Genomic DNA, 68,980 nt, shown 5'->3' with positions numbered 1-68,980 from the left:
AGTTAAATATTGTAAAAGTCTAATTGGAGAAAAAAAAATTGGCATTGCCCTATTGTCTTTAAGCAGCATGTTCTTGCCTATCCTGCTCCCTCAAACACACAGACACAGAAGGATATAAAGAAAGCTTTAGTGTTTTCCTGAACTTTTTGGCAGGATTGGGGTTGAAATTTACTTTTCTGGGCCAGGTGCAATGGCTCATGCTTGTAATTCCAGCACTTTGGGAGGCCGAGAGGACTGCTTGAGGCCAGGAGACTAGCCTGGGCAATATAAGGAGACCTCATCTCTACAAAAAATTTAAAAATTAGCCAGGTGTGGTGGTTTGCACCTGTAGTCCCAGCTACTTGGGAGACAGGTGGGAGAATTGCTTCAGCCCAGGAATTCAAGGTTACAGTGAACCATTAATCACACCACTGCAATCCAGCCTGGGCTGCAGAGTATGAGACTTTGTCTCTTAAAAAAAAAAATTTTACTTTTGGCTGAGTGCAGTGGCTCACGCCTGTAATCCCAGCACTTTGGGAGGCCGAGGAGTGCGGATCACGAGGTCAGGAGATCGAGACCACCCTGGCTAACACGGTGAAACCCCGTCTCTACTAAAAATACAAGAAATTTGCTGGGCGTGGTGGCACACATTTGTAGTCCCAGCTACTCGGGAGGCTGAGGCAGGAGAATCGCTTGAACCCGGGAGGAGGAGGTTGCAGTGAGCCGAGATTGCACCACTGCACTCCAGCCTGGGTCACAGAGCAAGACTCCATCTCAAAAAAAACAATTTTTTTTTTTTTTTTAACTTTTTTGGAACATAGCTGGCAAAGGAATAGTAAGATTCAATGTGATGGTGCTTTTTTTTTCCCCTCCTGACCGAGTCTTGCTGTTACCTAGGCTGAAGTGCAGTGTCATATCATGTCTCACTGTGTATTCATTTTTTTGAGACGGAATCTTGCTCTGTTGCCCAGGCTGGAGTGCAGTGGCGCAATTTCAACTCCACCTCTCGAGTTCAAGCGATTCTCCTGCCTCAGCCTCCACAGGTGCCTGCCACCACACTTGGTTAATTTTCGTATTTTCAGTAGAGATGGGGTTTTACCATATTGGCCAGGCTGGTCTCGCACTGCTGACCTCGTGATCCGTCTGTCTCTGCCTCCCACAGTGCTGGGATTACAGGGGTGAGCCACCACGCCCAACCATCATGGCTCACTGTAGTCTTGAACTCCTGGCCTCTAGCAATCCTCCTACCTCAACCTCCTGAGTAGCTGGGACCAGCGGTGCATGCCACCACACCTGGCTAAATTTTTAAATTTTTGTAGAGATGGGAGTCTCCCTATGTCGCCCAGGCTGGTCTTGAACTCCTGGCCTCAAGTAGTCCTCCCAAAGTACTGTGATTACAAGCGTGAGCCACTGTGCCCAGTGGATAGTGATTTTTTTGAGACCGAGTTTCACTCTAGTCCAGGCTGGAGTGCAATGGTGCAATCTTGGCTCACCGCAACCTCCGCCTCCCAGGTTCAAGCGATTCTCCTGCCTCAGCCTCCCAAGTAGCTGGAATTACAGGCATGCACCACCATGCCCGGGCTAATATTTTTGTATTTTTAGTACAGATGGTGTTTCTCCATGTTGGTCAGGCTGGTCTTGAACTCCTGACTTCAGGTGATCCGCCTGCCTTGGCCTCCCAAAGTGCTGGGATTACAGGTGTGAGCCACTGCACCCGGCCCAGATAGTGCTTTTTTTTTTTTTTTTTTAAACATATTTGTTCATTTTGTAGGATCTCAGTTGATTTTTTATTTATTTATTTATTTTTGAGACGGAGTCTCACTCTGTCACCAGGCTGGAGTGCAGTGGCACGATTTTGGCTCACTGCAACTTCCGCCTCATGGGTTCAAGTGATTCTCCTGCCTCAGCCTCCCGAGTAGCTGGGATTACAGGTGTCTACCACCACACCTGGCTAATTTTTTGTATTTTTAGTGGAGACAGGGTTTCACCATGTTGGCCAGGCTGGTCTTGAACTTCTGATCTCAGGTGATCTGCCTGCCTCAGCCTCCCAAAGCGCTGGGATTACAGCGTGAAACACTGTGCCCGACTTTTTTTTTTTTTTTTTTTTTTTTTTAAGGTGGAGTCTTGCTCTGTTGACCAGACTGGAGTTGCAGTGGCATGATCTAGGCTCACTGCAACCATCGCCTCCCAGGTTCAAGCAGTTCTTCTGCCTCAGCCGCTGGAGTAGCTGGGACTCCAGGCATAAGCCACCATGACTGGCTAATTTTTGGTATTTTTAGTAGAGATGAGGTTTCATCATGTTGGCCGGCCTGATCTCAGGCTCTTGAGTTCAAGTGATTTGCCACACCCAGCAGCGTTTTTTTTCTTTTTTTTTTTTTTTGAGGCGAAGTCTCGCTGTGTTGCCCAGGCTGGAGTGCAGTGGCACGATCTCGGCTCACTGCAAACTCTGCCTCCCGGGTTCAGGCGATCCTCCTCCCTCAGCCCCCCAATAGCTAGGATTACAGGCACAGGCCACCACGCCCGGCTAATTTTTGCATTTTTAGTAGAGACGGGGTTTCACCATGTTGGCCAAGCTGCTTTCGAACTGCTGACCTCAGGTGATCCACCCACCTTGGCCTCTCAAAATGCTAGGATTATAGGTGTGAGCCACCGCTCCCAGCCCCTAGCTGTTTTTTTGTTCTGTTTTGTTGTTTTTTTGTTTTTGTTTTTTTTAAATAGAGACGAGGTCTCACTGTGTTGCCCAGGCCATTTTCAAATTCCTGAGCTTAAGTGATCTTGGCACGACCTCCCAAAGTGCTAGGATTACAGGCATGAGCCACCATGCCTGGTGATCTATAATATTTAAAATAATACTAGTCTGATAGTTTGGTTAATCTTCAAGCTAATGTGGAAATGTGAGTGGCATGTGGGCATGTGCTAGAATAATCTTTCTCCTGTAGACACCTTCGACAACCTGGCATTCATCCCAAGACCCCTAATAAATTTAAGAAGTATAGTCGACGTTCATGGGACCAGCAAATCAAACTCTGGAAGGTGGCTCTGCATTTTTGGGATCCTCCAGCCGAAGAAGGATGTGATTTGCAAGAAATGTATGTCTTTATTGCATTCTTGTTCTGTGATTCTCTGATTGGTCCAGTGACTGGAGCAGCTGTGCACCACTGGGACAGGAGGGTCTGGTGCCAAGTCCCCCAGCAGCTGTTGGGGAGCAGAGCAGCTGCTGCAGCTTGGTGCTGAGTTCTTCTGTACTGGGAGGGAGGCAGCTGGAAGGAAGAGTTTGCTTCCTGGGTTGAATTTATTTTTTCAAGCAAAGTCAATCTGGGAATACAGTTTTTGTTTGTTGTTTTGCTGTTTTTGTTGTTGTTGTTGTTTTTCCCCTAAAAATTACAATAATGTCTGGAATTTGTTTTTTAAATATAAATATCCTAAAAAGTATTTGAGTCATTTCGGCTCACCCATGAAAATAAAAGTTCTTAATTAAGGAAGGAAGGCTTTCTTTCTCTGTTGGCTTTTTTTTTTTTTTTTTTTGGGAGATGCTCTGTCACCCAGGCTGGAGTGCAGTGGCGTGATCCCGGCTCACTGCAACCTTCACCTTCTGGGTTCAAGTGGTTTTCCTGCCTCAGCCTCCTGAGTAGCTGGGATTACAGGCACGCGCCACCACGCCCAGCTATTTTTTGTATTTTTAGTGGAGACGGGGTTTCACCATGTTGATCAGGCTGGTCTCGAATTCCTGACCTCGTGATCTACCCGCCTCAGCCTCCCAAAGTGCTAGGATTACAGGGGTGAGCCACTGCTCCCAGCCCCGTTGGCCTTTAAACTTGTGCCTAGTTGAAATGTCTCAGGCCTGAACTTTTGCTGCATCATGGGAATACCTGCTGACCAGGAAGGTAGAGAGAATGATCGTGTACCTCCCTCCGTCTATGTGGGGTTTCTTCTCAGCTCCCCTCTGGTCCTCAGCCTCTCGCTTCCTCAGACACATTCTTTAAACAAACAATTAGAGTTTCTCCTCTGTGCTGGGAAATTTTTTAGAGACTGGCATGTTTGAAACGATTGTAAGTGGCTTTACCAGTTTGTCCTGACAGATGTCATTTGGGTTTTTTCCCCCAGTGTGACACCATTGTCCCATTCTCTGAGTAGAAACTTGGAAAAATTAGTGATAATGCATAGTATGTTCATCACAGTGCTCATTTCTCCCCCTCAAAAATTGGGCTTATGAGTGCTTCTGTTTCCAAGGATGCTTGTGTGGTGAGCCCAGCAGATCTTTTTGTTGCTTCTCATTGCCATCTGCTTTCTTTTTGCTGGATTGATTGGGCTGGGATTAAGTCTGTCAAATAGTCACTGAAAGCTGACCCCTCAGGGAGCCTAGGGCGCACTGTCAGTGTTGTGGCTGTACCATATGGATGGGGTTTGTCTGTAGCGCCCTGTCTCCTGGCTTTGTTAAGTTAGTTCCTGATGCACCTGTTGGATCTTGTTTAACAGACACCCTGTAGACCTTGAATCTGCAGAAAGCAGCTCCGAGCCGCAGACCAGCTCTCAGGATGACTTTGTAAGTACTTTGGATAAGTCTTTCAGCTTGGGGGTTGCAGGTGAATTGTTAATAACACATGCTGCCTTATAAACTGAAGTTTGGACCGGGCATGGTGGCTCACGCCTGTAATCCCAGCACTTTGGGAGGCCGAGGCAGGCGGATCACCTGAAGTCAGGAATTTAAGACTAGCCTGGCCAACATGGTGAAACCCTGTTTCTACAAAAATACAAATAATAGCCAGGTATGATGGTGGGTGCCTGTAGTCCGTGCTACTCAGGAGGCTGAGGTGGGAGAATAGCTTGAACCCAGGAGGTGGAGGTTGCAGTGAGCTGAGATGGCGCCATTGCACTCCAGCCTGGGCAACAGAGCAAGACTCTGTCTCAAAAAAAAAAAAAAGAAAACCGTCTGCTGCGCGTGGTGGCTCACGCCTGTGATCCCAGCGCTTTGGGAGGCTGAGGCAGGCAGATCACCTGAAGTCAGGCATTCAAGACCAGCCTGCCCAACATAGTGAAACCCAGTCTCTACTAAAAATACAGAAACTAGCTGGGTGTGGTCATGCAGGCATGTAATCCCAGCTACTCGGGAGGCTGAGGCAGGAGAATCACTTGAACCTGGGAGGCAGAGGTGGCAGTGAGCCGAAATTGTACCACTGCCCTCCACCCTGTGTGACAGAGTGAGACTCTGTCTCAAGAGAAAAGAAAACCGTTTTTAAATGTATCAGTTTAAATACTGTCTCCTGTCCTGAGACAGCCACTATTTGTGGTTTTGTCTAGGCTTTTAGAATTCTTTCTGTGCTTACAAACGATGTACATGGCCAGGCACAGTGACTAGTGACTCCTTCCTGTAATCCCAGCACAATGGGATGTGTGCACATCTAAACTTCAGTGTCTTGTAAATGGTACATGTGGTTTCTCTTTGCAGTGTTATTATTAAAATCTGTCTCAGTTGCACGTGAAGTATACACCTCGCTGTGCATTACGTCACATGATTTACCACATAAGGAGTGGGGTGTAGGAAGTGGCCCGTTTTCAGGGTGAGATGAATGTCAACCGAACCATGCTTCTGTTTTCCAGGATGTGTACTCTGGCACACCCACCAAGGTTAGACACATGGACAGTCAAGTGGAGGATGAGTTTGATTTGGAAGCTTGTTTAACTGAACCCTTGAGAGACTTCTCAGCCATGAGCTAACTGCCCCCTGGCGGCCAGGAAGAGAAACAGCTCCTCCCCGACTAGGTGGAAGGCTGGCCAGGCACCAAGCATGTGTGTGCACTTGTACCTGGTGGTTTCTCTGTTAGCAGTCCATTATCTCATGCTGAATTATTTTTGCCTTACTTTATTAAGAAACATTAATTTTATGTATAGTGAGTATATTTTGCATGTTTTAAATTGTAAATGGAGCTAAGTCCAAGAAAGTACTTGAAGCAATCTTCCAGCGAGCTTAATTGCGTAATCCCTGTTGTCCTCCAGGGTAAGCTGACAGGTCTATGTAACTGGTTTTCCACAGGCATCTTCAGTTATTGCTTGTCAGGTGGACTGTTTTGGATTTAACCATGTAATCCATGGGACCAATTGAGAGTCAGCTACTTTTATAGGCATCAAAGTATTCTCAGACACCTTTAATATCTTTATGGAAACTTAATTTTTGGCCTTTTATCAATATGTCATAACAGCATTCTGAAGTCAGACATTGTTAAATTGAGCTATTAAACTAATGAGTTTTATGTAAGTTATAGGGTCTTAATTTGGTACTTGTAAATAGCACTAGTTAGACTCTTTAGAATACTCCAAGAGTTAGGGCAGCAGAGTGGAGCGATTTAGAAAGAACGTTTTAAAACAATCAGTTAATTTACCATGTAAAATTGCTGTAAATGATAATGTGTACAGATTTTCTGTTCAAATATTCAATTGTAAACTTCTTGTTAAGACTGTTATGTTTCTATTGCTTTTGTATGGGATATTGCAAAAATAAAAAGGAAAGAACCCTCTTTAACTGATTGGGGGTGTTGCCAGGTGGGCCAGCTGCCATGAGAGCTGACATGTTTGGAGGGTCAGAATTGTGTCTGCCTTTCTTGTGTCTGAAGCAAGTGGCACTCAGTGAGTGTCGCTGGGTAAAGGGCCTTCTTTATTTTTTTAATTTTATTTTTTGAGAGAGTTTCGCTCTTGTTGCCCAGGCTGGAGTGCAATGGTGCGATCTTGGCCCACTACAACCTCTGTCTCCCGGGTTCAAGCGATTCTCCTGCCTCAGCCTCCCAAGTAGCTGAAATTACAGGTATGTGCCACCACACGCAGCTAATTTTGTGTTTTTAGTAGAGACAGGATTTCTCCATGTTGGTCAGGCTGGTCTCGATCTCCCGACCTCAGGTGATCTGCCTGCCTCGGCCTCCCAAAGTGCTGGGATTACAGGTTTGAGCCACTGCGTGTGGCCGGGGGCCTTCTTTAATAGGTGTCACATGTCACATTTGGTCTGATGCTTATTCATCAGCACTGGCGTGACAGCCTTCCCTGTCTCTTGGGAGAGACCCTGCAGCAGGATAATCATCAGTCTGAGGGTGCCCTGCCCCCACTGCTTTCACCCTTGGACCGTGGTTGCTGCCTGCAGACGTGACCACTAGTCCACGCCACAGCCACATGTCCTGGAGATCCCTCCAAGTGATGCTGGGCTGGTCTTAAGCCAGGGATGGGCTCAGGTAACTTTGTTCTAGGAGCTTGAAGAGGGCAGAAGCTCTTGTTTACTTAGCTTGTTTATGGAGACCTCAAGCAGGGTCAGGTGGAGGGTGGTAGACACTGGGGTCGTAGCACATGCCCTGGTGAGGAGACCCAGCTCTTTCAGGGTGGTAGGAGGTGCCTGATAAAAGGTGACATCTGGGGAGGGCAGTAAGCAGAGACCATGAAGTGGGAGCACTCGGCATTGACTTCAAGAGTCCTAAAATGTGGGAGGAGTTCTGGGGGCCTGACTGCAAGCCTCAGTCTTGAGAAGGCAGAGGTGAAGGTCCTTGTTAGATGGTGACACAGTTCAGTGGCGCTGTGGCCTCCATCATGACTACGACGGAGAGAAGCTCTCCCAGGTTTGTCACTAAGGAGCTACTTCCCCTAAACTGTGAGTAGGTCCTTAGCGATGAGCAGCACTCAGTGCTCTTAGGCTAAAATTCAGTGGCTTCCAAGCAAAGATGACATCCAGAAGACAGCTGGAAAGGTGATCTCAGTGGCTTCCAAGCAAAGATGACATCCAGAAGACAGCTGGAAAGGTGATCTAAGCTAAAGCTGAGGGTGTGGCATGAAATCCTTTGTTACAACCATAGAAAGTTGAACCTTTCTCTCTCTCTTCACTGGAGTGCAGTGGCGTGCCTTCAGCTCACTGCAACCTCCACCTCCTTTGGCTCAAGCAATTCTCCTGCCTCAGTCTCCTGAGTAGCTGGGATTACAGGCGTGAACCACCACACCTGGCCAATTGTTTTAGTAGCGTCGGGGTTTCGCCATGTTGGCCACGCTGGTCTTGACCTCAGGCGATCTGCCCTCCTCGGCCTCCCAAGGTGCTAGGATTACAGGCGTGAGCCACCGCGCCCAGCTGTTAGAACCTTTCTTTCCCTCAATAAGACTTCTTGCTCCTCTGCAGGAGTCCAAGATGGTGCTATTCTGAAAAGCCCCACAGGTGTGGCTTCTAATGAACTGAACCCTATTAAGAGTCACAGAATTAACATGGGCGGAAGCTGCTGCCAGGCTGGACTGAAAGGGCCAGGCAATACAAGAGGCCTTGAACCCTCAGGTTCCTACCAGCGGGAAGTAGGAAGATAAAACTCTCCAGCTGCAAACACAGGCTGCCTTTTGTGAAAAAGAAGGATAATTCAGAGATGGAGCCAGGAGCCTGGAGGACTGAGGCTGGCCTAGTCAGGGGACTGCCAGGTGATGTGTGCCCAGCTGGATTTCAGACTTGCTGTGGGCCAGGGACTCCTGGGAGCATTTGCAGCAGGTGTCCTAGGTCTGTCCCCGCTGTTCACTGGGGGGGTGGGGGGGTGGGTGGGTGCATGTGTGTGGTGGGGGCCGGGGACAGTCTTTACATGGAGAGGGGCTCAACACAGGAGCTGTCAGGAGCCTCCTCCACAAGGGAGTGGATTCAGGTGAGACTCTGGGCTTTTTAAACTAGAATGCTTAGTTTCAAATCTAACAACACATGTATGGGACCTGTATGCTGAAAACGGCACAACCCTGATGAAACAAAGATCTAGTAAGTGGAGAAATGTAACTTGTTCATGGATTGGAAGACTCAATAAAGATGTCAATTCTTGGGCCGGGCGCAGTGGCTCATGCCTGTAATCCCAGCACTTTGGGAGGCTGAGGTGGGCGGATCACCTGAGGTGGGGAGTTTGAGACCAGCCTGACCAACACGGAGAAACATCATCTTTACTAAAAATACAAAACTAGCCAGGTGTGGTGGCGCATGCCTGTAATCCCAGCTACTTGAGAGGCTGAGGCAGGAGAATCGCTTGAACCTGGGAGGCGGAGGTTGTGGTGAGCCGAGATTGTGCCATTGCACTCCAGCCTGAGCAACAAGAGTAAAACTCCATCTCAAAAAAAAAAAAAAAAAAAAAAGTCAATTTTTGCCAGGTGCAGTGGCTTACATTGTAATCCCAGCACTTTGGGAGGCCAAGACAGGTGGATCACCTGAGGTCAGGAATTCAAGACCAGCCTGGCCAAGATGATGAAACCCTGTCTCTACTAAAAATACAAAAAATTAGCTGAGCATGGTGGTGTGTGCCTGTAGTCCCAGCTACTCAGGAAGCGGAGGCAGGAGAATCGCTTGAACCTGGGAGGCGGAGGTTGCAGTGAGCCGAGATTGCACCAGTACACTCAAGTCTGCGTGACAAAGCGAGACTCCGTCTCAAAAAAAAAAAAAAAAAAAAAAAAAAAAAAATTGTCAATTCTTCTAAATGGATGTATGTAGTTACAATGGAATTCCTATCAAAATCTCAGCAATATTTTTTGTAGATGATGGTTCTAAAATTTATGTGAATGTAAAGGAACTAGAATAGTTGAAAGTTTTGAAAAAGAAGGTGAATAGAATGAGCTTATCTTTTTCAAGGGTTATATGACATCAGGACTGTGGTGTCGGTGGAGGGATAGACAGATCAATGGAGCAGGACACAGAACCCAGAAATAGACCCACAAAAGTCTGGCAAACTGACTTTTGCAAAGGTGCAAAAGAAATTCAGTGGAGAGGCCGGGCGTGGTGGCTCATGCCTGTAATCCCAGCACTTTTGGAGGCCGACACAGGCAGATCACGGGGTCAGGAGATCGAGACCATCCTGGCTAACACAGTGAAACCCCGTCTCTACTAAAAATACAACAAATTAGCTGGGCATGGTGGCGGGTGCCTGTAGTCCCAGCTACTCAGGAGGCTGAGGCAGGAGAATGGCGTGAACCCGGGAGGCGGAGCTTGCAGTGAGCTGAGATCGCGCCACCGCACTCCAGCCTGGGTGACGAGTGAGACTCTGTCTCAAAAAAAAAAAAAAAAAAAAAGGAAAAAAATTCAGTGGAGAAGGATGGTATTTTCAACAAATATGCTAGATTGGCTGGAGCAAAATCCAAGAGCAAAAATGCAAGCCTCAACCTAAGTCTCACACCTTCTAGAAAAATTAACTCAAAATGGATCACAGGCTTAAATGTAAAGTGCAAAATATAAAACTTGCAGAAAATTGTTGGCATCTAGGGCTAGGCAGAGTTTATAGACTGGACAGCAGAATCACAATCCATAACAGGAAAAATGGACAAATTGGGCTTCATCAAAATTAAAAACTTGTGGCTAGGCATGGTGGCTCATGCCTGTAATCCCAGCACTTTGGGAGGCTGAGGTAGGAGGATGGCTTGAGGCCATGAGTTTGAGGTCAGCCCTGGCAACATGGCAAGATCCCATCTCTACAAAAAATTTTTAAAAAATTAGCTGGACAAGGTGCGGTGGCTCACGCCTGTAATCCCAGCACTTTGGGAGGCCAAGGTGGGCAGATCACCTGAGGTTGGGAGTTTGAGACCAGTCTGACCAACATGAAGAAACCCCGTCTCTACTGAAAATACAAAATTAGCTAGGCATGGTGGCACATGCTTGTAATCCCAGCTACTGGGAAGGCTGAGGCAGGAGAATTGCTTGAACCCGGGAGTTGGAGGTTGCAGTGAGCCAAGATCGTGCCATTGCACTCCAGCCGGGACAAGAAGACCGAAACTCCATCTAAAAAAATAAAAATAAAAATAAAATTAGCCTGGTTGGGCACAGTGGCTCATGCCTGTAATCCTAGGACTTTGGGAGGCTGAGGCGGGCGGATCACCTGAGGTCAGGAGTTTGAGACCAGCCTGACCAACATGGAGAAACCCCGTCTGTATGCAAAATTAGCCGGGTGTGGTGGTGCATGCCTGTAATCCTAGCTACTCGGGAGGCTGAGGCAGGAGAATTGCTTGAACCTGGGAGGTGGAGGTTGTGGTGAGCCGAGATCGTGCCATTCTACTCCAGCCTGGGCAACAAGAGCAAAAGTCCGTCTCAAAAATAAATAAATAAATAAATAAAAATTAGCTGGGCATGGTGGCACAGACCTGTAGTCCCAGCTACTCCGGAGGCTGAGGTGGGAGGATCCCTTAAGCTCAGGAGTTTGAGGCTGCAGTGAACTACGATCACAGCAGTGCATCCCATCCTGGGTGACAGAGTGAGACCCTGTCTCAAAAAAAAAAAAAAAATAAATAAATAAAAACTGGTTCTGCCAAATACCGTTAAAAGAATGAAAAGGTCCGGACGCAGTGGCTCACGCCTGTAATCCCAGCACTTTGGGAGGCCAAGGCGGGCGGATCACGAGGTCAGGAGATCGAGACCATCCTGGCTAACACGGTGAAACCCCGTCTCTACTAAAAAAATACAAAAATTAGCCGGGTGTGGTGGCGAGCGCCTGTCGTCCCAGCTACTCCAGAGGCTGAGGCAGGAGAATGGCGTGAACCCGGGAGGCGGAGCTTGCAGTGAGCCGAGATCGCACCACTGTACTCCAGCCTGGGCGACAGAGCGAGACTCTGTATCAAAAAAAAAAAAAAAACACAAATCCACTATTATATTTGGAGATTTCAACACTGCTCCCTCAGTAATTGATAGAACAAGTAGATTAAAAAAACTATAAGGATATAGGTGTGAGCCACCTTGCCTTTAATTTTTTTAAATTGTGAAAGATACATGAGGTGTACAGAAGAGTATGGAAAATAACATAAAGCCTCTGCACACATAACCAGTTTTGTCAAATCTTTGCCAAAATGGCTTCCAGATCCTTTTTGTTAGTTCCTGATCCTTTTGTTAGTTTTTTTTTTTTTTTTTGAGATGGAATCTTGCTCTGTCACCCAGGCTAGAGTGCAGTGACACCATCTCGGCTCACTGCAACCTCTGCCTCCTGGGTTCAAGCGATTCTCTTGCCTCAGCCTCTGGAGTAGCTGGGATTACAGGCACCCGCCACTGCGTCCGGCTAATTATTGTATTTTTAGTAGAGATGGGGTTTCACCATCTTGGCCAGGCTGGTCTCGAACTCCTGACCTCATGATCCACCTGCCTCGGTCTCCCAAAGTGCTGGGATTACAGGTGTGAGCCACCGCGCCTGGCCTTGTTAGTTTTTATGGAGGTGAAATTAATATAAAATAAACCACTTAAAGCATACAACGTAGTGGCATTGATACATTCATAATGTTGTGTGGCCACTCCCTCTATCTAGTTTCAAAACATTTTCATCACCTCAAAAGGAGACCCTGTACCCAGTAGGCAGTTGCTCCCCATTCCCCCCAGACTCGCTAATCCACTTGTTATTTGCCTATTCCGGACATTGCATGTAAACGGAATCATCCAGCATGTGACCTTTTGTGATAGTGTTTCTTCAGTCCCAGAGTCAGGCAAGGGAGACTTGGTCAGCCCCATCCTAGGGTCCCTGCTACCCAAGCCAGCCCCATCCCAGTGGCTCTGGGGAACCTGCCCAGAACAGCCCTGCAGCACCAGAAAGGCATGGGCACCAGGCCAGCCCCGCCCTTCCCTTCAGGGCTTCATCAACGCCAGACCACCATGGACCTGAGACAAGGCGGCTTCTCCTGTATGGGAGCAGGTAGCATTCTCAGAGGGCCATCAGGAGAGCAGGTGGTGGCAAAGCCACAGACTGTCACTATGGTGGGACAAACCCCTTTGCTCTGAGGCTCAGCTTCCTTATCTGTAAAATGGGGAGGATTCCAACACCTTCCCGTGGGCTAGTCCACAGCAAGGGCTAGCTACACAGAACTGTGATGACTGACCCTCAGCCACGGCAGGCCAACTGCCCCACAGCAGCCTGAAACATGGCCCTCATCTGACTCCTCCCACATGAGGGAGAGGTTTGAGCTCTGAGACCCAGCAACCATCTCTGGCCAGCAAGTGTGTCCCTGTAATCTGCCCTGTAGGAGGGCTTTGAAATGCTTTTCGGTTTTGTGGACATCATCAAGGCAAATGGGACATTACTTTAAAGGGGCACAGACTCGTATTTCTGTCTTTTTTTTTTTTTTGAGACGGAGTTTCGCTCTTTCCCCCAGGCTGGAGTGATGTGATTTCGGCTCACTGCAACCTCCGCGCTCCCTGGGTTCAAGCGATTCTCCTGTCTCAGACTCCCAAGTGGCTGGGATTATAGGCGCCCACCAGCACGCCCAGCTAATTTTTGTATTTTTAGTAGAGACCGGGTTTCACCCTGTTGGCCAGGCTGGTCTTGAACTCCTGACCTCAGGTGATCCACCCGCCTCGGCCTCCCACAGTGCTAGGATTACAGGCATGAGCCACCGCATCCGGCCAACTCTTATTTCTTAATCCACTAAAAGCCCTTAATAATTATCCAAGTAATGGCTGAGAGGGGTGGGTAGATATAAGTTAATCAGTCACACAGCTCTGACGTTTGTGATTTGAGGTGGTTGTCTCGGGTCCACAGGGGCCAGGATGGAAACCCAGCTCAGGAGGGGCTGCCATGGGCAGAGCCTTGCCCCGGGCAAAGGTGCCCTCATCCTCTTCTGGCCACTTTCTGCTCTGGTCCACGTCACAAAGACACTTGTCCTTGGGTAACCTGGCCAGCACAGCCTGACTGTTGCAGGTGGGAGATTACCGGACCCCAGCGAAGAGAATGGCCTGGACGCCTGCTCCAGCCCTTCTCCCCTCCCCAGCCCCGCTGGGACTCCCACTCTTCCAGACAGGTGAGGCTGACTCCAGCCTGTCCTGGCGTCAGCTGGCCTGGCTTCGCAGCCTGCACAGGACTAGCCTTACCAGGCCCAGAACCTGTTGGGAGGCCCCAGCCTGACCCCTGGGAGCCCCCAGCCTGACCCCTGGGAGCCCCGATGCCTCCTCCAGCATCCAGCCCCAGGGGTGCTGCGTGGCCTCACCCATAGCCTATTCCCGGAACCAGCCGGCCTCCATGCATCTGTTTGCCCACAGTGTCCACTGTGGGACGTGGCCACCGAGCCCCACGGTGGCCAGGGGACACAGGTGGCTCTTTCTCCCGTCAGACCACCCCTTCTCCCCACCCCCACCAAACCCTCAGGGGGCGCACATGGGGAGGCACTGGACCGCAGCGTCCCTCAGGCCCCTCCCACCCCAGGGGCCCCTCTCCAGGGGTGGGGAGCATTTTTCTCCTGCACCTTTGAGAAATCATCTGGTCTGAAATAAATCCCGCCCTACCTCAGTGGAATCTCCAGAGTCGGCGGATAGCCACACAGCCCAGGGCCAGCACACCTGGCCGTCAGAGGCCCGCCCTGGGTCAGGCGGCTCATCTCAGCCAGGACACACCCGAGCCCCAGCACGGGAGGCTGGAGAGGGAGGCAGGGACCCCCTTCCTGGGAATTTGCTGGAGACCCCGAGAGCGGGGCACGGCCTCCTTCCGCTGCCCCTCTCCTCTGCAGGGTGCTCATCCCTAGGGACCCCCCAAGAGTCCGGTCTCCCTGGGCCCTGCTGTGCTCGGACGGAACCAGGCCCCAACCCCGCCTATCGCCAGAAGGAGCCTTGCAGCACGGTCCGCCCTCGGCGCCCATGAGCGAGGGCCTGATGCACACTGTGCGCGTGCAGAAGTGCGACCCGAGAGGGCGAGCGACCTGCCAACGGCTACACAGCGGGCAGACGGCAGGCGGGAAGGCGGCGGCGGCGAGCCTCGGGCCCCGAGACCGCGCGCCCCAGGCTGGGTCACCGCCTGAGCCACGGCTAGTGCCGACCGGGCCCTCCTCGCTGCGCGTCCTGCCCCGCCGCCTCAGGTCGCCGCCGCCACAGGTCTTGCCTTCTAGGCCTGGAGGACGCCGCCGAGTGCCAGGCACGCACGCGCGCAGGGGGCGGGGCGTCGATCCGGGGGCGGGGCCAGACCCTCGCACAGGGCGCGCTGTGGACTCGGTGGGCGGTGCGAGCCTGGGCCCCTGGAGGCCCCGCCCCCTCCGTCGGCGCGGCTGAGGGCCGGCGTGGAGAAGGCGGCGGCTGACGGGCTCGCGGCGGCGGCGGGGCGCGGGCGGCCAATGAGGGCGGCCGGAGGGGGCGGGGCGGCGGCCGCGGTTTTGTTCCGCCGCGGCTGAGGCGCGTCGCCCTGAGCGAGCGGGGCCTGGGCGGCCGGCAGTCTTCTCGCTCCGCCGCCCCGCGGCCGCGCTCAGGTACCGAGCCCGGGCGGAGCGCGCCGCCGTCCGCTCCCCTCTTGTCCACGCTGCCCATGCCTCGGCGCACCGGCTCCGAGCTTTGCCCGCGGCACGTGGAGGGCGCGGGCGGTCGTGGGCGCGGGGCCCTGCGCTCCGAGCTGGGCGCGTGGACTACGTCCCCCAGCCCCCGCCGTGTGCGCCGCCCGTCGAGGCGACTTTCCCGCACGAGGCGAGGCCCGCCCTGGTGGCCCCGCGCCGTGGTTCGGTGGCGCGAGAGGCGGGGAGTCGCCGTGGTAACCGGGGCCTTGGGGCGTCACGAAGGGGACCCAGACGCGGGAGGCCAGACTTCCCCGGCGACCCGAGGAGGGGACCTGCGGCGGATTCCGAAGCCGCTTTTTCTGCGTAGCCTGGAGGGTGTAAATCGCCGAGATTCTCCTGTGTGGAGAAGGCGCCGGTGCCCGCCCGCTGCTGCCCGACTCTAGAGGGGTGTCTTTTCCCGTTAATCTGAGCGCAGTCGCGGAGCCCCTGTTTCCCACGCAGCCTGTGTTAAGTGGCCTCGTGAGTTTTCGCGCGGCATCCTTGGTGCCTCTTCTTTGAAGCTAAGCTTCCATAACTCTAAAGCACTTTTCGTTTTAAACTCAAACCAGACTCACACTTGATGTTTCTATGATCATCTATCTCCCAGTACGGATGGATGAGTTTGGCTTCAAGAATGTGCTCGTGGCTGGTGCCAAGGGAGTGAGTTTTTTCTGTTGCTTGTTGAGTCCGTTACAGATCGAACTCCTTGTTCCACTCTTTCCCCCTTCTCACTACTGCACTTGACTAGTCTTAAAACGAAACAAAAAAGGAAAAGAATGTGCTTCCGTTTCATAATATTTAAGAAATTTAACCTGAACATATTGATGCTGCTTTAAACACCCTCCTGTCGCCTGAGCTTGTCCCTCATCAGAGTGGGTGCTAGAAGGGAAGTGCACCCTTGCACCCTGAAGGTAGGCTGGGAAACGGTTTTGATTTATTTGAAGCTCTTCAATATTACCCCAAAATGGAAACTGTCATTGTTTAGAAACAGCGACTTTTCTTTAAATTGCGTTAGTTAGCGCAGGACAACTAGGTGGTAGTTCTTTCAGACAATTGTAGTTTTCCCTCGTCCGGCGCCATTGTCCCGCCTCCTTGAGTCCTCCTTGTGCGCTGGGTACTGGCAGTCCTGATCCCCTTCTGTGGCTTGATAGTTGATTCCCCGTGCTGTCCCGTGAACTTAGAGCTTTTGATTCTGCAGCTTTGTCCCTCTGTTGTGTTCTGTGTTGCGACTTTGAGGGTCACACTCACTGAGTCCTTGGTAATTGTTCCGCCCCTTTGGATGCGTCCTTATGTTTCTTAGATTGGACGTGGGGACCACAGAACGTTTTTGTTACTACTTGAAGTATATAAGAGAAAATGCCAAAGTAATTTTTTCTTTTTTTTTTTTAGTGCATGCATTTCTAGTTATAGAGGTAGTTGCTCTATAGTGAGGCCTTTCTAGTTATAGAGGTAGTTGCTCACATGCAATGATGTGCACAGGAAACAGAAATAGGAAGAGGCTCTAATCCGAGAGAGTACACATTTTTAGCTGGTAGATAAAAGAACTAAGAAAACAGGTATTTTTCACCGGTGCATTGGGAACAGGGAAAATGTTTTTTTAAAAAAGGAAATTAAGGCTAGGCGCGGTGGCGCACACCTGTAATCCCAGCACTTTGAGAGGCCGAGGCGGGCAGATCACGAGGTCAGGAGATCGAGACCATCCTGGCTAACATGGTGAAACCCCGTCTCTACTAAAAATAGAAAAATTAGCTGGGTGTGGTGGTGCTCGCCTGTAATCCCAGCTACTCGGGAGGCTGAGGCAGGAGAATCATTTGAACCCAGGAGGCGGAGGTTGCAGTGAGCCAAGATGGCGCCACTGCACGCCACCCTGATGACAGAGCGAGACTCCGTCTCAAAAAAAAAAAAAAAAAGGAAATTAAAAATTTTTATATAAACCCTTTTGGCATTTTCTGCAATGATATTAAAGAAAAATTGAATTTCACAATCTTTTAAGCATTTGTTATTAAGTGGTTATAATTTGAAAATGTGTGTCAGGGACTCAGGAACTGTCACATGTGTTATGTAGTTTAATCTGATTCCTTGGAGCCTCATGAAGTGGGTGGTTTCTTCTCATTTTCAGTTTCCAAGGAACCCCGGCCTGGAGAGGCGGTTACTTGTCCAGGTGAAGTTACTTGGCCTGGCTAGTGAGTGGGCCCACCTGGTGTCTGAACCCGGGGCTTTGTGCAGCTGTCCAGAGCTCACCTTGTGTTCTTTACCTCACAGTGAAATTACTTGGTGCAGTTTATCTTTTTCCATGTGGTGATATGGTGCAGCCTGTTCTGACCAGTGGAGTGGTTACAATGATAATCTTCATTTTACGATTTGAATTTCTTGGCCAGGCTTGGTGGCTCACACCTGTAACCCCAGCATTTTGGAAGGCTGAGGCAGGAGGATCACTTGAGCCCAGGAGTTGGAGACCAGCCTGGGCAACATAGTGAGACCCCCATTTCTACAAAAAATAAAAATAAAAAATGAGCCGGGTATGGTGGTGTGCACCTGTAGTCCTGGCTACTTGGGAGGCTGAGGTGGGAGGATTGCTTCAGCCAGGGAGGTGGAGGCTGCAGTGAGCCTAGGCAACAGAGAGAGGCTTCATGTCGAAAAAAAAAAAGATTTGAGTTTCTTCTCCTTTGTTGGGTTGCAAAAGGAACACTTCCAATGTGGTTTCAGTGCACTTAAAAATAGCGAGTTCAGCCGGGCGTGGTGGCTCACACCTGTAATCACAGCACTTTGGGAGGCTGAGACACGGGGAGAAAGCCATCAACCTTGTGGGGCTGGACCCTACGAGGTGGGTAGGTCACCTGAGGTCAAGAGTTGAAGACCAGCTTGGCCAACATGGTGAAACCCCGTTTCTACTAAAAAATACAAAAAATAGCTGGATGTGGTGGTGGGTGCCTGCAATCCCCGCTACTTGGGAGGCTGAGGTGGGAGAATCACTTGAACTCGGGAGGCTGAGGTTGCATTGAGCTGAGATCGCGCTGTTGCACTTCAGCCTGGGCAGCAACAGCGAAACTTCATCTCAAAAAAAAAATCGAGTTGCTAGACACTATACCTTCTGCCCCCACACATGCAGGACCTCCTGTATGACTAGCATCCCCCACCGGAGTGGTACATTTGCTACAGTTGATGAGCCTACATGGACACATGCTTATTATCCAAAGTCCATAGTTGACATCAGGGTTCACTCTTGGTGTTGTAGTCTATGGATTTAGACAAATGTGTAATGACCTTTGTCAACCATTATAGTATCATGCAGAATCATTTCACTGCCTTAAAAATCTGTGCCCTGCCTCACCTCTCTCTACCCCTGGCCCCTGGCAGCCACGGTTTTTGTTTGTTTGCTTTTTTAAATAGTCTCCACAGTTAACCTTCTCCAGAATGCCATATGGTAGGAATCATACAATACGTAGCCGTTTCAGACTCGTTTCTTTCACTTAGTGACATGCATTTAAATATCTTCTGTATTTTTTGGTGGTTTGATAGCTCATTTCTTTTTAGTGCCAAATAATATTATACTGTCTGGATGTACCACACTTTATCTGCTCACCTACAGGAAATCTTGGTTGTTTCCAAGTTTTGGCACTTATGGATACAGCTGCTATGGGCATCTGTGTGCAGGTTTTGTGTGGACATAAGTTTTTAGTTCCTTTGGGTGAATACCAAGGAGCAGGATTGCTGGATCATGTACACAGTTGCTCCATATCCTCCTCAGCACTTGGGTGTTGTCAGTGTTCTGGATTTTGGACATTCTAATTGGTGTGTAGTGGTACCTTGTGTGTAGTGGTTTTTTTTTTTTTTTTTTTTTGAGACGGAGTTTCACTCTCGTTGCCCAGGCTGGAGTGCAATGGTGCGATCTCGGCTCACCGAAACCTCCGCCTCCTGGGTTCAAGTGATTCTCCTGCCTCAGCCTCCCGAGTAGCAGGGATTACAGGCATGTGCCACCACGCCCAGCTAATTTTGTATTTTTAGTAGAGACGGGGTTTCTCCATGTTGGCCAGGCTGGTCTTGAACTCCTGACCTCAGGTGATCCACCTGCCTCGGCCTCCCAAAGTGCTGGGATTACAGGTGTGAGCCACCGTGCCCGGACTTTTTTTTTTTTTTTTGAGACAGAGTCTTGCCCTGTTGCTCAGGCTGGAGTGCAATGGTGCGATCTTGGCTCACTGCAACTGCTGCCTCATCCTCCCGAGTAGCTGCGCTTACAGGCGCCTGCCATCATGCCCAGCTAAATTTTGTATTTTTAGTAGAGACGGGGTTTCGCCATGTTGGCCAGGCTGGTCTTGAACTCCTGATCTCAGGTGATCCACCCGCCTCGGTCTCCCGAAGTGCTGGGATTATAGGCGTGAGCACCACACCCGGCCCCAGTTGGTGAGGGGTCTGTTAAAGTCTTTGCCCCAATTTTTTCTTTAGTTGGGTTGGGTTCTTTTTTTTTTTTTTTTTTTAAATGGAGTTTCCCTCTTGTTGCCTAGCCTGGAGTGCAGTGGTGCTATCTTGGCTCACTGCAACCTCCGCCTCCTGGGTTCAAGGGATTCTCCTGCCTCAGCCTCCCGAGTAGCTGGGATTACAGGTGCACGCCACCACGCCAGGCTAATTTTTGTAGTTTTAGTAGAGATGGGGTTTCACCACATTAGCCAGGCTGGTCTCGAACTCCTGACCTCAGTTGATCCACCCGCCTTGGCCTCCCAAAGTGGGATTACAGGCATGAACCACTGCACCTGGCCTGGCCTTTTTTTTTTTTTTTTTTTTTTTTGGAGACATGGTCTCACTCTGTCACCTAGGCTGGAGTGCAGTGGCATGATCTCGGCTCACTGCAACCTCAGCTCCTGGGTTCAAGTGATTCTTCTACTTCGACCTCCTGAGTAGCTGGGATTACAGGTGTGTGCCCACACGCCCGGCTAATTTTTGTAGTTTTTTGGTAGAGATGGGGTTTCACCATGTTGGCCAGGCTGGGGTTTTCTTATTGTTGAATTTTAAAATATCTTTTTATATTTTGGATAATGGTTCTTTGTCAAGTCTTTTGCAAATATTTTCTTTCAGTCTGGAACTGTTTTTTATTCTCTTGACAGTGTCTTTTGCAGAGCAGATATTTTTAATTTTAATGAAGTTCAACATAACAATTCTTTCTTTTATGGATCGTGCCTTCAGTGTTGTATCTCAGAAATCATCGCCAAACCCAAAGTCATCTATATTTTTCTCTTGTGTTATCTATCTAGTAGGATTTTGATAGTTTTGCCTTTTACTTTAGGTCTGTGATCCATTTTGAGTTAGTTTTCATGAAGGGTGTCCATACACTCCATGTCTTTTTTTTTTTTTTTTTTGAGATGGAGTCTTGCTTTGTTGCCCAGGCTGTAGTGCAGTGGTGTGATCTCAGCTCACTGCAACCTTTGCCTCCTGGGTTCAAGTGATTCTCCTGCCTCAGCCTCCCGAGTAGCTGGGATTACAGGTGTATGCCACCACGCCTGGCTAATTTTTATAGTTTTAGTAGAGGTGGGGTTTAACTATGTTGGCCAGACTGGTCTTGAACTCTTGACCTCAGATGATCCACCCGCCTCGGGCTTCCAAAGTGCTAGGATTACAGGCGTGGGCCACCGCACCCAGCCTCATGTCTTTTTTTCTTGTGGATGTCTAGTTTTTCAGCAGCACTTGTTGAAAAGACTCTCTGTTCTCTATTGTATTACCATTGCTCCTTTGTCAAAGATCAGTGACTGTGTGGTTCTATATCTGGGCTCTCTATTCTGCCTGTTCCATTGATCCAATTGTCTATTCTTTTGCCCATCCCACACTGTCTTTTTATTTTGAGACAGGGTCTTGCTGTGTCACCCAGGTCGAAGTGCAGCAGTGCAATCATGGATCACTGCATCCTCCACCTCTGGGGCTGAAGCAGTGCTCCCACCTCTGCCTTCTAAGTAGCTAGGATTATAGGCACGCAGGTAATTTTAAAATTTTATGTAGAGATGGAGTCTCACTATGTTGCCCAGGCTGGTCTTGAACTCCTGGGCCCAAGCCTTCCAAAGTACAGGGATTACAGTTGTGAGCCACTGTGCCTGGGCACACACTGTCTTGATTATAGCAACTTTATAATAAGTCTTAGAGTTGGATAGTGTCAGTCCTCCAACTTTGTTCTTCTCCTGTGATATCATGTGGGCTATTCTGGGTTGTTTGCCTCTCTGTATAAACTTTATTTATTTATTTTTTGAGATGGAGTCTCACTCTGTCACCCAGGCTGGGGCGCAGTGGTGCAATCTCAGCTCATTGCGACCTCCACCTCCTGGATTCAAGCAAACCTCCTGCTTTAGCCTCCTGAGTAGCTGGGATTATAGGCGCTTGCTACCACGCTCGGCTAATTTTTGTATTTTTAGTAGAGATGGGGTTTCACCATGTTGGCCAGGCTGGTCTCAGGGTGAGTTCTCTTGCCATCTGAAGGGAGGACACGGCCACTGTATCCCTCTGCAGTGAGACAGCGTGTTGACAGCTCTTCCCTCTGTGTGTGAATGGAGAGCCAGAATGAGCAACATCAGAGGAAAGCTCCAGTGTGAAAGCAGAAGCCAGGAAAAGCAGAGAAGACCAAGGGAGCTGAGATACGGAGTGCAGGGACCAGAAAAAGTAATTTAAAACCCCCATGAAAAGCAGCCCTGTATATGTAGGCTCAGAGATAAGCGTGAAGACAGGTCCCGACATGGGCATTTGGAGAAGAGGAGGGAGCCCTTGGGGGTGAAGCATACACACATCATTGGAAGGGTTGGAGGAGCGGAGGATAGATCCTAGAACAGCGGCAACAGCAGCAAGCGTGGGACACGGAGTCCAGGAACAGACGGAGATGCAGACCAGGGTGGGGTGCAGAGTGCGCCATGAGCCAGGCTGGAAGGACGTGGTCTCTGGACCAAGGAAGACCTTGCTTGAGGTGCCTTGAGCATTTTCTAAAGTTGGGGCGAGAGAAGACCCTGAAAGCTGAGCAGGCATCCTGGGAGTGGGCTTCTTACAGAAGTGGAGGAGAGAAGAGGTGTGGTCTTCACGTGCCCCCCTTCTCAGGAAGCTGCAAGATGAGGGGGAGGGGTGCCCCGCGTGGGCTAGAGCACAGCCCCGCCAGCGCTGAGCACAAGGTGGGACTCCAGGAGCAAAAGGGCTGAAGGTGTCCTGATGTCTTTGACCAAAGGGCTTATTCCTAGGAGGTTTATAAATCTGCTGGGGAGATTGGGGCAAGAGTTTATACTAGGCAGAAACTTTGCACTCGTAAAAAGGAAGGAATTATGAACTTTGGAGAACAGACCCCACTGTGTGGCCTAACTGGAAACACTATAGTGACATGATAATGTCAGCGATGACTTGACAAAATTTTCACACAGCCGTATTGGGAGGTGTGGGGTGGGGCTGTGTTGGCAAAGAGATACACCCTGACGTGCCTTCAAGCCAGCAGATGATGCTCAGAGGGGCGCACTGGGGCACAGTCCAGGAGCAGCAGTGTCTGCGGGCTGTGTGCATGGGTGTAGTAAGTACCCAAGGACAGGGCTGAAGGGGTGGAAGTGGCCACTGTGGAGTGGCAGGGGTGAGGCCTCTGCACGTTTGGGAGTAGCTCAGTATTGGTTTGTAAGCCAGCACCCTGTGTGTGTCGCCGTGGTGAAATAAAATACAGCTTGTTTTAGGGGTTGAGTGAGGTCCGCCCCCAGAAGTCACATGTTGAAGTCCTGACCCCCCCAGTACTTCAGAATGTGCACTTACTTGGAAATAGGGTTGTTGCAGATGTAATGAGTTAAGATGGGGTCACACTGGAGCATGGTGGGTCCTGCCCCAAAATGACTGATATCCTTATAAAATGGGGAGACTTGCACACAGGCACACGCAGGGAGAATGCGGTGGGAAGATTGGAGTGACGCCAGAGCCGGGAGGGAGGCCTGATCAGTCCCTCCCCAGAGCCTTCAGAGGGGCATGGCCCTGCTGGCATTTTGGTCTTGGACTCCCAGCCTCCAAGGACAGCTGGCCAGTTCGTTTCTGTCCTAAGCCACCACTTTGTGATACTTGGTTATAGGAAGCTAATTCATGGCTCTACAAATGCTCTATCTGACTGCATGTGGATCGAATTAAATTAAAACACAGAAAAATCGAACCTGCTTTGGTGCCTTTTTGGAGGATGAGTCCTGGAGAATGAGAGTGGCCAGAGCCGCCAGCCGAGGGCATTTTGCCGCTGTCCCGTGAGGCGGCCATCTGAGCTGAGGCACTGCCTGTGGTGGGGGCTCGTCCCTGCTGCCCCCGTGGAGCTCCAGCTCTGGGTTTGACCCTCCTAGGGGTCTGCAGGGCACTGGTGTGGCCAGATCCTGGGGAGCGAGGGGAGAAGATGGGGGAGTTGGGGGACCAGGGTGAGGATTTTGGCCTCTGTCCTAAGGGCTGAGGAGGCTGTTTCTGGGGGCCAGAGCATTGTGATCTGCTTTCCGCTGAGGTCGGGCCAAGGGTTGCCCAGTGGATGGGAATGAGTGTAGGCTGCTGCGGTCCTCCAGACCTTGAGGATCAGGCTTGAGCTAGGTGCAGAGGTGGAAGGAGAGGCAGGGAAAGCTCCTGGGGTTGTCGGCTAAGTCACCAGTGCAGTTACAAGGAAGGGATTTACGGTGCAGTTACAAGGAGCCTTTGGGAGCGAGGATGGCGACTTAATGCCAGAAAAGTGGAAGTGAGTTCGTTGTAGCTGTCCTCTGAAGTGAGCCCACTTAGTGTGAGGAGAAGGCATCGCCTGGGCTCAGGGCAGTGCTTGTGGACTTGGGAGGGACCACTTTCTGTTTGGAGGGGCCGGCGCTGAGAGGTCCTGGAGTAGGGGCGAGGGATGCCTGATGCCGGCTGTGCTTCCCGGAGCTCAGGTGGTGTGTCCTCTTTGTTTTTGCTGGGTCCCACTCCTCACCTGTTGGTGGCAGGGACAGTGAGTTCTGGCAGTGGGAGCCAGGTTTCTCTCACTTCCCACGTCTCTTCTACATCTACCTGGAACCCAGAGGTCTCTTCCCACTTGTCCTGGCCTTTGTCTCCTTTTCCGGGACCCTCTTGTTTAGCTTTCAGTCCTGGCTTCAATGTCACTGCCTTAGAGGGGCCTCTCTGATCGCCCCTCGAAATTGCAGGTGGGGTCCTACGGCATCCTTCTCACTGCTACCATCCGTCACTGTTTCTGTATCTCTGGGCTTTCCCAGCTCCGGCAGGGGCTTCCTCTGGTCCTGAACTGCTCCTTCCCCAGACTTCCCTCATGCAGACTGGAGACTGGCCTCAGAACTGCCAAGGGGGAGGGACTCGCTGTCCATCACGCCTCGTGACTGGTGCTGCATCCTCATGGCTCAGTTTCTTGTAAGGGGAGACGGGCCTGACATTGTGTGTGTGGAATCGCATCCCCCAGGAGGTTATGTTCAAGTCTGCACCCCTAATACTTGCAAATGTGACTTTATTTAGAAATTGCAGATGCTATTGTAATTTTTTTTTTTTTTTGAGACAGAGTCTCACTCTGTTGCCCAGGCTGGAGTGCAGTGGCATGATCTCGGCTCACTGCAACCTCCGCCTCCTGGGTTCAAGCAATTCTCCTGCCTCAGCCTCCCAAGTAGCTGGGACCACAGGCACGCGCCACCACACCCAGCTAATTTTTTATATTTTTAGTAGAGACAGGATTTCACCGTGTTAGCCAGGATGGTCTTGATTTCCTGACCTTGTGACTTGCCCGCCTCGGCCTCCTAAAGTGCTGGGATTACAGGCGTGAGCCACCGCGCCCGGCCAGATGCTTTTGCAATTAATGTACATTAAGATGAAGTCATATCATTAGAGTCAGCTCTAACCCAATCATTGGTGTCCTTATAAGAAGAGATAGCGATACAGAGACTCTGTGGCGCTGGGGAGAAGGCCGCATGGTGACAGAGGCAGAGATCGCAGTGGTACAGCTATAAGCCAGGAAATGCCGAGGACTCCCAGAGCCACTGGAAACTGGAGAGAGTCCTGGAACAGGTTCCCCCTCAGCCTCCAGAAGGAGGCACCTGTTGATACCTCAGTTTTGGACTTCCGGCCTCCAGAACTGTGAGAGTAAACTTGTGTTGTTTGAAGCCCCCTCAGTTATGGGAGATTGTTATAATGGCCCTGCTGGCATCTTGGAAGCCAACACACGTGTCGGTGATGACCTGACTAACGCCTTCCTTCCTGCAGGAAATGCATGTTCCACACGAGGGTCTCTTCCCTGCCCAGCACTCACAATCCCCATCGTCTCCTGGGCTCCCAGCAGGGAGCTGCTTTTGGCAGTAGACGTGGTCCCTCCTGCGCTGCATGCGCCTCCCGCGTGCCAGAGCTGCTGCCTTGACACTGCTGGGTGCTCCGCATTGGCGCTGCTGGACACTTGCCCTGGCTGGTGCTTTGCGGGCACACTTTATCTGATTTTTTTTTGAAACGGAGTCTCGCTGGGTCACCACACTGGAGTGCAGTGGTGTGATTTCGGCTCACTGCAACCTCTGCCCCACCCGGTTCAAGTGATTCTCCTGCCTCAGCCTCCTGAGTAGCTGGGACTACAGGTGCGCGCCATCACACCAAGCTAATTTTTATATTTTTAATAGAGACAGGGTTTCACCATGTTGGCCCAGGATGGTCTCGATCTCCTGACCTCCTGATCTACCCTCCTCGGCCTCCCAAGGTGCTGGGATTACAGGCATGAGCCACCACGCCCAGCCCGTCTGATGTTTTAAAGTCTGTGAGTTATGAGCGTGTGACTCTTGCACACACATGTCATCGTTTCTCTGTCGAGGGCGTGCAGACCCTCCAGGCGTTCACATCACACGTGACCACAGGCAGTAGTCACAGCCAGGAGTGTGGCATCAGTGTGGCATGGTGCTGGCATCTGATGGTGCTCAGGCAGATTTGGGACGTGTCCTCCCTGCCGTTTTTCTGACCCAGGGTCACGTGCTGCATTGGGACCCCCCCCCCCCCCCCCCCAGTCTGGGCAGGGCCTCGCCGAGCTCTTTCCTGACTCCATGCTTCTGAAGATCTCTGGCTGGTCATTTTGGAGAGTTGGCCTGTTTTGAGATTGTCTGACATTTCTTCAGAATTAAATAATCAGGTTCCAGGCCAGGCGTGGTGGTGATACATACCTGTAATCCCAGCACTGTGGGAGGCTGAGGTGGGTGGATCACCTGAGGTCAGGAGTTGGAGACCAGCCTGGCCAACATGGCGAAATGCTGTCTTTACTACAAATACAAAAATTAGCTGGGTGTGGTAGTGTGTGCCTGTAATCCCGGCTACTTGGCAGTCTGAGGCAGGAGAATCGCTTGAACCTGGGAGGCGGAGGTTGCAGTGAGCCGAGATCACACCACTGCACTCCAGCCTGGGCGATGGAGAAAGACTCTGCCTCAAAAAAAAAAAAAAAAAAAAGGAAATTCAGGTTCCTGTGTTTGTGTCCTGGGCGCCTCACAGGAGGCTCTTGGGGTGTTCACATTGATCGCTGGGTTCAGGTGCCTGCCGGGCAAACCTGCTGTTACTGTTTTTCCTTGGTGGCTGCCGAGCATCTTTTGGGGATCACTCTGAGGCTGTGAGCTCTGTTTCTCGCCATACGTTCTCTGTGGGTCCAGCATCACGGATGCATCTTGCCTGAGACTGTTGTGTTGGGACATTGGTCAAGTGGTGATTTTAAGGCATTTCCCTCATTCTCTCTGCACTCACTAGTGGCTCCCCACCACCCCGTGAGGAGGTGCTTCCTGCCACCCCCACCTCACCTGGGTCCATGGGTTCCTGGGTTCCTGATTCCTGGGTTCCTGGGTTTGTGGGTTCCTGGGTTCCTGGGTCCATGGGTCTATGGGTTCCTGGGTTTGTGGGTCCATGGGTTCATGGGTTCCTGGGTCTGTGGGTAGCTGGTTCCTGGGTTTGTGGGTCTGTGGGTCCCTGGGTCCGTGGGTTCCTGGATTCATGGGTTCCTGGATCTGTGGGTTCCTGGTTGCTGGGTCCGTGGGTCCGTGGGTTCTTGGGTTCCTGGGTCTGTGGGTACCTGGGTCTTTGGGTCCGTAGGTCCCTGGGTTCCTGGATCTGTGGGTTCCTGGGTTCGTGGGTTCGTGGGTTCTGGGTCTGTGGGTCCATGGGTTCCTGGGTTCTGAGGTTCATGGGTTCCTGGGTATCTGGGTTCATGGGTTCCTGGGTGCCTGTGTTCACTGCTGCTCGCTTTGCTCTGTGTCACAGGCAGGCTGCTGGGGAGCCATCCTCACTTCCTGTACCTCAACAGGCTCCAGCTCTTTTCCCTGCCCCAGCCCTGAAATCAGCCGTTTCTATACAGACTGTGAGGCCTGTTTTTAAAATAAAATCCTAGTTATTATTTTTTCAAGTTATAGTGTGGCTGCTGTTGCCTTTCTAGGGTTGTGTATGTGCTTTGTGCAATCAGGAGGGTTTGGAAGGTGGGTGTGCAGCCCCTCGTGGTGCACGGTGTGAAGGGAGCTGGCCCCTCACCTTGCAGGAGTGGTTGGTGGGATTAGGGAGGGAGGCTGGCTTGTCAGCCATAGAGCCCCATCCTGTGAGGGCTCTGAGGCTGGGATAGAGGTGAGTCCGGGCCGTGGCTGTGAGCTGGTGGCTCTGATGCTGGGACAGAGGTGAGTCCGGGCTGTGGCTGTGGCTGTGAGCTGGGGGCTCTGACGCTAGGACAGAGGTGAGTCCGGGCCGTGGCTGTGAGCTGGTGGCTCTGACGCTGGGACAGAGGTGAGTCCGGGCTGTGGCTGTGGCTGTGAGCTGGGGGCTCTGACGCTGGGACAGAGGTGAGTCCGGGCCGTGGCTGTGAGCTGGGGGCTCTGACGCTGGGACAGAGGTGAGTCCGGGCCGTGGCTGTGAGCTGGGGGCTCTGACGCTGGGACAGAGGTGAGTCCGGGCCGTGGCTGTGAGCTGGGGGCTCTGAGGCTGGGACAGAGGTGAGTCCGGGCCGTGGCTGTGAGCTGGTGGCTCTGACGCTGGGACAGAGGTGAGTCCGGGCCATGGCTGTGAGCTGGGGGCTCTGAGGCTGGGACAGAGGTGAGTCCGGGCTGTGGCTGTGGCTGTGAGCTGGTGGCTCTGACGCTGGGACAGAGGTGAGTCCGGGCCGTGGCTGTGAGCTGGGGGCTCTGAGGCTGGGACAGAGGTGAGTCCGGGCTGTGGCTGTGGCTGTGAGCTGGTGGCTCTGACGCTGGGACAGAGGTGAGTCCGGGCCGTGGCTGTGAGCTGGGGGCTCTGAGGCTGGGACAGAGGTGAGTCCGGGCTGTGGCTGTGGCCGTGAGCTGGTGGCTCTGACGCTGGGACAGAGGTGAGTCCGGGCCGTGGCTGTGAGCTGGGGGCTCTGAGGCTGGGACAGAGGTGAGTCCGGGCTGTGGCTGTGGCTGTGAGCTGGTGGCTCTGACGCTGGGACAGAGGTGAGTCCGGGCCGTGGCTGTGAGCTGGGGGCTCTGATGCTGGGACAGAGGTGAGTCCGGGCTGTGGCTGTGGCTGTGAGCTGGGGGCTCTGACGCTGGGACAGAGGTGAGTCCGGGCCGTGGCTGTGAGCTGGGGGCTCTGACGCTGGGACAGAGGTGAGTCCGGGCCGTGGCTGTGAGCTGGGGGCTCTGACGCTGGGACAGAGGTGAGTCCGGGCCGTGGCTGTGAGCTGGGGGCTCTGACGCTGGGACAGAGGTGAGTCCGGGCCGTGGCTGTGAGCTGGTGGCTCTGACGCTGGGACAGAGGTGAGTCCGGGCCGTGGCTGTGAGCTGGGGGCTCTGAGGCTGGGACAGAGGTGAGTCCGGGCTGTGGCTGTGGCTGTGAGCTGGTGGCTCTGACGCTGGGACAGAGGTGAGTCCGGGCCGTGGCTGTGAGCTGGGGGCTCTGAGGCTGGGACAGAGGTGAGTCCGGGCCGTGGCTGTGAGCTGGTGGCTCTGACGCTGGGACAGAGGTGAGTCCGGGCCGTGGCTGTGAGCTGGGGGCTCTGAAGCTGGGACAGAGGTGAGTCCGGGCCGTGGCTGTGAGCTGGGGGCTCTGATGCTGGGACAGAGGTGAGTCTGGGCTCTGGCTGTGAGCTGGCACCCCAGTTACTGGTGGTTTTTCCCCAGCTGACATCGACCAGCGTGGGGTGTGCAGTGTGGCTGGCTCTGATTTGTGCTCCCTAGTTTGAGACAATTTGAATGGAGCCACTGCTGTGGAGAGGCCTCCTTCTGAAGCATCACAAGTGGGCCCGGCTGACCCTGGCCCAGCGCACGACACCCCTCTTGGAGTCTGAGGTTCTTGGCTGTGGGCTGGAGATGACAGTGGTGGCTGCCGAGGGTGGTGGGAGTGGTCAGCGCTGAGCACGCGATTTCAGATCCAGTGAGCCAGGCGGGCACAGCCTTTAGCTGATGTGGTGTGTCCCCTGGCCTGGAATAGCCCCATGGGTGGGTGGCACCCGTCAGGACCTGTGCACAGACCCTGCCTGGGTTTGCTCTGCCCAGTCCCCTGGACCTGGCAGCAGCGGGGCTGTGCCTGGTGACGGGAAGGCTCCGAGCCAGGCTGGGTGGCCCGCTGTGCGCGTCGCTGCTGTGTTGGTGGTGGCGCCTTTGCCCTGGCCCTCGTTCAGGAAGATGCTGGCTTTTGGGCTCTAGGGAAGTGCATGTTGGTTTCTGTGGAGAGCGGTTGTGCGTGTACATTTTAAGCGTGGAACGCAGGTATCGAACCGTGTTGAAACCTTTCCAGCGTTGGCAGAAGTGTGCGTGTGAGTCTCCTTTGCCCTTTTACTTTACTGGCAGGTGTCGTGAACTTGGATGCCGCCTGCCTTCCTAGCGTGGCCCACGTGGCCGGGCGGTCCTTATGATGGGGCGGCTCACGTGGCTCCCACGTGCCAGGCTTTTGGGGCAGATGCTCGTGAGCGGTGCTGCCTACGGGTTGCCTTCATTGGTGGAGGTGAGGCCTGGGCTTTGGCGTCCTGTCCACCCTTAATCCTTGCCTAGGAGCAGTCTGTGGGCCCCAGAAGACTGGCCGGAAACTGAAGCCGGGCGGCAGCTGAGGACGCGCACCCTGGAGGTTGTGTGGAGGTTCCGTCACTGCTGTCTTAATTCCCAGGCACTCTTCTTTTTCTCTGGAAGTTCCTTTTTGAGGGTGTCCTGGTCTTCATGGAGGTGCCGTATCACTCCAAGAGCAGAGGGCTACTGCTGAGGAAGGCCTTGCCCTCCCACCTAGCACTCTTCTCCAAGTTGCTGGTTTTGCTTGTTTGCACCTTGTCTGTTTTGGCCTCTGTTGGGTCTGAACTAGGTGGCCTTGGCAGCTGCTCACACCCAACAGTGGGACCCTGAGAAGGGTCAAAGCCGGGGCAGGTTGGGGACACGCTGGGTGCAGGGCCACCTTGCTGGGCACCTCAGCTGGTTGGTGTCTGTTGGGAGCAGCCCTGGGGCAGCCCCGCAGCCTCTGCCTGCAGTACAGACGGATCTGCCCACTCCTGGGGCTGGAGAGCTCAGGGCCTGAAAGACCCCCTGAGCCCTCGCCCTTCCTCCGCCGGCCCCTTGCTGTCAGCACGCCAGGTGCAGACCCTGGCAGGCTTCCTGTGCCCCAGCTTCAGTGTGGAGCGCTTGCCCAGCTGGCTGGCACGGGAGCGGGAGGGGTGTTTGGCCACTTGGAGCAGAAGGGGGTGGGTAGGCAGAGTTTCTGTGTTCCTGGCTTGATATTGGCTTTCCAGCAGCTTCCCAGCTTCCAGAATGTCCTTGCGATCATCTCCCATCCTGTTTCCTCTTTTTTGGAGCAGAGGCCTGGGGTGGCCTATCTTCTTCTTTCAGTTGAGGCTTCCGGGGCGGGTGGGTCTAATGTGTGTCTTTGCCTTTAGCCAGAAGACCACCGTGATTAGATTTTCCAGAAGAGAACTCGCGTGGTAGTTTTGAAAATGGGAGGGTGTTTGTGAGGTGGGATATCAGAAATACTTTATACAGAGGGGACTCGGCATGTAGCAGAAACATCAACAAAATGGTTTTGCGTATAATCACATGATGGTTTCTCTCTTCTGAGAAACAGGCACAAATCCTGAAGAGCCCGTGGGCGTGGACTGCTCATCTGTAATGAAAGTGGAGACATGACCTTGAGATTTGGCTGACCCAGCAATGCCGGGGCCTTCGCAAGTCTGATGTTCCAGGACTCCAGTGCCTGTTGGTGTGGACGGAGGACACGGGGCCCCGACCATGGTCACACTCATCACTGAGAAGCTGCAGAGCCAGAGCCTGGACGACCTCACCTGCAAGGCGGAGGCTGGCCCGGTAAGCAGCTGCGGGTGGCACCAGGCTGGGTGCCCCTCCCCTGTGCTATCACAGGAGAATGGCCACACTGGGAGGTGGAGGTGAGGGCTAAGTTCTCAGGGGCCTGGGGGGCCCTGCCGGGCCAGGGATGGGGGTGTCTGGTGCACATGTGGGCCCCAGAGCCCATCAGTGTAATCACAGCGGATTTTCACCATCATTGAAAAAAAATAGACTTATTAAAAATGCCAGCTGGGCGTGGTGGCTCATGCCTGTAATCCCAGCACTTTGGGAGGCCAAGGCGGTCAGATCACTTGAGGTCAGGAGTTCATAACCAGCCTGGCCAACATGTTGAAACCCCGTCTCTACTAAAAATACAAAAATTAGCCTGGCACGGTAGCAGGCGCCTGTAGTCCCAGCTGCTCGGGAGGCTGAGGCAGGAGAATGGCATGCACCCGGGAGGCGGAGCTTGCAGTGAGCCGAGATCGCTCCACTGCACTCCAGCCTGGGACAGAGCGAGACTCCGTCTCAAAAAAAAAAGAGCCTTGACTTGCTGTTTAAAAAAATAGAGTTTTACTGAAAGGCTGACTTACACACAGAAGCTGGAGCCCCAAGCGCAGGTGTGCCTGTTACCATCCAATCAAGCAGCAGCCTGCGCCCCGCCGGGCTCCCTGTCCCTCCCCTCCTAGCCGCGCCTCCCAAGGGAGCCTCTGTCTTGGATTTGATCACCGTGTTAGCTTCCTGCAGGCAGCTTGATTTTCCTACAGTCGTGACGAAGTGAACTTTGGATGTGCCACCTTCAGGACCCCCCCGCCCTAGTTAGATGGCAGATCCAGAAGGAGGTGGCTGATGTCTAGCCTGGAGGGTCTTGCCAGGCCCTCAGAGCCAGCAGGGGTGCTTGGAGCGCCTGCCTATCCTGGGCCTGGCTTGGCTGTGGCTCTGGAGGCGTGGGCACGCTGCATTTGTAGCCCCTTGCATGTTACGGAAATGAGAGGGTGAAGGGAAAGCTGTGGGTCTCGGGCCTTTGGACTGGGCACGTGTGACCCATCTTCACCGCAGGGGGTTCCAGTGAGGGTCTGAGGGTCCAAGCTGAAGCCTCTCCTCCCGAGAGCTGGCGAGCGTGGGTGTTGGGCTGTGGGAGGTGGCATGTGGCCTGAACCTTCACAAGCACTGCTTGTGGGGCCTGCCACTCAGGGCCACTGTGACTGAGGTGACTGTGGCAGCGCTGGCTGTGTCCTGTAGTTAGTACGTTTCTGGCTGTCAGCCCACGGGTAGAGGTGGCCGAGGCGGGGAAGGCAGTGCTTGCCTGATGTCTCAGTGCCTTGCTGGCTGCAGAGCCATGTTCTTTCCAGACACTGTGGCCGGTTCTCATTTTTTCTTTTTTTTTCTGGAGACAGAGTCTTGCTTTGTCATCCATGCTGGAGTGTAGTGGCACCATCTCAGCTCACTGCAACCTCCGTCTCCCAGGTTCAAGTGATTCTCGTGCCTCAGCCTCCCGAGTAGCTAACGTTACAGGCACACGCCACCACACCTGGCTAAATTTTGTATTTTTTTTTTTTTTGAGATGGAGTCTTGCTCTGTCGCCTAGGCTGGAGTGCAATGGCACAATCTCGGCTCACTGCAACCTCCACCTCCCAGGTTCAAGCAATTCTCCTGCCTCAGCCTCCTGAGTAGCTAGGATTACAGGTGCACGCCACCAGGCCTGGCTAATTTTTGTATTTTTAGTAGAGACAGGGTTTCACCATGTTGGTCAGGCTGGTCTCGAGCTCCTGACCTCATGATCTGCCTGCCTCGGCCTCCCAAAGTCCTGGGATTACAGGCGTGAGCCACCACACCCAGCCTAAATTTTGTATTTTTAGTAGAGACGGGGTTTCACCATGTTGGCCATGTTGGCGAGGCTGGTCAGTGATCCGCCCACCTCAGCCTTGCAGAGTGTTGGGATATCAGGCTTGAGCCACCGCGCCCGGCCCCATTTTTCTTTTTGATTAAATGGAGAAAACATTTTTAAGGTGTCTCTAACCAAGACCAAAGGATACAGAGCGGCACATGCCTATCAGATGGCTGTGTGCCTCTGAGGACATTTTTGGCAAGTGGACGTCAGCCAGGGCGTGGGCGGCTTTCCAGGGAGGTGGCTACGCAGCATGCCTGCCGGGCCTGGGAGGTGTCTGGACGGATGTCCTGGTGTGGGGTGACCCACGGGCCCCCACGTCCTCTGTGCTTTAGGTGGCCGCTCTTCACCTCCTTTTTTTTCAGCTTTTATTTTAGATACAGGGGGTACAGGTGCAGGTTTTATTTTAGATACAGGGGGTAGAGGTGCAGGTTTTATTTTAGATACAGGGGGTGCAGGTGCAGGTTTTATTTTAGATACAGGGGGTGCAGGTACAGGTTTTATTTTAGATACAGGGGGTACAGGTGCAGGTTTTATTTTAGATACAGGGGGTGCAGGTGCAGGTTTTATTTTAGATACAGGGGGTGCAGGTACAGGTTTTAGATACAGGGGGTGCAGGTGCAGGTTTTATTTTAGATACAGGGGGTACAGGTGCAGGTTTTATTTTAGATACAGGGGGTGCAGGTACAGGTTTTATTTTAGATACAGGGGGTGCAGGTGCAGGTTTTATTTTAGATACAGGGGGTGCAGGTGCAGGTTTTATTTTAGATACAGGGGGTGCAGGTTTTATTTTAGATACAGGGGGTGCAGGTGCAGGTTTTATTTAAGATACAGGGGGTGCAGGTACAGGTTTTATTTTAGATATGGGGGTGCAGGTGCAGGTTTTATTTTAGATACAGGGGGTGCAGGTGCAGGTTTTATTTTAGATACAGGGGGTGCAGGTGCAGGTTTGTCACTTGGCTATATTGCACTCGGGTTGTGAGCACAGTACCCAGTAGGTAGCTCTTCAGCCCCTGCCTCCTCCCTCCCTCCCATTCTTCATCTCTTTGTGGAGCACTTGTCCATTGACAGAGAAGGCAGCATAGGCAGTTCCTTGGTCAGCCTTGGCCTTGGGACAGGAGCCCTGGGAGCCCTGCAGGGTGAGTGGTCACGAGGGTTCCATCACAGCCTGCTCCTGCTCCTGCTGACCCCACTGGCTCTGTTAGTGGCCAGCCAGGGCCACTGTTGAGTCTGTTGCTGTCGAAGATGGTTTTTCCCAATGACTCCTGTTTTCTTTTATTTATTTATTTATTTATTTACTTATTTATTTTTATTGATCATTCTTGGGTGTTTCTCGCAGAGGGGGATTTGGCAGGGTCACAGGACAATAGTGGAGGGAAGGTCAGCAGATAAACAAGTGAACAAAGGTCTCTGGTTTTCCTAGGCAGAGGACCCTGCGGCCTTCCGCAGTGTTTGTGTCCCTGGGTACTTGCGATTAGGGAGTGGTGATGACTCTTAAGGAGCATGCTGCCTTCAAGCATCTGTTTAACAAAGCACATCTTGCACCGCCCTTAATCCATTTAACCCTGAGTGGACACAGCACATGTTTCAGAGAGCACGGGGTTGGGGGTGAGGTTATAGATTAACAGCATCCCAAGGCAGAAGAATTTTTCTTAGTACAGAACAAAATGAAAAGTCTCCCATGTCTACCTCTTTCTACACAGACACGGCAACCATCCGATTTCTCAATCTTTTCCCCACCTTTCCCCGCTTTCTGTTCCACAAAACCGCCATTGTCATCATGGCCCGTTCTCAATGAGCTGTTGGGTACACCTCCCAGACGGGGTGGTGGCCGGGCAGAGGGGCTCCTCACTTCCCAGTAGGGGCGGCCGGGCAGAGGCCCCCCTCACTTCCCGGACGGGGCAGCTGGCCAGGCGGGGGGCTGACCCCCCCACCTCCCTCCCGGACGGGGCGGCTGGCCAGGCGGGGGGCTGACCCCCCCACCTCCCTCCCGGACGGGGCGGCTGGCTGGGCAGAGGGGCTCCTCACTTCCTAGTAGGGGCGGCCAGGCAGAGGCGCCCCTCACTTCCCGGATGGGGCGGCTGGCCGGGCGGGGGGCTGACCCCCCCACCTCCCTCTCGGACGGGGCGGCTGGCCGGGCGGGGGGCTGACTCCCCCACCTCCCTCCCGGACGGGGCGGCTGGCCGGGCAGAGGGGCTCCTCACTTCCCAGTAGGGGTGGCCGGGCAGAGGCGCCCCTCACCTCCCGGACGGGGCGGCTGGTCGGGCGGGGGGCTGACCCCCCCACCTCCCTCCCGGACGGGGCGGCTGGCCGGGCGGGGGGCTGACCCCCCCACCTCCCTCCCGGACGGGGCGGCTGGCCGGGCGGGGGGCTGACCCCCCCACCTCCCTCCCGGACGGGGCGGCTGGTCGGGCGGGGGGCTGATCCCCCCACCTCCCTCCCGGACGGGGCGGCTGGCCGGGCGGGGGGCTGACCCCCCACCTCCCTCCCGGATGAGGTGGCTGCCGGGCGGAGACGCTCCTTACTTCCCAGACGGGGTGGCTGCCGGGCGGAGGGGCTCCTCACTTCTCAGATGGGGCGGCTGCCGGGCGGAAGGGCTCCTCACTTCTCAGACGGGGCGGTTGCCAGGCAGAGGGTCTCCTCACTTCTCAGACGGGGCGGCCGGGCAGAGATGCTCCTCACATCCCGGACAGGGCGGCAGGGCAGAGGTGCTCCCCACATCTCAGACAATGGGCAGCCGGGCAGAGACGCTCCTCACTTCCCAGATGTGATGGCGGCTGGGAAGAGGCGCTCCTCACTTCCTAGATGGGATGGCGGCCGGGCAGAGACGCTCCTCACTTTCCAGACTGGGCAGCCAGGCAGAGGGGCTCCTCACATCCCAGACGATGGGCGGCCGGGCAGAGACGCTCCTCACTTCCCAGACAGGGTGGCAGCCGGGCAGAGGCTGCAATCTCGGCACTTTGGGAGGCCAAGGCAGGCGGCTGGGAGGTGGAGGTTGTAGCGAGCCGAGATCACGCCACTGCACTCCAGCCTGGGCACCATTGAGCACTGAGTGAACGAGACTCCGTCTGTCATCCCGGCACCTCGGGAGGCCGAAGCTGGCGGATCACTTGCGGTTAGGAGCTGGAGACCAGCCCGGCCAACACAGCGAAACCCGGTCTTCACCAAAAAAATACGAAAACCAGTCAGGCGTGGCGGCGCGCGCCTGCAATCGCAGGCACTCGGCAGGCTGAGGCAGGAGAATCAGGCAGGGAGGTTGCAGTGAGCCGAGATGGCAGCAGTACCGTCCAGCTTCGGCTCGGCATCAGAGGGAGACCGTGGAAAGAGAGGGAGAGGGAGACCGTGGGGAGAGGGAGACCGTGGGGAGAGGGAGACCGTGGGGAGAGGGAGACTGTGGGGAGAGGGAGAGGGAGAGGGACTCGGACTCCTGTTTTCTTAAAACACAACCTGTGAATATGGCGGTGGTTTCTATCTGAAAAAGGAGGACAAACCTTTTTATCCCTAAATGTAAATCTTTTTACTTTTTTTTTTTTTTTTGAGATGGAGTCTTGCCCTGTTGCCGAGGCTGGAGTGCAGTGGAGTGATCGCACGTCATTGCAACCTCCGCTTCCAGGGCTCAGGCGATTCTCTCGCCTCAGCCTCCCGAGTAGCTGGGACTACAGGGCTGTGCCACCATGCCCAACCTATTTTTTAATTTTTTTTTTTAAAGTGATGGAGTCTTGCTCTGTCACCCAGGCTGGAGTGCAGTGGTGCAGTCTCGGCTCACTGCAACCTCTGCCTCCCGCGTTCAAGCAATTCTCTTGCCTCAGTCTCCTGAGTAGCTGGGACTACAGGCATGCGCCACCATGCCCGGCTAATTTTTTTTTGTATTTTTAGTAGAGATGGGGTTTCACCATGTTGGCCAGGCTGGTCTTGAACTCCTGACCTCAAGTGATCCACCCACCTCAGCCTCCCAAAGTGCTGGGATTACAGGCATGAGCCACCATGCCCAGCCTTTATCAGGATTTTTTTAAAAATTATTTTTCATTTATTTATTTATTTTATATTTTAGACAAGAGTCTCACTCTGTTGCCCAGGCTGGAATGCAGTGGCGTGATCGTGGCTCACTGTAACCCCCGCCTCCTGGGTTCAAGCGATTCCTCTGCTTCAGCCTCCTCAGTAGTTGGGATTACAGGCACATGCCACCAAGCCCAGCTAATTTTTGTATTTTTAGTAGAGACAGGGTTTCACCATGTTGGTCAGGCTGGTCTTGAACTCCTAACCTCAGGTGATCCACCCGCTTCAGGCTCCCAAAGTGCTGGGATTACAGGCCTGAGCCAAGGTGCCCGGCCAGGATTTTTAATCTGTGTAATTCAGACAGTGTGATTGCCTGTGTTGAGGAAACCCAGTTACTCAGTGATAGATTGTTTACACGTGAGACCAGCTCTCCCATGTCAACTGAATATCTAAACACAAGTTACTTCTAACATTCAAGGAAACAAGTCAGTATTTTAAATAGCCAATTCATTGTATAAAAATAGAAACTGATGTTTTCAAAGGTGACTTAAAATAGTATTTTTATGAAAAATAAGTGTAGACAGTTGTAGAGAGTAGAAACTCGTACATTCATGTATGAGGTTCTGTGTGGAAATATGTCTTCATACATACCCATGGCCTGGCCTCAGTGAGCAAGCGAGGCGGGCGCCATTAGCTCAGGGCTCCTTGTTTGATCTGCGCCTTTACCCAGTCCCTTCCTGCCATGATTTCATAGTGCATTCTAGACATACTTTCTCTGTAAATATCTCACTCTGTATCTCCAAAAGATAAAGACTTTAAGACACATGACCAGAATGTCATTTTCACACCTAAAACTCTCACAGATTCCTTAATATCTCTATCTGGTCAGCATTCAAACTTCTCCGATTGTCTGAGTTTAAGAATTTGTTCAGGGAGTCCAGATTCAGGGTGTCTCATGTCCCTTTTCCCCATAGGGTGCTCCTTGGAGCTTGTGTGTTGAGGACCCAGCTGCTTGTCCCGGAGTGTCCAGGCTGCATGCCCCGGCTGCCGCCTTGTGCGCTCCCCTCCCACGTGTGTTCTGGGAGTTGCTGGTTGGAGTGAGCCTGCCCCTATGGTTTCCTCTAGTTGCACATAGATTTTTAAACTGAAATTAAAGTTGATTTAGCTTTTTTTTTTTTTTTTTAAAGACAGGGTCTCACTAATTTGTGAATGTTTTTGGTAGAGACGGGGTCTTGCTGTGTTGCCCAGGCTAGTCTCTAACTCCTGGCCTCAAGTGACCCTCCTTATGCGGCTTCCCAAAGTGCTGAGATTGCAGGTGTGAGCCACTGCGCCCAGCCTACAGTTAAAGTGGAACCCACATAATGCTGTTTCTCACTTGTACCAGAAACACTTCTAGTGCTCACTGTCTCTGGGTGGCTGGTGGCTGCCGTGGTACAGCCTGTTGGCTGTTCCTCACCACAGAATGTTCTCGCAGGCAGTGCTGTGAGGCTCGAAGCTCGATCAGGTTCGTGTTTGAGAGACTACCGTTTGCTCATCTGTTCCTCTGTTTTTGGACCTTTGGGTGGTTGCCATATTTTAGCTATTAGGGATAATGCAGCTGTGAACATTCATGTGTGAGTTTCTGTGTGGAAGTTTCATGTATGAGTTTCTGTGTGGAAGTAGGTCTTCATTTCTTTTGGGTGCAAACCTAGTCGTGGGATTGCCAGGTCATATGGTGATTCTATGTTTAACATTTTGAGGAACTGCCAAACTGTTTTCCACAGTGTCTGTACCATGTTCCGTTCCGCAGCAATGTATGAGAGTTCTAATTTCTCCAACTCTTTTTTTTTCTTGAGGCAGAGTCTCGCTCTTTCGCCCAGGCTGGAGTGCAGTGGCGCGATCTCAGCTCACCCTGCCTCCCAGGTTCACGCCATTCTCATGCCTCAGCCTCCCAAGTAGCTGGGACTACAGGCGCATGCCACCACTCCCAGCTAATTTTTTGTATTTTTTTTTAGTAGAGCTGGGGTTTCACCGTGTTGACAAGGATGGTCTCAATCTCCTGACCTCGTGATCCGCCTGCCTCGGCCTCCCAAAGTGCTGGGATTACAGGCATGAGCCACCGTGCCTGGCCCTAATTTCTCCAACTCTCATCAACGTGTGTTATTGTCCATTTTTTTGATAAAAGCCACCTTCGTGGGTGTGGAGTAGTATCTCATTGTGGTTCTGATTTTCATTTCCCTATGGTTAGCTATGTTGAGCATGTTTTCACGTGCTCATTGGCCATTTGTATCTCTTCTTTTGAGAAATATCTAATGAAATCCCATTTTTACTTTAAAATTGGGTTATTTCTCTTTTTATTTTTGAGTTGTGAGAACCTTTTTTTTTTTTTTTTTTTTTTGAGACAGGGCCTTGCTTTGTTGCCCAGGCTGGAGTGCAGGGTCTCAATCACTGCTCACTGCAGCCTCGACCTCCTGGGCTCAAGTGATCCTCCTGCTGCAGCCTTCTGAGTAGCTAGGACTACAGACATGTGTGACCACACCCAGCTTTTTTTTTTTTTTTTTTTTTTTTGTGATGGAATCTTGCTCTTGTTGCTAAGGCTGGAGTGCAGTGGTGCGATCTTGGCTCACTGCAACCTCCACCTCCTGGGTTCGAGAGAGTCTTCTGCCTCAGCCTCCTAAGTAGCTGGGATAACAGGCATCTGCCACCACACCCGGCTAATTTTTATATTTTTAGTAGAGATGGAATTTCACCATGTTGGCCAGGCTGGTCTCGAACTCCTGACTTTGTGATCCGCCTGCCTTGGCCTCCCAAAATGCTGGGATTACAGGTTACAGCCACCACGCCCACCCCACACCTAGCTATTTTTTAAAAATTTATATCTTTTAGAAAGGGGGTCTCACTGTGTTTCCCAGGCTGGTTTCGACCTCCTGGGCTCAATGGGTCCTCCCGCCTCAGCCTCCCAAAATGCAGGGATTACAGGTGTGAGCCATGACACCTGGCCAGTAAGAGTTCTTTATGGTTTCTTCCCCCGTTCTGTCATTCTGTCATCTCGAGAGTGGTCTGTAAATGGAGTGACACAGTGCACAAGCATTTGGGTTCTGTCTTTCCATCAGCATGCTTCCCTGGAGATCCGTCCGGCGGTTCCTCTGCGCCACCAAGAGGTGCTCCGTGGCATGGAGGTGCACTCTGTGTAACCATGTGGAGGAATGCCGCGTCCTAATGCAAATCATGACGTGATTTTTAGGGTTGTGTCCTCATGGGGGACCTACACAGACGACCAGTAACCACAGGCGTGAGGCGGTGGGAGGGGAGTGGGCATGGGTGCCTCGCTGAGCTGCCGGAGCAGCAAAGAGGGCTGGAGGTGTAATGGCGGCTGAGTGCTGGAAGATGGGTGGGGTCTTAATGTTGGGGTGGGCAAAGGCCATTGGGGCCACAGGGAGGGGGACGTGGATGGGTGGGTGGGGCCAGCATCTCACTGTGCTCTGGCTGGGGCTTCCCCAGAGAGCCCGGGACAGCAGCCAGGAGGCAGTAGGGCCTGAAGGTCACGTGTGAAGGTCATTCAGCGCGTTGGGGCGTCTGCGCTGCACTGGCTGTGCTGTGTTAGCAATATGGTGCTCACTTCCTGCAGGGAGGCGGGTGGGAAGCAGGTGACTGAGGAGTCGCGATAGTGCATCAGGAAAAAAGTAGAGCCCAAGGGGTGCTGGGAGTTTACATAGGGCGCCGGGCTGTGACCCCCGGGTGGAGCTGGAAGGTGGGTGGTAAGCCATATGGACATCTGGGGAGTCAGCCAGGTGGAGGTTCCCATGGCCGTGGGAGGCTGTGAGGGTGGGAGCCTGGGGGCACAGGCATCTGGGATCTGACTCTCAGGAGTCCAGAGGGCAGAGTAGAGGGCCACGGCGGCCAGGACCAGAGCAGCAGTTCCCGGGCTGAGGGGCGGAGAGCAGGGAGAGCTGAGAATGTCAGGGTAGGGGAGAGAGGAGGCGGTGTGTTGGGGCTGTGCTGGGGGCTGTAGGTGCAGGGATGCTCACTGTGCCGCTGGCCTGGTGGGCACGGTATGGGTGGGTGGCGGGCTGTGGTGTCCTCCAGCCCTGTGCAGCTGTGCAGATACAGGCTGGGATTGATTGGTAGAGAGTTGGTTTTTAAAAAACTTTTAGTTTTTTTTTTTTTTTTGAGATGGAGTCTGGCTCTGTCACCCAGGCTGGAGTGCAGAGGCGTGATCTCCGCTCATTGTAAGCTCTGCCTTACACCATTCTCCTGCCTCAGCCTCCTGAGTAGCTGGGACTACAGGCGCTCGCCACCACGCCTGGCTAATTTTTTTGTATTTTTAGTAGAGATGGGGTTTCACCATGTTAGCCAGGATGGTCTCGATCTCCTGACCTCGTCACCTGCCATCTCGGCCTCCTGAAGTGCTGGGATTACAGGCGTGAGCCACCGTGCCCAGCCTAAAAACTTTTAGGTTTTTAAAGACAGGGTCTTGCTGTGTTGCCCAGGCTGGAGTGCAGTGCACTCAGTCGTTCGCTGCAGCCTTGGCCTCCCTAGCCCAAGCAATCCTCCCACCTCAGCCTCTTGAGTAGCTGGAATCACAGGCTCATGCCATCATATCTGCTCTTTTTTTTGTAGAGACCAGGTTTCCCTGTGTTGCCCAGGCTGTTCTCAAACTCCTGGGCTCAAGTGATCCTCCCACTTTGGCCTCCCACAGTGCTGGGATTCGCCTGTGTCCGGCCCTGAAGTACAGGTTTGTTTTTTTTCTTCTTCTTTTTCTGGACGGAGTCTTGCTCTTGTTGCCCAGGCTGGAGTGCAATGGTGTGATCTCAGCTCACTGCAGCCTCTGCCTCCCGGGTTCAAGTGATTCCCCTGCCTCAGCCTCCCAAGTAGCTGGGATTACAGGCATCCACCACCACACCCAGCTAATTTTTGTATTTTTAGTAAAGACAGGGTTTCACCATGTTGGCCACGTTGGTCTCAAACTCCTGGGCTCAAGCGATCCTCCCGCCGTGCTGGGATTCAGGTGTGTGCCCCCGTGCCCAGCCCTGAAGTCCACATTTCCTGAGGCTTAAGGGCTGCATGTTCACGTTCCCCGAAATCCATATGTTGAAATCCTCACCCTCAAGGTGATGGGATGAATATTTGGAGGTGGGGCCTCTGGGAGGTGCTTAGGTCATGGCGGCAGTGCCCTCATGAATGGAATTAAGTGCGCATATGTGAGAGGCAGCAGAGAGGAAGCCAGCCCCTTCGACCATGCATAGATACAACCGGAAGAGCCGTCTGTGAACCAGGAGGTGGCCTTACCAGACACTGAATCTGCCCGTCCCTTGATCTTGGACTTCTGCCTCCAGGACTGTGAGGAATAAGTGTTTTTGACAAGCCCCCGCCTGAGCCTGTGGGACCTGGCTGCCCAGCCTCTTCTGGCTCCTGGGGACCCTGGCTCTGTTTGTCTGCCACACCCACATCCCACACGGCCAGTACCGCTGGGAGTAGCTGCTGCCCCTTGCATGTCTTTGCACAGAGGTGGTCACATCTCGGGCCGTGCTGGCTTGTGGCTCCTTCAAGCTGCCTGTGAGAGCCATCTGTGCCGGCTGGGAAAGTCCTTTCCTTGCTAGATGTTTTTCTGTGGCAGTGTCGGGCTGGGTGCTGTTCATGTGGCCCCGGGGAACGGGTGCTGTGCGGAACAGGAAGAGAGCGAGGTCCTGGTGCTTGCTGGGGGGAGGCCCAGGGCTGGGAGGATCTACAGCAACAAGGGTCCCTGTGGCGTGAAAGCCTTCAGGTCCTTTAGCAGAGCTGCCTCTCCTCTCTCCATTGGACCCGGGTCCCGGGGTGTGAGAACCTGGAGGTCGTGTGGTTCCCGGGCCCGCACCAGGCCCTGTCCTCATGATGTGGCCGGGTGCTCGCAGCTCCACACCACTGTGCTGGCTGAGGTGGGACCCCGTGTGTAGGCGGCCTGTCTTTTTTCGGGGTCACAAACCCAACTTTTAACTTATTCCCTTTACGGGAAGCAGTGAAGGATTTCCTTTTAATTTTATCGTGTTTGGAAATGTTATCATAGGACGTGATGCCATGGGCTTAGGCGTTAACTGAGAGGTTCTGAAGTGTGGCAGAGGAGCCCCACAACTCTAAGGCAGAAAAGCAGAGGGGCTGCTGTGCCCGGACCCTGCGGGACAGCCGTGTCCTTGTCACAGGGTGGCCTTCTGTGTTCTCACAGACGAGGAAGCTCTGGGAGGTTAGGGAGCTTGCCGGGCACCCGGCAGGACCCCCCTCCTGTGCCCCATCCTCTACAGGGCCCTGTGTCCCGCCTGCACGGGCCAGCGTGTGGAAGCAGACACATTAACGGCCTCCAAGCTGTGACCTGCCAAGCAGCTCCCTGACACTTCATGGGGCAGGGAAGAGAGCCCTGTGGCATTTCCCTTAGTGCCCTCCCTATAGACCCTCCAGCTGCCACCATGCCCTGTGGCTTTCCTGCTTCCAGGGAGGGAGACCCTGCCCTCTGGACGTCTCCCTGGACCAGCGCCACACTCCAGAGCCTGGCTTAGGGGCTCAGGTCCCATGTCTGAGCTGTTGCAGGTGGGAAAGGGCCCCTTGGGTCTTGGCTGAAGTTCTTGCTGAAAAGTAAGTAAGTGGTGAGGTTTGCAAAGATGGCTGCAGCTGAGGCTGCCGAGAGGCAGGAGGGCCTGAGCTTCAGGAGCAGGGACAGGATGCATGCCTGTGGCTTGGAATAAAAATGTCTGAGGCCGGGCGTGGTGGCTCACACCTGTAATTCCAGCACTTTGTGAGGCCGAGGTGGGAAGATCACGAGGTGAGGAGATCGAGACCATCCTGGCTAACATGGTGAAACCCTGTCTCTACTAAAAATATATTTAAAAAAACAAAATTAGCCGGGCGTGGTGGCAGGTGTCTGTAGTCCCAGCTACTCGGGAGGCTGAGACAGGAGAATGGCGTGAACCCAGGAGGCAGAGCTTGCAGTAAGCAGAGAGCGTGCCACTGCACTCCAGTGTGGGCAACAGAGCGAGACTCTGTCTCAAAAACAAACAAACAAAAAGTCCGTTTAGTGTTAACAGCTCTTTTAAAAACAGAAAAAATTTTTAAAAAAATTTAAAAATGTCCGTTTACAGCCGGGCGTGATGGCTCATGCCTGTAATCCCAGCACTTTAGGAGGCCGAGGCGGGCGGATCACGAGGTCAGGAGATGGAGACCGTCCTGGCTAACACGGTGAAACCCTGTCTCTACTAAAAATACAAAAAATTAACCGGGCGTGGTGGTGGGTGCCTGTAGTCCGAGCTACTTGGGAGGCTGAGGCAGGAGAATGGTGTGAACCGGGGAGGCGGAGCTTGCAGTGAGCTGAGATCGCGCCACTGCGCTCCAGCCTGGGTGACAGAGTGAGACTCCGTCTAAAAAAAAAAAATTGTCCATTTACTCAGTTGAATTTTGTTAGGTTTTAATAAAACTGCTTATTTTAATCACTAGAAAGAAAACACTGGGGAAAGGTAGAACGTGCTGCAGTGATGAAAATGGGGGATATTATTGCCGAATTCTCACGTGTCAGTCACAGTATTGAAACTTCTCTTTCCTGTCAGTTGCAGTATTCTGCCGAAACCCTGAACAAGAGTGGTCGTCTGTTCCCTTTGGAGCTCAACGGTGAGCGCTTTAGGAGCTGTGGCCGGAGGCCTGAGCAGGGCTGGGACCGGACTTCTGGGCTGGGAGGGTCCTGGACGCAGAACATGAGCCGGATCTGCAGAAGCCCAGGAAGGTGTTTGTGTGCCCTGCACTGGGGCATGGGGTGGTCCCTGCTGCTGTCCTCCCACGGCTGGGCCAGTGGTCAAGAGTGGTCTGTGAGCAGGACGGCTCGTGTAGGGTGCGGGCCCAGCCAGGTCTCTCCCTCCTCAGCTGGTGGGGCCCAGGGGTCTGCTGTGCCCTTTCTGGAAGGTGCAAGGCCCACCCTGTGGCCACTAAAAGAAGAGGACGGTGTGGCTGGCAGGGCTTGTAGCGTCAGCTGGAGTGTGCCATGGCATACTGGGCGGCCCACCCACTGTCCGTGCAGTGGAGGGTGTGGCTGTGCCTGGTTCACCTGCAGGTGGGCCCTTCATTGATGGAGAGCAGGTGCCCCGAGTATGGGGGCTGGCTGGTGTTCACGGGCCAGGTAACCCTGGGGTCCCAGGTCCTCCCCCAGCGAAGGTCCCAGGGGCATCTCCCTCTGTTGGCCCTGCTGACCCGACTGTGACACGCCCAGCGCCCTGTGTCACGCAGAGTGGGCCCGTTAGGAGGCTCACCTTGCTGAGCGCCAGATGACCAAAGTGAAGGTGTTTTACCAGATTCTTTCACGAGTAGATGGAAGTAGGAAGTGTGAGGCCCCAGCTGGCCAGAGCCCCACCCCCTGCCCGGCCTGTGGTGCGATGTCCTCACCTCAGCCTCCTGGGGTTCATCCTGCACACGGGGCCAGACCAGCCACCTCCATCCTGGCTCAGAGCCCCGCAGCGCTTCCTACACTCCTCACCCCGCCAGCCGCTCTCCCTGCCTACACCTCCACGCCTCCTCCCCAGAGCCCCCATCTCTCTCCCGGTCACCCTAAGGTCACCCCAGGGCATTTCCCCAGAGGCAGGTCTTACAGCTTCCACTCCAAGTTCCTCAGCTGGACAGTGACTGCACAAGCCACTGGGGGAGTCCTCGGGGTCCAGATGACCCCACCTGGGCCGACTCCATGCCAGGCCCATGCACCTGGCCTTGCTCTTAAGGCTTCTCCGAACCAGCAGGCAGTGGGCTGGGGAGCGTGTTAGACAGGCGGCCCCAGGACAGTTGTGCAGGAAGTGAGACTTGAGGAGGGGCTCCAGGCCTGGACCTGGTGGCTCTGAGGTTTGTGAGGAGTTTCTGGGGCTCAGACTCTCCCTGAAGACCGTGGCAGCAGGTGTGACCCTGTGTTGCCCATGTTACTAAGAGACCTGAGCTGCTTTAAGAAGGGGCCCTGGAGAGTCCTGGCCGGGGTAGCCGCACACCCTTGAGATGCCTGGTCACAGAGGGAGGGGGGCGTTTTGAGGATGCGGGAAGAATGTTTTAGCAAAGCTGTCGGGAGAGCAGAGCCGTGTGGTTGTTCTCAGGGAGGCACCGGTGGGGAGGCTGACACCTCCTTCAGACACGGTGTCCCCTTTAAGAAGTGAGCCGAGCCCCGCAGCTAACCCAGCAAGGGCAGGCGGGGCTGGCGTCCACTGTGCGCCACGGACATCTTGGAGAAGCACGCCCAGGGGTGGCGGCGATGGGGCTGTGCCCTTGACGGGTCTGCCAGGCTGTTTGCCGGGACGGATGTCGCCTGCCCTGTGGCTCACCTGTCTCTTCCCCTGCCTCTTTGTGTCTTTTTTTGTAGACCAGAGTCCCTGGAAGGTCTTCAGTGGAGGACTGCCCGTCAGAAGCCAGGCAGCCACGGGCCCTGATTTCTCCTTCTTGCCGGGCCTGTCTGCTGCTGCTCACACCATGGGTCTTCAGTGGCAGCCACAGTCCCCGCGCCCAGGCGCAGGCCTGGGTGCAGCCAGCACCGTGGACCCCAGTGAAAGCACAGGCTCGTCCACGGCCCCACCGACCAAGCGGCATTGCCGGTCCTTGTCAGAACCTGAGGAGCTTGTGCACTGCTGGTCCCCCTGGCGCCCTGGCAGCTCCAAGGTCTGGACTCCAGTCTCCAAGAGGCGGTGTGACAGCGGCGGGAGTGCCACGCGGCAGGGAAGCCCTGGCGCCGTCCTGCCAAGGAGTGCTGTGTGGTTGACTGGTCCCACCTCGCCCGCCACGCCCCGGCCGTCCTCTGCCAGTGGCGGCTTCGTGGACAGCATCGAGGGCAGTGCAGGCTCAGGCCCGCTCTGGTGTTCCGCGGAGTCCTGCTTGCCCTCGACCAGGCGCCGCCTGTCCCTCTCACAGGAGCTACTCGCGGGTGCGGGCACTCCTCTGCCCTCGGCCAGCAGCAGCCCCACGTCCACGCCTGCGCTGGGCCGGCGCCGCGGGCTGCTCCGGTGCCGCTCACAGCCGTGCGTGCTCAGTGGGAAGAGGAGCCGGCGCAAACGGAGGCGTGAGGAGGACGCCAGGTGGACACGCCCATCCGTGGACTTCCTGAAAATGACCCAGGTGAGGCTTTCTCATTTCCAGGGGCTCAGAGGGGCGTAGATCTGGACAGGGCGGTGCTGGGGTGAGGCTGGCTGATTCTCTGGATGCGGCTGCTACCATCTGGCTGGTCTTCTCTGGGCTGGGAGGAAAGGAGTGAGGAGAGCCATCCGGAGTGCGTGGGAGCGATCGGGGGCCTGTCCTGGTGTCAGAGCACCCAGCTCACCCTGCCTGCTCCTGCAGAGGCAGAGCCCCACACACGCCCCAGGGTGGCCGGCCAGGCTCGCAATGAGGCCTGGGGGAGGCAGCAGAACAGAGCTGTGGGTTTCTGGCCTGGCTGAGCCCCCCGCCTCAGCTGCTGGGGAGTCCCCTGACTTTTTCTGGTGATGGCTCAGGAAGTAACAAGCTGTCCTGGGAGCCCCATTCGAGGCAGAGCCCGGGGTCCTCTCTTGTGGGAGCTGGTGGGTGTCCATGTTGCAGCTCAGACCCCAGCAGCGCCTGTGCGCCTTGGGACTGTACAGGCACCTCCTGCAGAAACTGTCTGGATGTAGGAGAGAGCCCTCACCCACTTGAAGATTCTCAGTGCCACCCACCTCTCCACACCCCCGTCACAGGCCGTGGTTGGCACAGAGTTAAGGAAGGAAACAGGACTGAGGAGGCTTCCCCAGGTCTTGCTCTGTGTTACTAAGGGAGTGCATTCACCAGAGACCTCTGGGGGCCCTGGCAGCGCTCGGGGAGGGAGATGGCAGAGCCGTGACAGAGTAGGGTGGGCTCTGCGCACACTCACTGGGTCATCTGTGTCGGGGGAGCTTTGGGCAGTGGCAGAAATTAACAGGACTTCCCGATGCCAACTGAGTGCCAGCCAGGGCCGAGTGGGGCTGTGGCTAGGGTGGGGCGGGATCAGTGTCGGCCTCTCTCCTCAATGACCTGTGGCCTTGGCAGCCCCCCGAACTCTCGTCCCCAGCCCCATCCTCCAGGCCACAGGCCTGCCCATGCCCTGCCTCTGGGGGCTGTAGATGTGGGTGGAGCTGTCCATAGTGCGGCTGCACTGTCTTGCTCGGGTGGGCTGGGCCTGGGCATCCTGTGGGGACAGTGACTGGAGAAGGGGCACAGATGGCCCAGGTCCTCCTCGACCTGGCCACAGCCCAGAGCTGGAGAGCAGTGTGGCCGGCGTGCCAGTTGGGATCCCCCAGGGTCGTCCAGGACGCTAGTCCTAGGCCACGCCGAGGGCACCGTGAGCTTTGCCTCTTCTGATCAGTGGGCTCTCCAGTTGATTCTTCCGGGGGGCTTGAGGTGAGTTGAAAACCCAGACTTCCCTGCTATGAAACTTTTCTGCAGAGAGCAGGGTTTAGAGAAGGCTCCGATCTTTTGCTGTGAGATGGGCTGACCTGGGGAAGCCAGTAAATGCTGGAAAGCTGGTGGCAAGCTTTGGACATAGCACAAGCAGGCTGTCCCTGCTTGCCAGGGCTTGGGGTGTGCATGGCGTGGGTGTCAGGCCCCGCGGGGACCAGGAGGGACGGGAGCAGAGGAGGGAGCTGCAGGCTCAGCACGTTGTGGGGCGGGGAATGATGGTGCCAGCGACGTATTGATGACCAGACAACAGTCCTAATGTAGAGCGGCCCTGGGTTTCTCAGATGCCTTGGGAGACAGACCAGGTGGTTGGGTGAGTTGGTGATCGAGGACCCTTGGTAGAGGCTGCATGGGGCTCAGTGTGGACATGGGGTACCCCCGGTAGAGTGTGAGGTGTGGGTAGAGGCAAGGACTGGCCAGACCCAGGACCAGGGCTCATGGACACCCGGGGTGTGTGGTGTGTGGGAGAGATGGGTGGGAGAAGGGCAGGGCTGCCGTCAAATGCTGTGTGGTGTGTGTGTGGCACACGTGCTATGTGCTGTGTGGTGTGTGTAGTGTGTGCTCTGTGTGGTGTATGTGGTGTGTGATGTGTATGTGACATCTATGGGTGGTGTGTGGTCTATGTGTTGTGTGTGTGTAGTGTGTGTGGTCTGTGTGTGGTGTGTGATATGTGTGTGGTATGTGTTGTGTGTATGTGGTGTAGTGTATGTGTGGTCTGTGTGGTATGTGTGTGGTGGGGGTGTGTGTGGTGAGTGCTGTCTGGTGTGTAGTGTTTGGTGTCTGTGGTATGTGTGGTGTTCGGTGTGTGGTGTGTGTGCTGTATGGTGTGTAGCATGTGGTGTGTGGTGGGTAGTATGTGGTGTGTGTGTGACGTGTGTGGTGTGTTTGGTGTGTGCTGTGTGGTGTGTAGTCTGTGGTGTGTGTGTGCAGTGTGTGGTCTCTGGTAGTGTGTGTGGTGTGTGTTCTGTGTGTGGTGTGTGGTCTGTGGTATGTGTGGTGTGTATATGTGGTGTGTTGGATGTGTCTGGTGGGTGTGTCTGGTGTGTGTGTTTGTGGTGAGTGGTGTGTGGTGTGTGTGATGTGTGGCCTGTGTGTGGTGTGTGTGTGGTAATGTGTGGTGTGGCCTGTGTGTATGGTAGAGTATATGGTGTGTGGAATGTGTGATGTGTTTGTGACGTGTGTGGTATGTGTGATGTGTGTCGTGTGTGTGGGGTGGGTGGTGTGTGTGTGATGTGTGGTGTGTATGTGGCATGTGTGTGTGGTGTGTGGTGTGCGTGTGATGTGTGTTGTGTGTGGTGTGCGTGTGACGTGTGGTGTGGTGTGTATGGTGTGTGACGTGTGTGGTGTGTGTGACGTGTGGTGTGTGTGTGACGTGTGGTGTATGTGGTGTGTGTGGCGTGTGTGTCTGGTGTGTATGGTATGTGTGATGTGTATGTGTGACTGGTGTATGTGGTGTGTGTGTGGCGTGTGTGGCGTGTGTGGTGTGTGTGTGACGTGTGTGGTGTGGTGTGTGTGGGGTGTGTGTGTGGTGTGTGCGTGCATGGTGTGTGTGTGTGTCTGACGCATAGGTGGGTGCCTGGTTTCTCTCTGGGAGGAGAAACCCCCGCTGTGTGGGAACTGGAGCCGTGACCCCTAGGACTGGGGCTGCATGGGGCATCCATCCCTCAGATCCATGCAGCCCTGGCTTTGGGTCCCTTGCTGAGCCTGCGTGTCCCTGTCCCCGGCTTTGGGTCCCTTGCTGAGCCTGCGTGTCCCTGTCCCCAGCTTTGGGTCCCTTGCTGAGCCTGCGTGTCCCTGTCCCCAGCTTTGGGTCCCTTGCTGAGCCTGCGTGTCCCTGTCCCCGGCTTTGGGTCCCTTGCTGAGCCTGCGTGTCCCTGTCCCCGGCTTTGGGTCCCTTGCTGAGCCTGCGTGTCCCTGTCCCCGGCTTTGGGTCCCTTGCTGAGCCTGCGTGTCCCTGTCCCCAGCTTTGGGTCCCTTGCTGAGCCTGCGTGTCCCTGTCCCCGGCTTTGGGTCCCTTGCTGAGCCTGCGTGTTCCTGTCCCCAGCTTTGGGTCCCTTGCTGAGCCTGCGTGTCCCTGTCCATGCAAGCGCTGGTCACCCAGGCTGGTGTCCCGTCCTCTGGATGTTTCTCTGATTCAGTCCTCCTTCCTCTTGACGCCGGTTGTTCTGCCTCAGGCCTTGATACCCTCTTCGGCTACTGAGACATCATCCTAGTTGGCTTTGTTGCCTCTAATCTCCATCTTTTTTTTTTTTTTAAGACAGAGTTTCGCTCTTTTTGCCCAGGCTGGAATGCAGTGGCACGATCTCCGGTCACTGCAACCTCCACCTCCCGGACTCAAGCAATTCTCCTGCCTCAGCCTCCCGAGTAGCTGGGGTTGCAGGCATGCACCACCACGCTTGGCTAATATTTGTATTTTTAATAGAGATAGGATTTTACCATGTTGTCCAGGCTGGTCTTGAACTTCTGACCTCAGGTCATCCGCCTGCCTCGGCCTCCCAAATTGCTGGGATTACAGGTGTGAGCCACCGTGCCCGGCCCTCTCTTAATCTTTTTTTTTTTTTTTTGAGACGGAGTCTCGCTCTGTCTCAGGCTGGTGAGCAATGGAACAATGGTGTGATCTTGGCTCACTGCAACCTCTGCCTCCTGGGTCCAAGGGATTCTCCTGCCTCAGCCTCCCGAGTAGCTGGGATTATAGGTGCCCACCACCATGCCCAGCTAATTTTTGTATTTTTAGTAGAGACGGGGTTTCACCACGTTGGCCAGGCTGGTCTCGAACTCCTCACCTCGTGATCCACCCGCCTTGGCCTCCCAAAGTGCTGGGATTACAGGCGTGAGCAACTGCATCTGGCCAGCTCAATCTTGATACCACTGCCAGAGTGAATTCTCTGCAATGAAGATGCATGAGCACTGTCCTAGTCCTCTCCTTGAGACAAGCAAGCCTGAATCCAGCAGCTTCAAACTTCACACCTGTGTTAAAAAAAAAAAAAACCCTGCTGGGTGTACTGGCTCACTCCTGTAATCCCAGCACCTTGGGAGGCTGAGGCGGGTGGATCATTTGAGGTCAGGAGTTCGAGACCAGCCTGGCCAACATGGTGAAACCCCGTCTCTACTAAAAATACAAAAATTTGCTGGGCATGATGGTGGGCACCTGTAGTCCTAGCTACTTGGGAGGCTGAGGCAGGAGAATCGCTTGAACCCAGAGGCAGAGGTTGCGGTGAACTGAGATCATGCCACTGCACTCCAGCCTGGGCAACAGAGTGAGACTCTGTCTCAAAACAAAAACAAAAACAACAGAAAAAACCAAATCAAAACCAAAAACCACCACGCTTGTGCCACCTCACAGTCAAACACCACGCCTATGCCACCTCACAGTCAAACACCACGCCTGTGCCACCTCACAGTCAAACGCCACGCCTGTGCCACCTCACAGTCAAACGCCACGCCTGTGCCACCTCACAGTCAAACGCCACGCCTGTGCCACCTCACAAACGCCACGCCTGTGCCACCTCACAGTCAAACGCCACGCCTGTGCCACCTCACAGTCAAACGCCACGCCTGTGCCACCTCACAAACACCACGCCTGTGCCCCCTCACAAACACCACGCCTGAGCCACCTCACAAACACCACGCCTGAGCCACCTCACAAACACCACGCCTGTGCCACCTCAAACACCACGCCTGTGCCACCTCAGAAACACCACGCCTGTGCCACCTCACAGTCAAACACCACGCCTGTGCCACCTCACAGTCAAACACCATGCCTGTGCCACCTCACAGACACCATGCCTGTGCCACCTCACAGTCAAACACCATGCCTGTGCCACCTCACAAACACCACGCCTGTGCCACCTCCCAGTCAAACATCACGCCTGTGCCACCTCACAGTCAAACACCATGCTTGTGCCACCTCACAAACACCATGCCTGTGCCACCTCACAGTCAAACACCATGCCTGTACCACCTCACAGTCAAACACCATGCCTCTGCCACCTCACAAACACCACGCCTGTGCCACCTCCCAGTCAAACATCACGCCTGTGCCACCTCACAAACACCATGCTTGTGCCACCTCACAAACACCATGCCTGTGCCACCTCACAAACACCATGCCTGTGCCACCTCACAGTCAAACACCATGCCTGTGCCACCTCACAGTCAAACACCACGCCTGTGCCACCTCACAAACACCACGCCTGTGCCACCTCCCAAACATCACGCCTGTGCCACCTCACAGTCAAACACCATGCTTGCGCCACCTCACAAACACCATGCCTGTGCCACCTCACAAACACCACGCCTGTGCCACTTCACAGTGAAACATCACGCCTGTGCCACCTCACAGTCAAACACCATGCCTGTGCCACCTCACAAACACCATGCCTGTGCCACCTCACAGTCAAACACCATGCCTGTGCCACCTCACAAACACCATGCCTGTGCCACCTCACAGTCAAACACCATGCCTGTGCCACCTCACAAACACCACGCCTGTGCCACCTCACAAACACCATGCCTGTGCCACCTCACAAACACCACGCCTGTGCCACCTCACAGTCAAACATCACGCCTGTGCCACCTCACAGTCAAACACCACGCCTGTGCCACCTCACAAACACCATGCCTGTGCCACCTCACAAACACCACGCCTGTGCCACCTCACAGTCAAACACCATGCCTGTGCCACCTCACAAACACCATGCCTGTGCTACCTCACAGTCAAACACCACACCTGAGCCACCTCACAAACACCATGCCTGTGCCACCTCAGGGGTCCGGGAGGCCGATGGGGAGGCTCTGCTCAGGCCTCCTTGGAGCTCAGTCAGCCAGGCTGTGGTTACCTGGAGGCTCGACTGGGGCTGCAGGACCTGCTTCTAAGTTCACCCATGTGGCTTTTGGCAGGAGGCCTCATTTCTTTGCCACATGAGCCTCCCTGAGGGGCAGCCTGAGTGTGTTCTCGATGTGGCAGCTTGATTTCCCATAACGAGTGACCCCAGTGGGCATGAGCGGGCCCCACAGAGCCCTGTGTGACCTGGTCCTCACCAGCTGAGATTTCGTCTGCTCCTTGACTCTGTCTAGCCCTTACTCAGTGGGAGGAGGATCGGGCTCCACTTTTTGAAGGGAGTGATTTCAAAACCGCTCTTCTCCGTAGGGAGTGTCGGTCAGAAACGGTGCTTGTGGAATGGTGTTGGCATTGATGCTGGCTCTGGTGCCTCCCACCCCTTGTGCTGGACTTTGGTTGGCCACAGACAGGTAGGGGGCTTACAGAGAGGATAGGCAGGTGCAGAGCTTTCTTTCTTCCGTTGTTTCCTTCTTTCTTTCTCTTTCCTTTTCTTTCTTCCCCTCCCCTTCCCCTTCCTCTTCCCTTCCCTTTCCCCTTCCCCTTCCTCTTCCCTTTCCCTTTCTGTTTTGCTCTTGTTGCCCACTCTGGAGTGCAGTGGCATGATCTCAGCTCAGTGCAACCTCTGCCTCCCAGATTCCAGAGATTCTCCTGCGTCAGCTTCCCAAGTGTCTGGGATTGTAGGCGCCCACCACCACACCTGGCTAATTTTTGTATTTTTAGTAGAGATGGGGTTTCACCATGTTGGCCAGGCTGGTCTTGAACTCTTGGCCTCAGGTAATCCACCCACCTTGGCCTCCCAAAGTGCTGGGATTACAGGCGTGAGCCACCACTCCCGGCTTGCCCCGTTTTCTTCAGTGACTTTGTTAATGAGCCAGAACAGTGATGTGGGTGCTGCACACCCCATTCTCCTCCTGGGACTCAACCTCACCTGAAATAAAAGCTTTTCGTTTATTTGCTTCATGTGGGGGCCAGGTGATACCTGCCCGCCCTGAAGTGTGCAGTGCCTTAAATTCAGCCGCTTCGGTCTGCTTGCTCACGAGTGTCTTCAGTGTGACCGTAGTCATCGCTTTCTGGTAAAAAGGTTTGTGGGGAGAGGGCCTCATCAAATGTCAGGAAAGCCCCTGAGGAGACAGGCAGTGTCTTCAGGGGCCACGTCTGCAAACCCAGAGCCCTCCTGACCGTGGCTGCAGAGGACAGTGCCAAGACTCCTGAGGGGCCAGGGCTGCCTGCTCTCCCTCTTTCCAGCTCTTTACTCATCCCACCCAAAAACTGGCTCCGACCTTTCTCCGTGTCCCTCATCTGCCGTCTGTGTGCCCCTCTCCCTGTCAGCCAACCAGTCTTCACCCACACCCACCTACCCCTGCCTGCACCGCACCACCTGAATATGTGGCACCTTTGGTGAACACGTGGCCCCCAGCCTGGGTTACCTGTCAGTTCCTGGTTTTGTTTTGTTTTTTGGAGACAGGGTCTCTCTCTCTGTTGCCCTGGCTGGAGTGTAGTGGTATAATCACAGCTCACTGCAGTCTCCATCTCCTGGACCCAGGTGATCCTCCCACCTCAGCCTCCTAAGTAGCTGGGACCACAGGTGCACACTCCTGTGCCCAGCTAATACTCTCAATTTTTTAAGACAGAGCCTTACTATGTTGCCCAAGTTGGTCTCAAATTCCTGGGCTCAAGCCATCTTCCTGCCTCACCTCCCAAAGTGCTGGGATTGCAGGCGTGCGCCACCAGGCCCAGGCTTTGCCACTTCCTGTTTGTGTCAAGCTCCTCTCCACCTCAGGGCCAAAAAGAAATGCTCTGATTTTCCTCTACAACTTTTATAATTGTGTGTTACCGGACAATTAGTCCTGACTCTGGGTGGGCACACACACATACCCACCATGCACACTCACCCCCATGCTTATGTGCACACTCAGGTGCACACTCCCACTCATGCGCACCGCTGCATGCTCACGCTCACTCACATCTGCACCCCGGCTGTGCTGTGCTTGCACCTGGCGGACTCGGTATGTGCGGCCCAGCTCTGGTCCTGCGTCCCTGGCGTGTGTTGTGCAGTCTGTGTGCGCGGCTGTGTTCACCCTGCAGGGTTCCTATGTCGGGGCTTATCGATGGGACCGTTCGGCGATCATCCTCAACCCCCCGCCACCCCCTGCTGTCTGCTCTGAGTCTAGGCTCACACCAGCTTCCCCAGGTGTCAGAGGGCTGCTCTCTGAGCAGGGTGCAGGGGCACTGCCTTCCCTGCCTTTCCCTTGGAAACAGTGCATGTTTTCCTGGGAAAACATTTAGGATTTTTTTTTTTTTTTTTTTCCCGAGATGGAGTCTCGCTCTGTCGTCCAGGCTGGAGTGCAATGGTGCCATCTCGGCCAACTGCAACCTCTGCCTCCCAGGTTCAAGCGATTCTCTGCCTCAGCCTCCTGAGTAGCTGGGATTACAGGTGCCTGCCACCATGCCTGGCTAATTTTTTGTATTTTTAGTAGAGACGGGGTTTGACTATGTTGGCCATGCTGGTCTGGAACTCCAGACCTCAGGCAATCCACCCACCTCAGCCTCCCAAAGTGCCGGGATTGCAGCCATAAGCCACCATGCCCGGCTTTTACTGGCGAAGCTACTTTTTCTGTTTTTATTGGCAAAGCTACGTTTCAAAGTTGAAATTAAAACATGACCATTGAAAATATGCACATCAGTTATGGTTCCAGCAGAGTGTGGGAGCAGCTGCTGGTTTCTATAAAAGCGTGTGCTTTCAGGGCTTTGAAAAGCTTTTGCCACATAGAGAAGGCGCTCAGCTGCCTCTGGAGAGACCGAGGCTGCTGCAGAGAAACAGCTCCCTGTGTGCCCCTGCAGCTGGGTCACCCGGAGCCTGAGGAGTTCTTCAGACAGGCAGGCAGCTTCGGGGCCAGCAGTTACATCATGGGCTAGAACCTAAGGACAAGCTAGAGGTGCATGTGGCCGTGTTCACACCTTCAGGCCCGCTGCGTTTTTGGAGGTCTTGGGTTTAGTGAGCAGATGGTGCCTTCCGCGGCCTCAGTCACGAGAGCGCAAGGCTTGTCCTCCATGGGGGGCCTCTGCTGCACCTGCTGAGCTGTTTTCTCTGTGCCTCCTGGGTGAAAATTGAAAAACCAAAAGCTTTGAGCAGCTCCTGGTACCAAGAAAAGGACTGACTTAGTTTGTTTTTGCTGCTGTAACAAAATACCCCCGGCGACGTCACTTATAAATAAGAGAAATGTATTTCTCAAGAGTTCTGGGCTGGGCACAGTGGCTCACGCCTGTAATCCCAGCACTTTGGGAGGCCGAGGTGGGCAGATCATGAGGTCAGGAGATTGAGACCATCCTGGCTAACACGGTGAAACTCTGTCTCTACTAAAAATACAAAAAATTAGCCGGGCGTGGTGGCGGGCACCTGTAGTCCCAGCTACTTGGGAGGCTGAGGCAGGAGAATGGCGTGAACCCGGGAGGCGGAGGTTGCAGTGAGCCGAGACCGCACCACTGCACTCCAACCTGGGTGACAGAGCAAGACTCCGTCTCAAAAAAAAAAAAAAAAAAGAGAGTTCTAGAGGCTGGGAACCCAAGACCCAGGCCCCAGCAAGTCTGGTGTCTGGTGAGAGCCTGGCCTCTGCTTCCAAGATGGCCTCTTGTGGCTGTGTCCTCACCTGGCGGAGGAGATAGAGGACGCGGAGGACTGAGGCTGGTTCCCTCCAGCCCTTTATGAGGCTCTTGTGTCTCATATGAGGTGTCTTGTGCAGGCCTGCAGGACCTGATCAACTCCCAACACCATGGTAGAGATTTGGAGGGACACGTTCAAACTGTAGCAGGGACCATCAAGAACATGGAATGTTTGAGACGGCGCAGACCGAAAATCTGGAATTTGTAGCTGCTGATTTTTCTTGCTTGTTTTCTCAGACCTTCTCTCCAGGAGCCATGCCCAGGGTGGTCAGAGGTGGTGAGTGAGGTGGCAGAAGCGAGTGCTGGGCAGGGGGCTCACTGCTGGGCACTCACTCCATACCTCTTGATGGGCACTGGCTGTCCCATCCCCCTTGGGGTGAGGAGCCGGTGCCATCAGTGGCTGCACGGTCAGGGCGGAGAGTCCCCTCCTTCTGCCTCTGTGTGGAGTGCTGGGGAGACAGGGAGGATCTTTGTTCTCCAGCTTCCTGGCTTTGTAAGGCTGTGTGCCCCTCACAGCCCGAGCAGGTTGTCTGAGCAGGGCTCACTCAGCCAGTTTTTTCATGTGCCGTCGGCCAGCTCCCCTGTCTAGAATGCTCCAGTCCGTACTTTCCTAATAACCCTCTCTTCTGCAGGGTTGGGAGGGCGCTCACCAGAGGCAACAAGGGGTCTAGGGTCTCGGTGCTTCTCACACTGGCCTCCTCGCCTGACATATGCACGGAGCTTGCTCTGGCCATCTCTGTCCCTGCCTGTGCCATGGACATCCCTGCGCCCTGTGGGCCTCTGTGGCTTGGCCGGGCTGGCCTGTTCCTCCCTGTGGCAGGAGGGAGGTGCTTGGCTCTGCTTGGCTGCCTGTTTCAACATGCAGTGTGCTGCGCTCCAGGCACTGCCAGGCCCTTGGGGAGCACCCCCCACCCTTGACTGCTGCCTGGCCCTGCTGCAGAGCGGCCCACGGCCAGGGCCACCTTGGCTGGGAGGGGACCCTGTGAGCCCCTCCCACATGGTGGATGGAGCTTGCGCTTTCACAAGAGAGTAAACCCATGTTTTAGTTTGACAAAAGCCAGAGGCTTTGGCAAGGGGCAGGTACAGATGTGGCTGAGACAGGGCCCTGGACGTTTGCTGAGTGACGTCAGGTCAGCTCGTAGGAGGCTTCCCTGACCTTCCAGGGTCTCACCGGCTTCCGGTAGCTGAGTTAACCCACCTCAGGTGCTGGAGGCCCTCCAGCTGTCAGCTGGGGCCCGTGCACCCCCAAGACTGACGGGAGGGCTTCGCACACAGTTTGAAAGGCCTCTGCGCTTTGGAGCCCAATTTGGAACTTGAAGGCTTGACCTTTGTGTTTTGGACAACTGTTTTGTGTTTAACCTCAGATGGAGGTGACCATCGAACCAGAGTGATGGTAGCAGGAGCTGGGATGGAGCCCCGGGGCTGGCGCCCAGGGACAGGGGGCGCGAGGCGGACAGGTGGCGCAGTCCAGGCCAGCATCGGCCCCGTGAGCCTCGGTTTCCACCGTCTCTACAGCGTGGGTGGCCCCTTCAGTTCCGTGTGGCCTTCGCTAGCGCTGTTGGGCGCTGAGCTGTACAGCTGCCGTGTCTGTCGGCAGCAGTTTTTTCTCCTGCACCGACTGTGTCGTCCAGAGGCGTTCAGAGCCTGCTGTTTTCACGCTCTAGCCGCACAGCTGTGCCCGCGAGTGCGAGTCATGCGTCCGAGGCCTCGGCGTGACCTTACAGCATCTGTCGGGTCCGAGCAGTCAGTCCAGAGGGTCGACTCTGAATGAAAACAAAACGTCGTGGTTTGAAATGGAAGGAAACCTGGCCCCTGAAGGTGCGTAGCGTCCCCGCCACCCCGGTGCGTGCGTAGTGCAGCCTGGTGGTGCTGTGGATTGGAGGCCATCCTGTGTGGGCAGCACGGCAGCCAGAGTCTGCAAGATCACGGGTGACACCAGACCGAGCCGGTGAGACCCGGGCCTCCACGCCGTCCAGCAGGGGCCCAGCAGACCAGCCACATCCTCATGCCGGGCCTGGGGCTTGTACGGACAAGTGATGTCCATGGGCAAATTCACTTTGATTTGAATGAAAAATAAATTATGCATCCCTATTTTGTGACCAAAACCTGTGGCCAGTTGTATCTTTAAAGATTTGAGTGGGGCTGGGCGTGGTAGCTCATGCTTGTAATCCCAGCACTTTGGGAGGCTGAGGCGGGAGGATTGTTTGAGCCCAGGAGTTTGAGACCAGCCTGGGCAACAAAGCGAGACCCCGTCGCTACAGAAAATACAAAAATTAGACTGGCATGATGGTATGTACCTGTTGTCTCAGCCACTTGAGAGGCTGAGGTGGGAGAATTGCTTGAGCCCGGGAGGTCGAGGCTGCAGTGAGCCAAGATCACGCCACTGCACTCCAGCCTGGGAAACAGAGCGAGACCCTGTCTCAAAAAAAAAAAAAAAAAATTATTCTTTAGAATTTTACTTCTCAGTGATTCACTTTTTATAGTAGAACCACAAAGACAGAAAATATGTCAATTCGTCTTTTGTCTATTTATTTATTTTTTTGAGACGGAGTCTCACTCTGTCTCCCAGGCTGGAGTGCAGTGGCCCGATCTCGGCTCACTGCAAGCTCCGCCTCCCGGGTTCACGCCATTCTCCTGCCTCAGCCTCCCGAGTAGCTGGGACTACAGGCGCCCGCCACCACGCCTGGTTAATTTTTTGTATTTTTAGTAGAGACGGAGCTTCACCGTGTTAGCCAGGATGGTCTTGATCTCCTGACCTCGTGATCCGCCCGCCCCGGCCTCCCAAAGTGCTGGGATTACAGGCGTGAGCCACCATGCCTGGCGTCAATTTGTCTTTTAGAGCCCAATAATATCCTTAGAAAAAAGGAGCTCTGTCCCCGAGGGCCATGTGCTTTTATAAAAATCAGTCGCTGGAAGTGTTTCCAGGAAGTGTTTGAGGTTCCCGTCTGTGGGGTGTTTCCTTGCTCTGGACGAAGGTGATTTGGGGAGTTTCTTGGGTCCTGTGGAATTGGTGAGCTTGTGCTCTAGGTCATAACTTTAGGTGGCCGAGGGTGCTGTGTCAGTGTGGCCTTGTCATCGGCATCATGGTGCCCCTGTGCCCTGCAGGCGTGGCCAGTGGCACCCATGTGCCCTCACAAGCCTGAGCCACGAGGTGAGGCGTCTGAAGCCAGCGTGGTGTGGTCGAGGAGGGGAGCCTTGACCCTGAGGAGGCCTGGAGGTGACCCGGCAGGTGGGGCTGGGTAGGAAGGCTGCTCCCAGTGGCAGTGGACGAGTGGCGTGGACGGTGCTGGGCACCACAGATGGGGGACTTGAGGCAAGGACTGGGAGGTGGTGGGGGGTGGGGGCCCGGGAGTGCTGAGGGGCTGGTGCCCTGGCCATGGCCATGGACTCGTGCCCCAGCTGGACACACCTGCTGGGTCTCAGGGCCCTGGAGACGCCCAAGAGAGCACGCCTGGGTGGATGGAGACTGTCTGCAGCTCAGAGCGCTCTGGTTGGGGGGTGCAGCCTGGGGGGACCCCCTATTCCTAACAGGCCTTGGGAAGGGAGGCTACTGAGTGAGATATAGCCGGGGGGCAGAGTGAGAAGGGGGTGGTGGCGGCACCTCCGGAGGGCAGAGGGAGGGCCGGAGCCTGGCACTCAGGGACCTGCTGTGGACAGGCCTGGGCGTGGCATGGGGGTACTGGAAGCTGCTCGCCTGGGATGAGGGCGGGCCTTGCCCAGGGGAGACCCCTGTGTGTGCACCTGTTTGTTGCACGTATTTTGAGATGAGAAGGATTTGCATGTGTTTCTATTAGAGTAACTATTAGGGGAGAAGGTGCAAGGACAGGGAAGGTGGGAGCTGCGTCTGGTGGGCCCCTGAGGACATCGACGAGGTGGGGTTCCAGGGGCCTTATGGGGGCAGGTGGAGGAGAGACAGAGCCACCACAGGGCCTCAGAGGTGGCTGTGAGGTGCTTGCTGAGAGCGGCCCTGGGTGGGGCTGTTGTCAGAAGTGGAGGCACAAGGCACCCTCTCTGGCCAGGCCTGGGACAAGGCCGTCACCTGTGAGCCCTGGGCATCTTGGGGCTTGCTTAGGTGTCAGGTGCCCACCAACCTGGTCCGTTGGGTCTGGGCAGGGCCAGGCTGTGCGTCTCTGCCCACACCAGCTGGGCGGGGGCTGAGGAGAGCTGAGGGGCCAGCTGGTTGGGCTGGGGCGGGCATGGGCAGGGTCTGAGAAAGGGGCTCTGAGAGCTGTGGCTGGTGTACAGGGGACCAAGGCCCCTGCTTTGTGTGGTCTTGGGGATGGCCAGAGCCCCAGCACACCGAGCCCTCGATGGGTTGGTGGGATGCTGCCTCCTGGGTGATCTGCTAGAAATGCTTTAAGCCTGTATCTTTTCTATTGCAGACTTTAAAACATTCAAAAAGCCTTTGCTACCTCAATTACGAAGATGACGATGAGGATGACACCCCAGTGAAAACGGTTCTGTCCTCCCCATGTGACTCCCGGGGCCTCCCTGGCATCACCATGCCTGGCTGCAGCCAGAGGGGCCGCAGGACCAGCCCTGTCCACCCCAACCTGTGGGCCTCTAGGGAGTCGGTGACCGGTGATGGCTCCCGCAGGAGCAACGGGGACCCCCGTGATGGGGACAGTGTCGGGGAGGAGGGCGTCTTCCCCCGGGCGGGCGGGGAGCTGGACCTGGAGCAGATCGAGAACAACTGAGGCTGGTGGGGGCTGGTTGGGGCCATGGCTGCCGCCTGCACCTGCCCTGGGGCACAGAGTAGGTTTCCTGTGAGCTGGTCGGGGCCATGGCTGCTGCATGCACCTGCCCCGGGGCACAGAGTAGGTTTCCTGTGAGCTGGTCGGGGCCATGGCTGCCGCCGGCACCTGCCCTGGGGCACAGAGTAGGTTTCCTGTGAGCTGGTCGGGGCCACAGCTGCCACCTGCACTGCCCTGGGGCACAGCCTAGGTTTCCTGTGAGCTGGTCGGGGCCATGGCTGCCGCTGGCACCTGCCCTGGGGCACAGAGTAGGTTTCGTGTTGCTTGGAACATTAAGGCGTAATTTTGATTCAGTTTTTCCTAAAGAAGCATTTTGCATTTTTATGGCTTTTGCAGTTCGGGAGAAAGCTTCTCTATTTTGGATGCATTTCAGAAGGGCGTTCTATTAAACATGAATCTGCAAACAGATTAACATGCGTCTGTGTTCCCCACGAAAGGCCTGCTGTGCAGGGCGCCTTGTGTGCTTTAGTTGCTAGGAAACCCCAGGCGTTGGTGATCAGGGTCCCACTGGCCCCGTGTGTCCCCTCCCTCCCGACGGGTCACGGTGCTTGGGGCTTGCGCATGGGCATCTGTGCCCATGAACCTTGTCACCCACGTGCCAGTGAACCGCCAGCTTGTGGCCGCCTGGTTTTCCACCGGTGGCAGTGATGGCCTTTGGGGCAGACCAAGCTGCCATGAGTCCCTGCTTCCCGTGGCCTGGGAGGGCCCTTGCACCTTCAGGTGGGGTGTAGTGCCAGACCTCTGGGAAGGCCGTCCTGCCGGCAGCACCCGTCAGCACCCACTCTGTGAATTTAATACAAGGCCTTTGCTTTGTGCATACGACTTCTGATTAATTTTCGTTTCCACCATCTGAAGTGGGCCTGGCTGCGCCTCAGGCCTCTGGTCTCTGGCTCAGAACCAGACAGGGCAAGGGATTTCCTGTTTTTCATTCCTGCACTTTTAATAAAATCGTAGGGGTTTCGAGTTTGCGATAGCAAAAGAAAACATTAATACTTTTTTGAAATTTTCTTGTTTTTTTCCCAATACAATTCATGAAAGGTCATTGAAGTTAATCAATGCCACTTTCTTAACTGACATGGGCCACAGATCAAAGGTGGGCAAAGGGGGCGAGTGGTGTGGTTTTGTTGGATCAGCTTTCCTGAGGCCGAGCTGCTTGGGTGAAAATGGGGTTCTGGCTCTCGGGTGACCCTCCTGCCTCTGCCCTGCAAGACGGGGGATGGCGCTGGGGAGTTTGGGGCCTTAGCAAGTGGGATCCCCCTTCCTGGACAGGCTCTGCCCTCCTCCGTTGGGTCAGTGCCTACTCTCCTGCTGTGCTGGCCCGGGGTCAGGAGCCCTCCTGTCCTTGGCAGGCCCTGGGTGGCTCCTGTGCTGGGACTGACAGAACAGGGGCTCAAGAGAGTGTCACCTGCTCCCCAGAGCCGCCCCTGGCCTCGTGTGGAGGGAAGGGAGGGCCCTGGCATTGGACTTTGACACAGTTGCCAGACTGCACAGGAAAGTTGTGTTTTGGATTAAATTTGTGGAAATCAGCTCCAGGTGGTTTAGCAAAAGCCACAGTCACCTGCGTAGTCATCCAGGGTGCTGGGATTTGGGGTGGGGCGGGCGGTGCTCTGAGATGACTTAGTACAGGGCAGGGTCCCTCAGGTCAGAGGCTGGCTGTGGGGCTGGAGTGGCCTCCAGGGCACCGGCCACTGGTCTGCAGGACATGGCAATCTGGACAGCAATGGGAGACAGGGCTGTGGGGCTGGCATGGTGGTGGTGTCAGGCCTGCCAGGGTCCCACAGGGCCCTCTGCTGCAGGTCGGGGAGGGCGTCAGAGATGAGGCAGGGTGTGTGGCTGTGGCTGCAGAGGGGCCCGAGGTCCCCACCAAGGCCTGGATGCCCTAGGGGCAGGTGGGGCCTCGCCCCCTCCCTGCAGTCACTCTCTACGCTGAGTCCACCCAGCGTCCCCTCCCGCTGGATGGTGACCCAGGTTTGGGAGACCTGTCCACTGTGTCACCTGGAGTCTAGAACAGTTCCCAGCTGACTCTCGCTACCTGAGTCCCCTTCAAGGACAGGCAGGAGGAGGGGGGCCACTGACTCTGCTCCCACCCCAGCCCAGGGCCCTTGGGGCCCCTCACCAGCTCTGAGCCTGGCCTGGGTGTGTGGGAGCGAGGGGATGTGGGGTGAGCTGGGGTTTACGTGTGGAGTCACCAGCCGCCCCCCACCCCTCCGACACTCCCCTTCCCTTGACGGAGCGTCTGGTCCTGCCTGCAACCCTTGGATTTGCCACCTTCCCCCAGGGCTTCCCCACCTCTCTCACCTCCTACCCTACCTCACCTCCTCCTTCCCCAGACCTCTGGCTCTCCTGGGCAGAACCTTCCCGGCTGGCTGGTGAGTGGGGCTGGAGGCTCCTCCTGAGGCCCGAGCCCAGGGCCATTCCCCTCGGTGCCCTTGACGTAGGGTGTCTGGTGGGTGGGGCCCTCGGTGGGGCAGTGCAGCCGGTTCTTCTGCAGTGCCGACCTGCTGTGTCCTCTGCGGGTGGGGAGACTGAGACGGAAGGTTCAGGGCACCTTTGGGTCCCCCGTCTGCCTGGCACAGGGTGGCGTGTGTGTGGGAGTGAGCTCACAGCCCGGCCCCTGGGGCTTGTCCCCAGGGCTGTATTTTCCCTTGGGCGTGTCTGCGTGTTTCCTGGGATGGGGGGCCAGGACCCTCACCAGGGGCATTTGAGTCCCTTGGTTGGCCCTGCGGGGTCACCTGCCTGAGGCCAGGGGCAGCCTTGGGGGTCGGCCTGCTGCCTCGGGTGGATGCTTGGCCCCTTGGGGATGGAGAGAGGCTGCTGCTGAAGCTGCAGGAAGTTCTGGTGGGGTGGGGGCTGCTCAGCTGTGTCACCCACGGTGGGCCTGGACTTGGTCTTTCCTCGACTGGCCACAGGCAGGGGGTCCCAGGGCCCTCTGGGGTGACCCCAGAGCCGTGGACAGGTGGATGGGGGGAATGGGGGGCCTGAGGCACAGTGCAGCCCCTGGGTCCCTGGGACCTGCTTTGGGCACCCACCTCAGCGGTCAGCCCCTGTGGGATCCACTGGGCTGGGCAGACATGGTGGGAGGGCCGGGGTTGTGCCTGGTACCCTGGGACAGCTCCCTTCCTGTGCTGGGGGCCTGTGAGGCCACTCCTCAGTCCCAAGGCTGGGATCCTCCAGACAGGCCCCTCCCTGCCCCTAGCCCCCAGCACTGCTGCAGCGGCCCACCCCTGCCCACCCCTGCCGGGCTGCCCCCAGCCCTCCCCCTCTTCTGGGGCCTTCCCCACTGCAGGGCTCCTGTCCCTGTGGAGGGCTTCTGAGGGGAAGGGGCTGAGGCGAGGTGGGGCAGGGATATGGGGATGAGAGAGGGATGGCTTCCCCACCCTTCCCAGGGCATCCACACCTATGTCTTCTCCTGAATACGCCTCCATCTTCCCCCAGGCTCCCTCTGTCCCTCGAGGGCTGGCCTCATCCCCCACCATTCCCTCCAGCCCTGCCCAGAGCCTCTGAAGACCCGGGGAGGTGGGGACAGCCTGGCTGGGAGCCTCCCTGGCAGCGTGGGGTGGCAGCCTCTGTGCCAGGGCCTCAGAGCCAGCCAGTCCCCTGCGGTCACAGGCCCCATGCTTGTCTAACCTTTTATTCCTTGTCCTGGGCCTATTCTCTGGCCATCCCCGCCCCCCGAGCATGGGTGCCGGAGGAAAGGCAGCCCAGCCCAGCTGAGAGCCCCGGACCTCCCTGTGCCGAGAGCTTGTCCGCCCAGGCACTCCCCAGCCCCAGACAGTGGTGGCCGCTGAGGCGGTGGCCCTCACCAGGCAGCCCTCACCAGGAGAGGGGCCTGCCCGTGCTCTGGTGCAGCGGGAGCTCCTTGTTCTCGTTCTCGCCGCCGCATGTGCAGCTCAGCCAGTGCCCTGGGGGGAGGAGGGGCAGATGCTGGGGGCATGGGTGACACTGGAGGGCACCTTTGCTGTTCCAGCCCTGCAGATGGGACCCCCCCCAGCAAGAGCAGGAATTTCAGCTCTCCTCCTGGCTGGCCTTTGGGTGGAGGGAGGGAGGTCTCCCTTGAGGACCCTGGGCCCCATGCTAGCCCTGTGGCCTCCTGATGCCTGGCCTGGCAGACACAGACGCGGACCCCTCTGTACCCGAAAAACCCAGGTCTTGGGCAGGCACGCACTTTCTCCTCTGACAGAGGTGGATTGGCCAATTCTTGGCTGCTGCTCTAGACTCAGGAGGTGAGGGCATGGGATCTGGGGAAGTGAGTTCCACTCAGGACAGCCGGTATGAAGGCCCGGAGGGACGAGTGAGCCAGGTGCCCGAGGCCGTGGGCTCAGGTGGAGAGCGCAGGAGTGAGTCCACGTGCAGCGGGAAGCTTGACGCGCGAGGACGGACGGGATCTCCCGTGAACGGGGCAACACCACAAAGTTAGCTGTTTCCCAAAGCAACGCACTGCCGCAAAACCCAGCCAACTGCAAGGAGAAATTCACAACCCCCGTCCTAGGCAGAGGTCTCGTAATCCTCTTGGTGGTTAATCGGTCAAGTAGACTCAAAAGGAAACAATAAGGATACATGAGGTTTGATGGTGCTGGCTCCTGGGCTTGAGCGGAGGGGCATCTATGGAATGGGGCTCACCCAGCTGGGAAATCACATTAGTTTCAGGCACACATGGAGCCTATCAGAAATGGACTATTTATAGGCCAGAAAGCAAATGCCAGTACATTTCAAAGAATTAGTATCATGGCCGGGCGTGGCGGCTCACGCCTGTAATCCCAGCACTTTGGGAGGCTGAGGCGGGCAGATCATGAGGTCAGGAGATCGAGGCCATCCTGGCTAACAAGGTGAAACCCCATCTCTACTAAAAATACAAAAAAAAAAAAAAAAATTAGCTGGGCATGGTGGCGGGTGCCTGTAGTCCCAGCTACTCGGGAGGCTGAGGCAGGAGAATGGTGTGAACCCAGAAGGCAGAGCTTGCAGTGAGCCGAGATTGCGCCACTGCACTCCAGCCTGGGCGACAGAGCAAGACTCCATCTCAAAAAAAGAAAAAAAAAAAAATTAGTATTATACAGGTCCTATCTTCTGACCACAACTCAATACCAAAAAGCAAACAAAACCTCATGTGTTTCAGAAATTCCAAAAATGCACTTGATGTAACTCATGAGTTATAGAAAAAATCAACGGAAGTGAGAAAAGACTTAGAACCGGATGGCAGTGGGCGCGGCAGATCCGTGCTTGTGGAGTAGATCCCAAGTGGTGTGTAGAAGGGAATTTACAGTCCTCAGTGACTGTATTAGAAGAAATAGGAGTGAAAAATAGCCGGGCACAGTGGCTGGCGCCTGCAGTCCTAGCACTTTGGAAGGCCAACAGCGGGGAGGATTGCTTGAGTTCAGGAGTTTGGGACCAGCCTGGGCAACATAGCAAGACCCCGTCTCTACTAAAAATAAAAAAAATTAGTTGGGTGTGGTGGCTCATGCTGGTAGTCCTAGCTTCTTAGGAGGCTGAGGTGGGAAGATTGTTTGAGTCCCAGAGGTTGAGGCTGCAGTGAGCCAAGATCACACTACTGCACTCCAGCCTGGATGACAGAGCAAGACCCTGTCTCAAAAAAACAAAACAAAACCAAACCCAGAAATGGATGAAACTGACAACAAAGCCACAGCAGAGAAGACCCACAAGTTTTTTCTTTGCTAGACTGAATAATTGGCAAAAGTCTTTTAGCTTAATTGAGAAAAGGGGAGAATGAGCAAATAAATACTACTGGGAATGAAAAGAGAGGCAGAACTAGAGATGCAGTCTGGATTATAAAGATAGAGGATATTATGAATGACTTAGAGGAAACAGACAAATTCCTGGAAAAAATTGCCAAAAACTGACTCAAGGAGAAAGAGAACCTGTAAATAGTCCTGCAGCCACTTACCAGAATGAAACAGTAGTTTAAAATCTTCCTGCAAAGAAAGCCTCAGCCCCAGATGATTTTATTTTTTTATTTTTTTTTTGAGACAGAGTTTCTCTCTTGTTGCCCAGGCTGGAGTGCAGTGGTGCGATCTTGACTCACTGCAACCTCTGTCTCCTGGGTTTAAGCAGTTCCCCTGCCTCAGCCTCCTGAGTAACTGGGATTACAGGTGCGCACCACCACGCCTGGCTAATTTTTTTGTGTTTTTAGTAGAGACGGGGTTTCACCATGTTGGCCAGGCTGGTCTTGAACTCCTGACCTCAGGTGATCCACCCGCCTTGGCCTCCCAAAGTTCTGGGATTACAGGCGTGAGCCACCACGCCTGGCCCCCAGATGATTTTATAGGCAACCTCCACAAAATGCATAAGGGAGGAAATTCCGGCCTTTCATAATTCCATTCAGAGAATGGAAAAAAAAGACCATGCCCAAATTATGGCCCAGGCACGTATGATCTTGATGCGAAACCAGATGGGAACAGGGGAGGGAGCTGCTGGTTGATGGCTGAACATGGTGGCCGAGGTGGTGGCCCTGAGAGCTGCATTAGACCTCAGGGCTGACTCTGCCCCTTCCCTGCTTTCCTCTGCGTGTGTGGACGGGTGTGGAGGGGTTGTGGGGGCAGGGATGGAGCTCAGAGGGTAACAGGAGCCCTCAGCAGAGACCTCTTCCCTCCTGCCCACCCTGCCCTGTCTCCACTGGACCCCATACAGGGGAGTCCTGTTTGCACGAAGCAGCTTAGACACCTCCTGCCACACCCCGAGGTCAGGGTCACAGGCAGGCAGAGTCCACTGTGGGCTCCAATCCAGTTTCCCTGCCAGCCCCCGGACAGCCAGTGAAGAGGCCCCGGTTCCCTCACAGGCTGCAAACCCCGCACTCCCTCTGCCACCTGCTACTCACTGCCAGAGAGCCCCTCCCTGGGCCCCTCCTGGTGTTCTGCTGGTCCTCCCGGGTGTCCCTGAAACCCCGGGCGCTCCCCCAGCCACAGCCTCATTGCCCTGAATGGTGGGTTCTGCGTTGGTGCTGAACGGGAAGTGAGGTCCTGTAGCCAGACCCCCCAGTCATGCCCCCTTTTCTCTTTTCCTGCAGTTATGGATATAGATTTTTTTTTAAAACCTCTTT

General features: G+C 54.8%; 2 protein-coding genes across 10 annotated transcripts in view; both read left to right on the top strand.

Annotated features, from left to right (window-relative positions):
• The window catches only part of SLBP (stem-loop histone mRNA binding protein), a 19,340-nt gene extending 12,849 nt beyond the window's left edge, over positions 1–6,491 (top strand). For both annotated transcript variants that reach the window (XM_034958178.3, XM_034958177.3), the window contains 3 exons: positions 2,919–3,068; positions 4,456–4,522; positions 5,578–6,491. In XM_034958178.3, the coding sequence (XP_034814069.1) occupies positions 2,919–3,068; positions 4,456–4,522; positions 5,578–5,694 (334 nt within the window). In that variant the 3' untranslated portion in view covers positions 5,695–6,491. The remainder of the gene's footprint in view (positions 1–2,918; positions 3,069–4,455; positions 4,523–5,577) is intronic.
• Positions 6,492–8,573: 2,082 nt separating this feature from the next.
• FAM53A (family with sequence similarity 53 member A) lies at positions 8,574–62,337 on the top strand. Of its 8 annotated transcripts, none has more exons than XM_063603651.1 (5): positions 8,574–14,816; positions 31,180–31,418; positions 44,826–44,886; positions 46,604–47,349; positions 61,558–62,337. In XM_063603651.1, exons 2-5 carry the CDS (start codon positions 31,344–31,346, stop codon positions 61,870–61,872), a joined length of 1,197 nt encoding a protein of 398 aa, XP_063459721.1. In that variant the 5' UTR covers positions 8,574–14,816; positions 31,180–31,343; the 3' UTR covers positions 61,873–62,337. The 8 variants fall into 8 exon arrangements, with proteins under 8 accessions (XP_063459721.1, XP_063459725.1, XP_063459727.1 ...); XM_063603655.1 differs by lacking the exon at positions 8,574–14,816 and adding an exon at positions 15,021–15,144; XM_063603657.1 differs by lacking the exon at positions 8,574–14,816 and adding an exon at positions 15,034–15,864 and having other exon boundaries at positions 31,174–31,418.
• Positions 62,338–68,980: the final 6,643 nt, after the last annotated feature.

Source organism: Pan paniscus, chromosome 3 (assembly GCF_029289425.2).
Source record: "Pan paniscus chromosome 3, NHGRI_mPanPan1-v2.0_pri, whole genome shotgun sequence".
Classification (NCBI taxonomy): domain Eukaryota; kingdom Metazoa; phylum Chordata; class Mammalia; order Primates; family Hominidae; genus Pan; species Pan paniscus.
This window is presented reverse-complemented; position numbering and strand designations above follow the sequence as displayed.

Bases quoted from the DNA above. Each gene is read 5' to 3' on its own strand.
- FAM53A (XM_063603651.1), top strand. From the start codon at position 31,344: ATGGTCACACTCATCACTGAGAAGCTGCAGAGCCAGAGCCTGGACGAC. The intron at 31,419-44,825 runs GTAAGCAGCTGC...CTTTCCTGTCAG, and splicing joins GCAAGGCGGAGGCTGGCCCG to TTGCAGTATTCTGCCGAAAC. The intron at 44,887-46,603 runs GTGAGCGCTTTA...CTTTTTTTGTAG, and splicing joins GTTCCCTTTGGAGCTCAACG to ACCAGAGTCCCTGGAAGGTC.